The following is a 72,089-nucleotide window of genomic DNA, read 5'->3' as shown; positions in this document are numbered from 1 at the left end:
AAATTCCGTACAGATTTTTTGGCGACAAGTTTTGAAACTTTTTTTCAATCTTTTTTGAACTGTTGAATGGTTTGGGCTGCCGAGACATGTTTCCTAAGATGTGCCTTCGTTAATGCCCAAAATTTCTCGATTGGTCGAAGTTGTGGGCAATTTGGTGGATTCATGTCTTTTGGGACGAAAGTGACATTTTTGTTAGTATAATATTGTACCGTTGATTTCAAGTAGTGGCAAGAAGCAAGAAGACAACAGAATCCTTGTGGCTTCGAATCATAGGTAGAAGACGTATTTGTAAACATTCCTTGATGTATATTTCGCTGTTCATTGAAGCAGTGGTGATGAAGGGTTTCGAAATCTTACCGCAGCCACAGGCCGAAATGTGCAGAGATGTCAGTGGTAACCTTCTCACGAACGAACGTGAGGTGATCGACAGGTGGAAGCAGTACTATGACGAGCATCTGAATGGCGAAGCACAGGATACAGAGAACGACACAGAAATCAATCTGGGTGCACGCTCAGCCGACGACAGATTTCCAGCACCTGATCTGACGGAGATAAGTGAGGAGATCGGCAAGCTAAGGAACAACAAAGCCGCGGGCAATGACCAGGCGAGCTGCTCAAACATGGAGGAGAGGCACTGGCTAGAGCGCTGCACTGGATGATTTCTAGGATTTTGGAGGAGGAGATTCTACCGCAGGAATGGATGATTGGAGTGGTATGTCCCGTCTACAAAAAGGGCGATAAGCTAGATTGTTGCAATTACCGCGCAATCACATTGCTCAACGCCGCTTACAAAGTACTCTCAAAAAATCCTTTGCCGTCGTCTATCCAATAGCTAAGGGATTCGTAGGGCCGTACCAAGCGGAATTTACTGGAGCACGCGCCACTACGGATCACATATTCGCGATAAGACAAGTACTCCAGAAGTGTCGTGAATACAACGTACCCACGCATCACCTATTCATTGACTTCAAAACGGCATACGACACAATCGATCGAAAAGAGCTATGGAAGATACGAATACGAATACGGTTTCCCAGATAAACTGACGCGATTGGTCAAAGCTACAATGGATAGAGTGATGTGCTACGTCCGAGTATCTGGGACGCTCTCGAGTCCCTTCGAATCTCGGAGAGGGTTGCGTCAAGGTGATGGACTTTCTTATATCTTGTTCAATATTGCCCTGGAAGGTGTGATTCGAAGAGCGAGGATCGACACGAGTGGCACGATCTTCCGAAAGTCCGTACAACTTTTCGGCTTCGCTGACGATATTGATATTGTGACACGTAACCTTGAGAAGATTATGGAAACCTACATCGCACTGAAAGCTAAAGCTAGACGTATCGGACTGGCCATAAATGCGTTGAAAATCAAATACATGAGAGAAAGAGGCTCTAGAGAAGAAACACTACGCCTCCCACCACAAATATTGATAGACGGTGACGATATCGAGGAGGTTGACGAGTTCGTGAATTTGGGCTCACTGGTAACCGCCGATAATGACACCAGCAGAGAAATTCATAGACGTATTTTGGCAGGGAATCGTGCGTACTTTGGACTCAGAAAAATCCTCCGATCGAGAAAAGTACGCCACCGCACGAAATTGACCATCTACAAAACGCTAATTAGACCGGTTGTTCTCTATGGCCACGAGACCTGGACTATGTTGGCAGAGAACCAACGCGCCCTCAGTGTTTTCGAAAGAAAGATACTGAGGACCATCTATGGCGGAGTGCAGATGGAATACGGAACGTGGAGTCGGCGTATGAATCACGAATTGCAACAGCTGCTAGGAGAACCACCTATCGTACGGACAGCTAAAATCGGACGTCTACGATGGGCTGAGATGTCGGACGACAGCCCAGTGAAAATGGTTCTTGAACCTAATCCGACTGGTACAAGAAGAAGAGGAGCGCAGCGAGCACGGTGGATCGATCAAGTGGAGGGTGATCTCAGAAGCATCCGTGCCTTGAGTGGCTGGTGACGAGCAGCCATGGACCGAGTTATGTGGAGACACCCCAGGCCTTTAGCTGTTAGGTAAGGTAATTAATCATAGCTTTCTTACCAAATTTTTCGACTTCAATCGATGTCTCGGACTGGTTTAACACTTGCCCTTCTTGCACCGTATAATATTGTGGTCCCGGCAAGGATTTGTAATCAAGTTTCACGTAGGTTTCATCGTCCATGATTATGCAGTTCAAATTTCCAGCAAGAATCGTATTGTACGGCTTTCGAACCCTCGGCCTGATCGATGCTTCTTGTTTCGGACTACCTTTTGGTTGTTTCTGCTTCTTATAGGTTCGAAGATTCAAATGTTCTTTAGCACGAAGAACATTTGACTTCGAAGTGCCCACTTTTTTGGCCACATCCCGAACTGAAACCTCCTTCTTTTGCTCGAACGCCTTCAGTATACGTTTATCCAACTGAGGGTTAGCAGGACCTTTTTTTCGACCCGTTTTCGGTTTATCCTCAAAGGTGTTATCCTCACCGAACTTCCTGATTGCATTTCGCACGGCTTTTTCACTTACTCCTTCCATTTTTGCTATCTTTCTCAATGACAGTCCGCGTTCTGTACACCATTTGTACACAATTTTTCGACGTTGTTCTGCTGAAAGTCCACGCATTTCGAAACAAACTAATGAAAACGAATAAACAACTGCACAAGTGGTTAGAGAAGAGTGTAAACAACAGGACGTAGCCATAAAAATTGACTGATTCTGACCCATTGCGAAATGGCAGCGGTTTTTGGTTGCGTTCATATTTTCTGGGATAGTCTTTAACTGTTTACAAATTTAAAAGGTTATGATGTATAAAGAAAGTTTTGGATTTTATTCAAGTCTTGGCAGAATCCGCTAGTGATGTTTTTTTTTATTCAATAACATATATTAAGGCACACTGCGTTAAGCTATATGATGCCGAGGGCATTTTTAAACTACTTAAAATTAGATTAAATTAGTATCTTCACTCTCATGATCATATTTTCCAACTAGTCATCGGTAGTGGCTGGTCGGTTGGTGACGTTGATGCCTGGTGACGTTGGTAAGCATCGATGGTGGTTACATTCTTCGTGTGGGGAAACACCCCCGGGCAACGAGAACCCGGCGGGTGACCCGCATGTTGATCGTCGACTGAGGCGGCCCTCCGGGGTGGTGAATTTTGCGGAAAAGAACGAGTGAGACAGAGAGAAAAAAATGTTGTTGATAAAAGGGGTTAGAAAGCGAAATTACTTAGGTCAGCGAAAAGATCTAATTAGTTCACGTCGAGATAGTGAAGAGACGAAAGAAGGGGGAGCAAAAATGAATTAGTGTCAGCACAAGATCTTGTTAGTTCCGAGAAAGATGGTGAACAGATGTTGGATGAGGAGTTGCGAGCGGATGTTAGAATCAAGGTTGAATTGAAATCTCATCTGAGGATAGCAGAACACAGATCAGACCTGTAAGTTGATGTTTTTTATGAACTGGTACAAGAGTCTAGTGATGTTTTTGAAAATATAAGTTATATAAGAAACGCATGAATTTACTTTACACCACTAGGAGGATTATAAAAGGTTTTCTGGTATTATTTTACAGATTCAAACCGAAAATTAAAACAAAATGCTGAATTGTTGCAACAGATTAATAAAATAAAATGTAGCAAATGGCAGATCGAAAATGTTGATTCTCAATTGCAATTAAATTCTGATAATTTCTGATGTAAATAATATTTCTTCTTCTCTTTTCTTTCTATTTTGACATTTCAAGGACATAATGCATCATTGTTGTGGGGCATACCCCTGATTTGTTGTTAGGAATTTTATACGCTGCTAAGGCATTATGTCTAAGGCAAATGAAAATAACTGAAAATGTATTTGTTTGGCAAAAAGTGTATTCGTCTATCAATTTTCATCGCTTCTACCCGAATCTTTAAAAAAAAATTCTTAGTCGTATTCTTATGAAATAACCAAATTCTCGAAGAAAGTAAATTCATGAATTAAAAATAACTAAATATTTTCTTTAGCGGACATATGATAATACTTTACCCTACGTTCTCAGTGTTGAATTGTCGTGTGATTCGAATCTTTAAACACCTTGGAATAGTCGAACACCGCGGAGCATGATCAACACACCCATCTCTGAAACATCGCCATCTCTTCATCTAACATAGTTACAAAGCTTATAAATTCGCATGATGGTTTTTCGAAAACATACAAATCTTCAGCTTCGGCAGTCACAGTCATATTTCTTGATTTTCTTTCGATTGTTATAAGAAAAATATCGCTTGGCCGCTGCTGTCTGCCAAAACTGTTGGATTGAATTTTCCGTTAGCGACTTAAACGATGATCAAGAGAGGAAGCAGTTCCAAAAAGATGCGGCGCAAAGATAATATCTCTAAGTGAAACTTTTTCTCCCTACAGTGGCACCGAACCGGAATCGAATGCGATGCTCTGGTGATGGTAGGATTCCAAATCGGTACTATATCTCGATGTGGAGCTTGGCTTTCTGTTCGGGCTTCGGAGTTGCTACTGATTGTCAGTATCTGAAACATTTTGTAATGAGAACCTAATAAGAATTGTCATTAAGATGATTGGCACATAAAATCAATCCGTTACCCAGCTAGTCTTATTAACAGGGCTGGAGTTACATTTAGTCAAACTGTCATCGCTGTATGACTGTCGATTGTCTGGTCATCCCGATCAAAAAGGGGTAAGGGAAATTGTCACCCAATCGAATATTTTCCACATTTTGTTACGGTCAACCAGTCGGGATAGGATGACGGTGTGCTTTGGCTTGTTGTATCTAAACATAATTCTCAATGCCATTCGTTTAATTGTATTTATTCTGTACACAACATTTCACTTTGCAGCGAATAGCGCTCGGAAAAATCAAACGTGACCCTTGGCAGATACATTCTGCTAAACGGGAAACCAAAAGCAGTTTCCCAAAAACTTCCACGCCTGGAATCAACGTGGTTCATTTATTCTTCGCATCATTTACGGAAATAGCCGATAGAGAAGGCGCTGAAGTGAATCCGTGCAAATACTTGGGCTAAGCTCGGAACAATCGTTTGCCGCTACCGGGGTGATGCATGTTGGTCGGATACGGAGCGAAAAATGTCCAGCTAAAAAGTTTGTAAATTATCGTTGTTTTATGCACACAAACGCTTCCGTTGCTGGTGGCCGTCGCCACCGTTGCCGTCGTCGTCACCGTCGTCGTCACCGTCGTCGTCGTCGCCGTCGGTACCGTCGTGATCGCCATCATCGTCGTCGTCGTCGCAGTCGCCGCCGTTGCCGCCAGGAGATTATTGTACAATAATTGAATTTGTCGGCTGTTCCGGGGCTGATAATGCTGCTCCGGGAAATAGCCTTAATTTATGGAACATGCTGGTGTTGGTTGTTCAATTCGCGTGCACGCCGGTGCTATTCTATAATTTGGTTAAACATTTTTGTGATACATTTGAATACAGGAAACCAGTTACAAAACCATTGGAAACACAACAGTTTTATTAGCAAAGTTTAGCCAACCTCAATGCGAACGAAGTTGGAATGAAAATGTGGTAATATTACGAAAAAACAAGCATATTATACAAGCAAATAATAATATCATAGCATGTACCGACAGAATGCCATACAGTCGAATGCCAATGCAGCACATTCTTTCCGCTATAAATCAACCATGGAAAAATGAAGTAATACGATAAAACGGAAGTTTTATTCCCAGCGATGAAAAATTGCCATTACCAGAGATTGAAATCAGTTTAGATGGGAAGGAAAAACTTGACAGACTAAAAGTTGGTATTCCGACCAGCTTCTCGCATACAAACAATGGTCGCCTCTGCATTCCCATCTCACGTCCGGATCCCGTACGGGGAATACACGTCTTGGTCGGTGACTAAAAGAAATCCTATCAAACCCTGTGCATTGTGCATTGTATAGGAATGAAATGTTTATTATCAGTCAGTGGGAAGAATTGTATAAGTGCACTTTGCTATGCTTGATGCATTTTGCTGTCCCTTATTGTCGTGGATCTTCGGAGCTCGCAATGCTATTATCCGACAACGGTGCACGGATTCGGGTCGGAAGATATCCAACTTCTGGAAAATACCTAGTTGAGCATGTACAAGAGGTCAATTTTCTATTCTGGCAATGCGTGTCATGTCGGAGAGCTAGCTTATAATGCTTTTTTGCTTCGGTACCGGAAACCGGAAATCAAGTATAAACGTTTTTTTCCATTTACTATATGGAGCATGATGAATTGAAATCGGATTCGGTTGCATCCACTATTGATGACAAGATTGGATTTATATTTATGGACAACAACACTTGAACTTCACTATAATTGTTCGGCATTTGGAGGTTAAAAACCATCTTATACAAACTAAACTTCGTTCGACAATATTTTCATCTTTTGACGAGTTCAGAACAGCCGAACTACAGAACATTCTTATAATACTGATAAATCAGAGCAAATTACATTTGTAGACAGAAGTGCCTTAAGGAATCGCATTGATGAAATGTTATTTTTACTGAGAAAAGTCAACTATCGAGGTTTGCACAGCTGAAATTGGTAATCCAATTTAAGTGTGTAGTCTTGGATTTTTTGACATATTGGTTTCAGTAGATGGTGTCTTTTAAATGTGTGCCTTATGGGAACTTGATCGGGACCCAAAGGGCAATCCGCAACTAGTTCTGATACGACTAAGTCCAAACTATGTTGCAACAAGAGCACGAATATGTTTTTTATGTTATACTGGTTAAAACCAGATGACAACAATGTTTCTTCATAATTACATTCATTTACTTTCACTTACGATTCAAATCACTACATCTTATTGTCATATAGAATTATTTATAATTTATAAGCTTAATCCAATCATATCCTAAATAACGACTATGCATCTAGCTACTAGTTGAAAATAAGTTTATATGACTTCAATAATAGCAACCCGTAACTAGTTCCGAAAACACTTATCCCAACTATGTTGCAACAAGAGCACGAACATGTTTTCTTATGTTATACTGGTTAAAACAAGGTGACGGCTGTGTTTCTTTATCACGTAAACATTGACCTAATATCGTTACTTTATTCTAACATATCTTTATTCACAGCTATGCTTTTAGCTACTAGTTGAAAAAAGGTTTATTTTCCGTTGCGAAACCATTATAAATACGTAAGCGTATATGTAAATCGTTACTGTGAATTGATATAAATAAGATTATAACATACAGTCGGTGTTGAACAGTCGTTCGCACCGCACGCGTATAGCTCTTGGCTCCTGGAAATTTTTTCTGGCTACCTAGAGTTTCATTGATTCAGAGCTTCAGTCTTTTTCAAGGCTACCTGAATCACTAACAGTCTTTTTAAAGACTAACAATTAGTCAGCCTTTCTCAAGGCTATAAAAAAAGTGATATTCGAGTGACTAAGTGATACAAAGAATAATATTAGAGTGACTAAGTGATACAAAAAGTGATATTAGAGTGACTAAGAAATTAATCAGCCTTTTTTAAGGCTAGCTAGGAGTCTAATCGAAGACTAATTTAGCCTAGTTAATTTAATTTAAAATTTCATTCATTTAAAAAATGCCTGCGTCCAACCGGAAAGGCAACAAGCCTAAGGCTAAAAATAATTCAATACGGAATAAATCACAATCCGTTATTCAACATTTTTCTAATAACATTCACGATCTGATAGAATCTGAATGTAAAAATAAAAAACAACGAACGGAATTCCCTACCGTTGATTCTATGCCGTCTAACAATATTTTCGATATTCTTCCTGAATCCGATTGTAGCGACATAAAGGGTGATTTTTTAAGAGCTTGAGAACTTTTTTAAACAATAAAACGCATAAAATTTGCAAAATCTCATCGGTTCTTTATTTTAAACGTTAGATTGGTACATGACATTTACTTTTTGAAGATAATTTCATTTAAATGTTGACCGCGGCTGCGTCTTAGGTGGTCCATTCGGAAAATCCGCTTTTTTATCGACAAATTTTGTTCAGCGATGAGGCTCATTTCTGGTTGAATGGCTACGTAAATAAGCAAAATTGCCGCATTTGGAGTGAAGAGCAACCAGAAATTCTTCAAAAATTCCCAAAATGGACGCTTGTCGTTCTGGGAAGAAACATCAATCTATGCCACCAGTGACGGTGATGATTTCCGACTTCAAAGCATTCCGTACTGAGCTTTCTACTTTTCTCCCGGAAGTAAAAGTCTCATTTCAAATCGGACGAAGAGGAGAATGTCGAGTCTTGGTGGATGGATTGGAAGATTACGAACGTCCTATTCGTTATTTGTCCGAGAAACTTCATAAATTTTATTCATATGATATAAAATCAGACAGACCCTTCAAGGCTATCTTGAAAGGCTTATCAAATGATAAAAGTATTGATGCAAATTAAAAATGAACTAAAAGAATTGCTTGGTTTTGCCCCTTCCCAAGTAATACTTATGAAAAAAGAGCGAATGGTACTTCTAAACCACGCTCTGGAATTTCCCATGAACTTTACCTAATACACTTCAATCGAAGTGATGTAAACAATTTGAAAACTCTAGAAAAAGTACGTTTCATTTCCCACATTAAAATTCATTGGGAACATTATAAACAGCATAATCGTATTGCAAACTTAACGCAATGTCGTTGTTGCCAAAGCTTCGGCCATGGAACCAAAAATGGTCATATGGATATACGGTGTTTGAATTGTGGTAAATCGCATTTGGAAGACGTTTGTCCAATGAATGAAACCACTGATAAATTTTCATGTTCAAATTGCAATGGAAATCATAAATCCAATTATTTGAAATGTCCTGTCAGGGAAAAAATTTTAAACGCTCGTTCGCTTAGACAACAAGTCAAATCAACGACCTTAAATTTACAGAACATACCTGAAAATCAAAAAACCGTTACAAATGCCACGCCTAATTCTTCTAAGGCACTGATTTCTTCGAATTTGAAACAAAAAACAGGTACGCCTGCCAATTCGTCTTCTAACGAAAACAATTTATTGACAGGTAGATCGACCTCGTCATCATCTTCTTCTAATTTCAGTTATGCTAGTATAACAGGTAGAAATCTACCACTTAATTCTTCTAATGTAAATAATCAAAACACAAAACCGCCTTGCATTTCATCTTCTAACGAAAACAATTTATTAATAGGTAGATCGGCCAAATCATCTTCTTCTAATGGCAGTCTACCTACAAATATTCTTTCAATGCCATTCGCTTCTTTAAATGAAGTTGATTTAGGCGATATAACTGAAAATAAAATGATCTACCTACAAGATCAACTTTTTCAAATGATCATCCGAATGAATTCGACTTCATCACTTTTTGAAGCATTTCAAATCGGATGGAAATTTGCAAATAATATTATAATGAATTTAAAATTTAACAGTGATGTTAAATAATTATTGGAATATTTTAAATTGGAATGCTCGATCTTTGAAATCGAGTGAAGATGAATTTTTTATAATTTTCTAAAAGTTCACAAAATTCATATTGCCATTGTGACAGAAACTTTTCTTAAACCAAATGTCAAATTGAAAAGTAATCCACATTATGTGGTTCATCGATTTGGCAGGTTTACTGGAAAGGGTGGTGGAGTTGCCATTTTTGTCCAACGGCAAATTAAACATCGAATTTCACCTTCTTTCAATACTAAAGTTATTGAAAGCTTGGGAATCGAAGTTGAAACCATTCATGGAATTTATTTCATCGCTGGAGCATATTTGTCATTCCAATGCACCGGCGAACAATTAAATTTCTTTAAAGGCGATTTGCAAAAACTTACAAGATATCGATCGAAATTTTTCGTAATAGGGGACTTAAATGCTAAGCATGTCCAGTGGAATTGTAGGCAAAATAACAGTAATGGTAAAATACTTCATAATCAACTCTCAGCTGGTTACTTCACAGTTCTTCATCCCAGTAATCCGACTTGTTTCTCTTCCGTGAAAAACCCGCCTGCAATTGATCTGGTTCTAACAGATCAAAGTCACATTTGTAGTGAACCGATTACACATGCTGACTTTGACTCAGATCATCTTCCTGTAACATTCAGACTTTCCAACGAAGCTATATTTAATCCAATTAGTTCTATATTCAACTATCATAGAGCTAATTGGTTGGATTACAGATCTCACATTGAAAATCATGTGGATCATGAAACTATTTTAGAAAATTCTGCGGACATCGACACAGCAATTGATAATTTGAATCATTATATTATCGAAGCTAGAAATCTTTCAGTTCCCAAAGCTCAAACTAAATTAAATTCTCCTATCATCGATGACAATCTTCAACTGCTCATTCGGTTGAAGAATGTTCGTCGACGACAATTTCAACGTTCTCGTGATCCTGCTATGAAAAACATAGTTAAGGATTTACAAAAAGAAATTAAACATAGATTTACTCTTTTGCGAAATGAAAATTTCGCTAAAGAAGTTGAACAAATTAAACCATATTCTAAACCTATCTGGAAACTTTCTAAGGTTCTTAAGAAACCTCAGAAACCAATTCCTGCTCTCAAGGAAGGAAATCAAATACTTCTTACAAATGGCGAAAAAGCTCAAAAACTTGCTCAGCAGTTCGAGAGTGTCCACAATTTTAATTTGAACGTTGTGAGTCCTATTGAAAATGAAGTCTCACTGAAATATGATCATATTTCAACCCAAGTGTTATTACCAAATGACATTATTGAGACGAATTTTGATGAAATTAAATCAATTATTAGGAAACTTAAAAACATGAAGGCTCCTGGTATTGATGGAATTTTTAATATTCTTATTAAAAATCTTCCCGATGTAGCCTTGAGGCTCCTGGTTAAAATTTTCAACAAGTGTTTTTCATTAGCTTACTTCCCAAAAAGATGGAAAAACGCTAAAGTAATTCCTATCCTGAAACCTGATAAAAACCCAGCAGAAACATCAAGTTATCGACCAATTAGCTCACTTTCTTCTATCAGTAAACTTTTTGAAAAAATTATTTTGTTGAGAATGATGTCTCATATAAATGAGAATTCAATTTTTTTACCAGAGCAGTTTGGATTTCGTCATGAACATTCAACTACTCATCAACTTGTCAGAGTAACGAACATGATAAAAGCAAAAAAAAATTCTGGGTTCTCCACTGGAGTTGCTCTTCTAGACATAGAAAAACCATTCGACAGTGTTTGGCACAAAGGATTAATAGCAAAAATGTCTGATTTCCAGTTTCCTATTTATTTGATTCAAATGATTCAAAATTATTGAACTGATCGTACTCTTCAGGTCAGCTATCAGATTTGTAAATCTGAATTGCTACCCGTACGAGCCGGTGTTCCGCAGGGTTCGAGCGTAGCTACTATCTTGTATAATATTTTCACTTCTGATCTTCCAAATCTACCCGTTGGTTGTCAGAAATCGCCATTCTGTGACGACACAAGTCTGTTAGCCACAGGTAGAAATCTAAGAGTGATCTGCAGTCGCCTACAAAGAAGTTTAAATATTTTCAGTGAATATCTGTCAAAATGGAAAATTAAACCAAAGCAGTAAAAACGCAATTAATTATTTTTCCTCATAAGCCAAGGGCTTCTTTTCTTAAACCAAACAATAATCACATTCTCAAATTGAATGGCTTGGAATTGACATGGTCTGATCAAGCAAAATACTTAGGTTTAACATATGACAAAAAACTCACTTTCAAGGATCACATTGAAGGAATCCAGGCAAAGTGAAATAAATATATTAAATGCTTATATCCTCTTATAAACAGAAATTCTAAGCTCTGTCTAAAAAACAAATTGGTAATTTATAAACAAATTTTCAGACCAGCCATGCTTTATGCAGTACCAATTTGGTCAAGTTGTTGTTCCACCAGGAAGAAAACGCTTCAAAGGATTCAGAATAAAATTCTGAAAATGAATTTGAAGCGTCCTCCCTGGTTTAGTACAAATGAGTTACACAGACTTACAAATATAGAACCATTAGATGTAATGTTACATAATATTATAAGCAAATTCCGACAAAAATCGATGCAATCTTCAATTGAATCGATTCGCTCTCTGTATTAGTTAGTAAGTTAGTATATAAGTTCCATTACACAATACAAGTAGGTTTAGAATTTTCCCTACACAAAAATCTCAGAATTGCGGAAGCAAATGATGTCTTCATGGTAATAACCAAATCATATATATATATATATATAACAGGGCTGAAAAGTCACCACTTGTGGCTGAACACCCAATTTAAATCTTAATAATTTAATTTTAACTCATATTCCAATAAATGGTTATAAAAAAAAGATTATAACATACAATTTCTGCATTGATTCAGATAGCTATTGGTAGGGTTTACCAATGTAATGATAACGAAAATGAAACCTAAAAAACTTTTGTTGGCTTGAATATGGCGATCAGTCGCAGGAAGGGTATGAAACATAAATAAAACCAAGATATTACTTTTTTCAAAACTATTTTTTGGCGAAAATAATGAAAGGCAGAATAGTCATTTTTGTTCTATGCACTATCATAAACACGAAGAAAACAATTTACGAATTGAACATCGATTGTGATAAGGAGTGTATTGAAAATAAGCTATCCACAAATTTTTCTTTCAAATTATGATAAACAACGATATTTTATTCAAACTAAAAATTGATCATTTTATTTACGAGGTTAAACTTGAGCAAAATGAAAACCGGATGAAATTTAAGTTATTCCTTCACAATTTTCCGAACTTTTGATCGAACGCTCTTCATCAAGTTCCGGACAAGTGTTGCATCGCATTTTTTGGACGCTTGAGCCCAAATTTTTTTTAACTCCTGCATGTTCCCAGCTGCCTTACCAGTCTTCTTGAAGACCCTCTTAACCACTCGAGTCGACCTGTCCGCATCGCTCACATCCTCCCCAACGACGACAGTGAAGTATTGTGGACCTGGAAGGGTTTTTGAGTCCTCCTATACATAAGTCTCATCGTTCATCAAAACGCATGCATCCAGATACTGCAAAAGATGCGAATACAATTTCCGGGTCCTTGTTGCTGCTCGCTTCTTCTGTTCTACACTTTGTTTCGAGAGTTTCTGCTTCTTCTAGGTCTTCAGGTGATTTCGCCTCATGATACGCTGGATCATTCCGACATTCGTTCCTGCTTTTTTGGTCAAATCACGTATTGACATTGATTTGTTCTTCATGATTAGAGATACCACTTTCTGGTCCAGTTTCAGATTAGAAGAACCGGGTTTTCTGCCTCTTCCTGGTAGCTCATCCAAAGAATAGTGTTCCCTGAACTTATTAATGATGGTTTTAACACTGGCATGATGAATACCAAACCGCTTCGCCAATTTTCGCATAGTAATACCCTTCTCACTTAGTCATGTGTCTAAAACATTAATTTTCACTTCCTTTTCAGTACGCGACATTTTGAAAACGAAGAATTTCAACCGCACAAACAAGTAAACAAACGAAAGCTGACAGCCAAACGCACAGCATGCTGTGATCTGAGCATAAAAATCATCACAAATACATGCGTACAACACAAATGTATGTGGATAGCTTATTTTCGATACACTCCTTAATATTATAATTCTCATGAGATATGAATTTAAAATACTAAGTAATCGCTCTTCTTGGAGTAATTTTGCACATTCTGAACACCGAAATTTTGTTGTATATTTGTTATATCTTCATAAACAGATTTTGTTTGAAGGCGCATAAAAAACAGTTAAATAAAATTGAATTCCGCTCGACAGGTTTAAAATCGTTGTAAAATTTGTACTTTGTATGAAATTTGTGATTTCAAGTACTCTACTGCATTTTATAGCTGATAGAAAAGTGTTCTGGATTCATTCAATGTTTATAATGTCGCTGGTGACTTCACAGTTCGAAAAATTCTTGTGATTTTAAATCTTATCAGATGCACATAAATGGAGCGTCATATTTTACACAAATTTATATTCAAGATGATGAAAAATTATGTGATTTGAATTTTATATGGCTTTAAAACAAATGCAATAAAAATCAAAAAATTCGACAGCAACAACGCGACCTGAACCGAAAAACATTAGATCACGAAGCACACCAGTTAGTCGACTGAGCCGCAGAAGCACATATCTGCTTGGCTGGTAAATCGTGCATATAACATCATACAGTCTCACTTGCTAGCCGAGTGCAAATTACACTCGGAACCAGTAAATTTCTGTACGAATTGAATATTGCGTCATTTGATAAATTAAGTAGTTATGAATTGTATCGTTTGTAGAACTATGCTGCCCATACTTGCGTATCAGTCCCATATGGAAAATCAACGTGTCGAGAAAAAGACTTATCAAAATTTTATTTCCGAATATTTTGATTTATTGTGCCGCCTAATGCTAAATCATGGTATTATTACATGAAATGTCGGTAATACACCTTTGCTATTCCGATATTGCAACAATTGAAATTATTGAAATTTGCACTGCATGGTACTGATATGCGGGTACTTTGCATATGGGACAGATATGAGTTGGTATTTTTTTCACATTTTACTGAAAAAACCCTCAACTCTTTTTGCAATTTCTGAGAGTATATTGAGGATAGATTTTATTCCTCAAGCTAACTCAAAATTGGCGAGAATCGATATGGGACTGACAGTATGGGCAGTATGTCACCTGTAAAATTCATAATTTCTTTCTGTATAAGTTTCAACTAGTTTACATGGAAACACGTTATTTTCAAGTTATGGAAAGATAAGTTATTTCAGTATGGCATCACAACGTAACGACAACTTATTTTTAGCCAACTTAGCAACTAATAGAAACTGCACTTTTTGAATCACGCAAGTGGTTAGATGTTAGTAACAATCACTCAAATTTCTGGTTACAAACTAGTTATAAATAAGCTAGCGTAACAAAAATTGTTACTTGTTACAATCACTACACTGCCCATACTCGCATATCAGTCCCAAATCGATTTTCGCCAATATTGAGTTAGCTTCAGGAATGCAATCTATCCTTAATATACTTTGAGAAATTGCAATAAAAGTTTATGGTTTGTTCGTTGAAATGTGAAAAAATATCAACTCATGTCCCATATGCAAAGTACCCGCATATCAGTCCCATTCAGTGCAAATATCAATAATTTCATTTGTTGCAATATTGGAATAGCAAAGGTGTATTACCGATATTTCGTGTAATAATACCATGATTTAGCATTAGGTAGCACAATAAATAAAAAAATTCGAAAATAAAATTTTAATCGTCCTTTTCTCGACATACCGATTTTCCATATGGGACTGATATGCAAGTATGGGCAGTACAGTCTCCTTAGTTTGCTTTTTATATCACGTCCAAGACACTCGACAAAATAGTCCGCTTACGGCCGGATTGATAGAAACAAAAGCATCTTTTAATGTACTATTAATATTACATATTGATTTAAAATACTCGTAATTTTAACAACATTACTAAGAGATTCTTCAAAAAACTTTTCCTTGGATCTTGACTAAGAATGAGCAAAGTTTTGATTGATTTGATCATAAACCAGCAGAATTCTCTCAATTTGTAAATAGTTTACAGCCAAGTTTAGAAGAATTATTCGTTTTTTTTGTTCTAGTGATTTGAAATTTAAAACACACTGCATACTGTTCTTTCGAAATCAAAAGTTTGATGCAAACATAAATCTATAGCAGTTTTTGAGACCGTAAAATTTTTCATTTTAGTTTAATTTGGTGAAAATCGACTCTGCCATCTATGAGAAAGTGAAACTCTGTTTATTTGGACTTTTGGTTGCTATTTCCGGAACATCCGAAACCGGGAACCGGTATTTGCGGAAATTGCTTGGCCAGCAACTAACTGCAACTGAATTAGTTTATAATCAAATAAAAAACAATATTTCCGTGTTTGGCAGCGTCGCTTCACCCAGTATTTCTGGAACCGGAAGCCGGATCCGGACGAAATTCTACATCATCATATGCCACAATATTACGATTCATTCAAATCTAAGTGTGCGAAAATCGGTTCAATGGTTTCTGAGAAAATGAAGTGATTTTCGATTTGGAGAATTTTCGGTACTCCCGGAACCGGGAACGAAGATCCTGTATACGAAAAAATCAACCAGACTAGCCAGATCTGCCCAATTGAAGAATTATACGGCTAGTTTATTGAATTTCGTTAGATTTTTCAGCGTCATATAAAGAAACTTGCTTATGAGGTTGGAAATTTTATATCTATCAGCCTGTAATTCCGTAACCGGAGGTCGCATTCGGATAAAATTCTATAGAGTTTTATGAGATTCTAAGACCTTACATTTGTATCCAATCTTGGGAAAATTAATCGAACTGTCTTTGAGAAAAACGGGTGCACATACATGGGTAAAAATCCATTACCGGTATCATGATTAAAAATCGTGAAATCATGAATCAAGTCTATCATGAATAATAAGTCATGATTTCATGAGCAAAATGATTGGTATCATGCACAATAACACATCTTTCATTAAAATTTTTATGATATCAATCATTTTGCTTATGAAATTTCATGAGAAGGCATTGTTCATGATTTCATGATTAAAAAATCATGGTACCGGTAATAGGTTTTTACACATTTTGCATCATTACTACGAAACCGGAAGTCTGATTCAAATAAAATTCAATAGCATGCCATGTGACTACCAAAACTTCCTTTGGAATCTAAGCTTAACAAAATCGGTGAGGCGGTCTCTAACAAAATTGTGTGCGCTTGTTTTCATTTTTTTTGCAGATTTCACCCTATTATTCCACAACCGGATGTTCGACCCGGATAAAAATCTATAGCAGCAGACCTTTCTTTTGAACCTTAGTTTGTACAAATCGGCCATCTCCGAGAAAATCGAGTGAATATTTTTGGTACATACCAGAGGTGGAAATAAGCCTATTTTGCGCACGAAAATGGTAATCAAGATTTCCGATTGTTAATCAAAAAACCTGATTAATCCACCTAGCAGTGAGATGATACCTTTTTTTTATCAATCCGCATGTGTTTTTTGCATGAATATTCTTCGGTGTTTAAGTTTTCATTACATTATTTTAATGACCGTCGTTTTAAGCGACAATTTGAGATTGTAATCACTCATTACTCTGTAATGTCGAAACTGCAAATACAATCGAATTTAAATCTAGAAGTGTGATAATCGATTAAACATGCCATGATATGTAAGTTCCACTTTAGAGTTTACGGTAATTTAAGGTACTTCCAGAGCCGGTATTAAATTACAGTTTTGAGTACAACTTTGAAGTTTAATTGGATAAAATTCATTAATTTTTGTATGTATGTATAAAACTAATTCATTTTGTATATAAGTTTAATTCAATTTGAATTTTTGTTTCTGAAATTTGATTAGGCTTTTTTGAGAAAACGATTGAGTTTTGAGAAACGATTTTATTCTGGAACCGGAATTCTAAAATCGGTATGGCCGAAGTCAGATAAATTCACCTGAATAGCTGTATAGTTTACATTTGTTTCAAAATATTTGAAAATCAGTGAAGACATCTTTGAGAAATCATAGCACGAATTAAATTTTTAGATGCCTTCTGAATCGACAACTGAATACCACTGAAACTGAAAAAAGTTTATTTTTTTATCGACTATCCAAATCTGCTAACCCGATAAACCTGATTAATTTATGTGGAATAGACATTTTTATACTAATCACCCTGTATCCCCGAAACCGGAAGTTGGATCTGACTGAAGATCAAGATGTTTTATAAAATCTTGAAACTTTTCATTTGAATCTTAGATCGGTTCAGCCATCTACGAGAAGAATGAGTTACACAATTTTGATTTCGTTTCATATATCATCCTGTATTTCCGGAACCAGAGGTCGGAACCAAACATAATTCAGGAACTTTGTTTGGGAGCATGCGAATTTTCGTATGAATCTGAATTTGTTAAAAAGAAATTTTCAGAGAAAATTGAGTGAAATTATCTGTCACACACGCATTTGCTGATCTCGACGAACTGATTCGAATGGTATATGGATGTTATGTTCTTCCAGCATTTATTGCTGTAAGTAGTTTAAAACAATATAATTAAAAAAAAAACTGCCATCATCTGGTTTATATATGTCATATTCGAACGATTATGTTGCCAAAAACGAGCCGTGCTAAAATCGGTCCGAGGCAAATTGTCATGAAAAAGGTTGCTGTACACAGTTTTTTTGGTACTTAGAAACAATTGTATGTAACAGAATAAAAAATTGTGTTTTTCCGTTGCTCCCAAGCATTGCTTTGTTATACAGCGCTCGAAACTCCTACTGCTGGAATAGGGGGAAAAGTCGTTTACACAAAAATTTCGATATCTCCGTTAAAAATGGACGGATTTTAACAATCTTTGGCTTGTTGAATAGGTATCATCGTGCGGAATCTAAGTCTGAAAACATATTCTGTTTCAAGATCAATTGTGACAGATACTGTCAAAAAACTGAAAATTTCAAAACCATTTAGTAGCGTTTTGGGTGACGGGGAGACCTTTCATTTGCGACTAGTTTGATCAAAATCTGTCCAGCCATCTCTGAGATCTCGACCTCTTAGTTGACAACACACATACACACACACACACACACACACACACACACACACACACACACACACACACACACACACACACCCACACACACACACACACACACAGACATTTGCTCAGTTCGTTGAGCTGAATCGATTGGTATATGTCATTCGGCCCTCCGGGCCTCGGAAAAATTTTCGAAAGTTTGAGCGAATTCTATACCTATTTTTTATATATATATAAAAAAAGTTGAAACCGAACACCATGAATTAAAAAATTGTGCAACAAAGCTAAAATTGCAATTATTTTTTAAATTGTAGGAACTCTATATTACACAGAGTTGCAGCAGACCTTACGCATACGCACTCGTTCGAGTGCGAACGAGGTTCGAGTGCTCCAGGTGCATGAGAATAGCCGTCGCAACATGTGCTAATTAACTTTTCGATAAGTTCCCGATCACAAAAAAACATTTATACAATTTTATAAGATTATTAAACCCTACATTTTCGGCAATTGTGTTTTCCGAGATTTGTTTAATTACTTTCCTTGGCGTACGGCACAAGTGTTGATAGTTAGGTTTTCAAATGCGGGGTGAAGTAACTGTAACTATTCCATCATTCTAAAGCTTTTTTATCTACTTCTTGAAAATCTTGGTGCGATCTTGTTCAACACCATCTTAAAGTTTATTTAAAATTGTTTGCGTGGTCGTACATAAAAACCATTCAAATATAATCTAGAATTAAATATAGTAATCATGTTAGTAATTTTAATTATATTGAACTACTTTTTAAACCTGAACATATCGATAGTTGGAGTAATTTTTTAATGATTTTTGATTCCGAAAAATATTTTCTTAGACATATTTTATCGAACTTAATTCGTCAAGATAAAAATTTTTGATTTGTACACAATTAGATTAAAATGAAAGGTTCGTCATCAATATCCAGTATTCAAAAATCTGTTAGATCTCAAACAACTTGTAGGTTAAATAGTGGGTTGCAAGTGCATACGTTAATTTAATACAACGAACAACTTTGAATCTGTTAGATAAAATAGATAACATTCAATACGTGGAATTAATCCCGCAGCCGAGGGAAACACGTACACATTCACTCTGAAAGTACCGGCTAATATTTTACCCGGTTATCACATTAAAAGGTTTATGTTCGGTTCTTGCATTAAAAATATTTTTAAACGTTAGTTTTTCCTACTCAAGAAAGTTTAAGTCCGGTTTTGGCACACAAAATATTAATTCGGTTCGGTTATTAAAAACTACTTAGAGGGGGTTTCAACGATAAGCTGCACATATCAATCGTTCATATAACGCTCAATCACATGTTGAAATCTGCTATGTTTCAAACAGTATCACTCATTGATAATGTTAGTTTATCAGTTTTCACTGCGCAAAAGAAATTCGCAATGCAAAATTAGTAGAAAAATATACCACACCAAATAGTGATTATAGCGACAAAAGGCTTTATTTTATTTCCTTGCGCTTGATGCTGATGATGATGTTCGTGTACTATTTAGATTAAACCCAATAAAACGCTATTTGACATGAATCTGATTTATATAATTAACAAGAGCGCAGCATTTAGCGCAACGTTTGAATTGGAGTAGCGAAGTCCTGCACTCATGTTACTTTTGTGTATGATATTCAAGCTAAATAGGGTAATATTAATTAGCTGCATAATACACTTTGTGATTGGACGTGTTTTTCTTATCATTATAATTATTATTTATCGCAGCATGTATGTTAATATTATTAGCTGTTTATATTGATTATTTTACTCCACCACGACGGCTTTGGTGAAAAAATTTCAAATACTTCACGAAGTATGGAGTGTCGATGTGACGGACGATTATTACTCACCTAACGAGCCTAACATTATTGATATCGGATAATCCATAGCCGAGAACATTGAGCCGTAATCAGTTTTGACGTTTACATCACTTATCCCATCATATCATCGGAACCGTGAGTGACAGTCATTTGAACTTCAAACCTGAATAACATTAAAACAAGCATAAGTTTGTTGAAATGAGGATTCCGAATTAGACAGTGATACTGATAATGAGGAAGACATATTTAAATTATTAGGTAAACCAAAACTCATCATTGAAATATCTACAACAAATACGTGATATGAAAAGGTAACACTGACTATTTTTATTCACTATGAATAAAAAAATGTACATACCATCATACATAGCACACCAACACCAACACCCACACCCACACCCACACACACTCACACACGCACACATTTTGCGTACTCGACGAACTGAGTCAAATGATATATGACAAGACGAACTGAGTCGAATGGTTCAAAAGTCAGTTTTATCAGTAATCGCTGAATACTGAATACTGCATTTTTGATTTTGATTTTGATAAAATATTATATTATAGAATATTATTATATTCTTTTTGTGTAAACAATGTTACAATTCCTAGAGGGACATAAACACTTTTGTGATATAACATCGAAATTGCTGAAAATCACTACTCACTACTCATGTGCAACGATTATGATGTAATATCACAACAATCTTCTACAATATTTGTCAAAACTAGAAAATTATTGTATTTGATGTTCAGTACGTTAAACTTTTTTGTTCACGTCGATTGAGAATTACATCAAGGTTGTTACATTTTTTTTCTGTGTAGCAACGGATTGATGAAGTAGTAAGGATATATTCTCTCATTGTGAAACCGGAAAAAAAAATTTCGTTGACGCTAATTTAATCTTGGTTCTGACAAAATAATTAAAATAGAAGATGAATTTTCTAACACAAATATAATCTTTTTGCTTAAAACATGCTAGTGTAACTGACTTATAAACCATTTTTTATATCGTTTATTTTATCCCGGCTTTCCATTTTTTATTTAAATAGAAGTTCGTTTTTCCTAGAATTTAGATAGATACAATTGCAACCGTAATCATAGCAAACGAACTCCTCTAGTAGCGAAACACAATTTTAGATTGCCAATAGCTAAATGATAAGCTAATTTTAGGTTTATTTGCAAAACAATATTCTCTGCCATTAGAATTCCTCATCTATGCAAACTAATCAACTTTTTAATTTGATCCTTGAAGAATTCGCAGATGTCAAAATCGGATTGAAAAAACCATTAAATTTAATTAATAACAACTAGCGGTACAATTGATATGCTATTAAGAATGAAATTTCCTGATCAACATTTCAGCAACGTTCTCGAGCAAATGATAAAACGAACACGAATGGAAGAGCGAGCTTCCACAACGTCAGATTCATCCGAATGTTTATCCTTATAATTTACACTTACCCATGCAAACCGACACCGGCGGCGAGGAACTGGAATCAGCAAAGCATAGTGGTCGCTCTACGAACAAAAACCGGGAAAAAACATGAAAAGTTTTTGCCTTTCTCATATATAGTACAATGAAAGTAGCTTTATAATAAAAATGCTCAAAATAATCATTTACCCCCAGTTCTATTTTTAAACGGCGGATGCGTTCCGAGCCAAATTAAAACCGAGCAAAATAAATCCGTGTTATTGAAAATAGTCCATGTAAAAAATTGGAGTACAATGGAACCTCAGGTTTGCTCCAGGATCCAAGAATTACTTGGAATGTTATCCTCAAGGTCTACACTACTTTACAACAAGAACAACAACAGCTCATGTCTGTTTGCTGTTCATAGTTTTGGAGCTACATACTACTTACGTGGCTATTTTGATCTGTTCTACGGGTGTGTTTCGTCATCCAATAACTTCATCGAAAATGTGTTCTAAGATCTACACATACAATCAGCAGTTTAAATAATCTTTCGGTCATACGCTTAGTCAAGCTAGTAGACCCAATAATTTAATGTTATGTCACGAGCATGGACCCCAAACAAGTAACTCGCCAATGTCATCTGTTACGTTGACCTACGTTCTAAGAAGTTTCTTGGTGACTAAGAACTTTCACAGAACTCATTATCCATGGCGTAACTTGATTTTAATTCCAGTGATTTATCTTTCTAGATAGGCATTGTAAAGTTACTGTCGTACAGCTCCAGAATCAGCATGTGTCATTTGGCTGAAGCATACACCACAATATGAGTCATCGTATTTTGGTGACAGATTCTCTAGCTGAGCGAACGTGTCTGAAGTGGTTTGCACGGTTTAAAAGTGGTAAATTTGATTCGTCCTAAACGCAAGAGGAACTATCAAAATCACTCGTAAGGCTGGCTGAGCGCCATTTAACAACGTTTAAAAGCAAGGGGAATGATCCGAAAGGTAGGCAATTGGGTGTCGTATGAATAAAAGCCAAACGATGTCGGGCATCGTTTCTTCACGTGCGAATAACTTCCCCAATTTCACAAAAGATAAGGTTTCATTCATCGAATTGTAACTGGCGATGGAAAGTAGGTAGATTACGAAATCTGAAACGTCGAGCAACTCCGACCATGTTTCTTTATCGACGGTCGTTCAGAATATTCATTGCCTGAAGGTTATGGTCTGTATCTAGTGAAACCAGCTGTATGTGATGTATTATGAGCTGTTGAAATCCATTGAAAAGATCACGAGGGAGGTCTACCGATTACAATGGATGCGGTAAAACATATTTTTAAACACACAAATGTGAAATTATACCCCACACGTTGTATAGCCCAGACACAGCACCTTCCGATTACTATTTGTTCCGGTCAATGCAGCATAGCCAGACTGACCAGCACATCTCCAATTATGATGAAGTATCGATAAGAATTGATTTTTCGGATTGCGACCAAATCGGTTGAATCCTTATAAAAGGCTATCCGTAAATCACCAGAAGGATGGAAATAAGTAGTGCCCAGCGATGCACATTACTTTGAATATTGAATTTTCAACCATTCCTCTCAAATTTTGAAAAACTCAACACGAACTTATTTGTACTCTGTTCTGGCGCGAAGTATTTATGCGATAGTGGACTGTATAAATTACTTTCTTCGCCCAAAACAACTTTGAAGGTCATAGACCTCACCTTCGAACGCTAAGTTTAGAGTCTAATACAATATCGGCACTTAACTAGTAAAAAATCGGGTTACTTAACTTTTAAAAAATCTAATAAAAAATCGGGTTACTTAACTTTTATTGTCTGCAAGAATAAACTACTGAACGGTATCGATGTAAATCGGATTAGACTTGGATTTCTACTAACTTTATTCTACTACAAGACAGCTCTTATCTACCTATCGCAACTGTAATTGGCGTACTTGAGAATATTACAGAGAGAGATAAGAGAGTGTGTTGATCGAAAGGGTGATCTAATCTGATTCGGTGTATTCATATTCTGGCGCAACCATAGCCCTAATATGGAACTAAACTCTACCACTTTTTTTTCTGTTTCGATCATAGAGGTTTTACCCTTCGCCCTTTCGATAAAAAAAACTTTCTGACCCTATGTGTGGGTTTGGGAATCGAACCCAGGCGGACTGTGTTCAAGATCACGCTGTACCTGTCTTCCTAAAACTCTACTTCTTTGCATATTTTTCATTCAAATACACTCGATTCTCCGAGGATGACCCAATAGATTTTCTCAAAATTATGTTCAAATGAAAGGTTTTTTTGGGATCTACAGCCTACTATTCAATTCTATCCAGATCTGACTTCCGGTTCCTAAGCTACAGGGTGATACATACAAAAAAATAAATAAAAATACGCACAAAAAAATAAATAAAAATACGCAATTTTTCTCAAACTACTGAATCGATTCTGATAATCATAAATTCCTATCAAAATCTTCTAGTTTCGAAATTACAAGTTAATGGTTCTTAAAAAGTGGTAATGTAAATATATGCCAATTACTTTAAACTGAACACTAAATCCTTCTAATTTTTACAGTTTATTAGCTTATGACCAAAAATACATCATAATTAGTATATTAGTCTTCGATTTCCGATTCCGGAAGTGAGCGCCGGAAGTAATGATTAAATTCACATCGATTTTTTAAAGAGGGCTGGAACCATTTTCATAAAAAATCTGAGTGTTTTCAATTTGATTGTCTAATTATTTTCTTCCGTTACCTCTAGGAGAAAGAATATTGTGAGTAAATTTATTGTCCTTGAACTATAATATTCGATAAAATTCTAGTGATTTCCCCAGTGACTACTGGTTCGGGTATCCCAAAAAATGTTCAAAGATTTAAATTTTATGTTCAGCCACAAGTAGTGGCTTTTCTGACCTATTATATATATGATTTGGTTATTACCATGAAGACATCATTTGCTTCCGCAATTCTGTGATTATTTGTGTAGGGAACATTGTAAACCTACTTGTATTGTGTAATGGGAAAAAGGAACTTATATACTAATTTAGTAACTAATACAGAGAGCGAATCGATTCAATTGAATATTGCATCGATTTTGTCGGAATTCGCTTATAATATTATGTGACATTTCATCTAAAAGTTCTATATTTGTGAGTCTGTGTAACTTATTTGTACTAAACCATGGAGGACGCTTCAAAATCATTTTCAGAATTTTATTCTGAATCCTTTGAAGCGTTTTCTTCCCGGTAAAACAACAACTTGACCAAATTGGTATTGCATAGAGCATGGCTGGTCTGAAAATTTGTGCATAAATTAACAATTTGTTTTTTAGACAGAGCTTCTGTTTATAAGAGGATATAAACATTTAATATATTCATTACACTTTGCCTAGACTCCTTCAATGTGGTCCTTGAAAGTGAGTTTTTGTCATACGTTAAACCTAAGTATTTTGCTTGATCAGACCATGTCAATTCCAAGCAATTTAATTTGAGAATGTGATTATAGTTTGGTTTAAGGAAAGAAACTCTTGGCTTATAAGGAAAGATAATTAATTGCGTTTTTGCTAACAGACTTGTGTCGTCACAGAATAGCGATTTCTGACAACCAACGGGTAGATTTGGAAGATCAGAAGTGAAAATATTATACAAGATTGGAGCTACACTCGAACCCTGCGGAACACCGGCTCGTGCGGGTAGCAATTCAGATTTACAAATCTGATAGCTAACCTGAAGAGTACGATCAGTTAAATAATTTTGAATCATTTGGATCAAATAAATAGGAAACTGGAAATCAGACATTTTTGCTATTAATCCTTTGTGCCAAACACTGTCGAATGCTTTTTCTGTGTCTAGAAGAGCAACTCCAGTGGAGAACCCAGAAAATTTTTTTGCTTTTATCATGTTCGTTACTCTGACAAGTTGATGAGTAGTTGAATGTTCATGACGAAATCCAAACTGCTCTGGTAAAAAAATTGAATTCTCATTTATATGAGACATCATTCTCAACAAAATAATTTTTTCAAAAAGTTTACTGATAGAAGAAAGTAAGCTAATTGGTCGATAACTTGATGTTTCTGCTGGGTTTTTATCAGGTTTGAGGATAGGAATTACTTTAGCGTTTTTCCATCTTTTTGGGAAGTAAGCTAATGAAAAACACTTGTTGAAAATTTTACCCAGGAGTCTCAAGGCAACATCGGGAAGATTTTTAATAAGAATATTAAAAATTCCACCATTACCAGGAGCCTTCATGTTTTTAAGTTTCCTAATGATTGACTTAATTTAATCAAAATTCGTCTCAATAATGTCATCTTGTAATAACACTTGAGTTGAAATATGATCATATTTCAGTGAGATTGCATTTTCAATAGGACTCACAACGTTCAAATTAAAATTGTGGACACTCTTGAACTGCTTAGCAAGTTTTTGAGCTTTTTCGCCATTTGTAAGAAGTATTTGTTTTCCTTCCTTGAGAGCTGGAATTTATTTTCTGAGGTTTCTTACAAACCTTAGAAAGTTTCCAGAAAGGTTTAGAATATGGTTTAATTTGTTCAACTTCTTTAGCGAAATTTTTATTTCGCGAAAGAGTAAATCTATGTTTAATTTCTTATTGTTAATCCTTAACTATGTTTTTCATAGCAGGATCACGAGAACGTTGATATTGTTGTCGACGAACATTCTTCAACCGAAGTTGAAGATTGTCATCGATGATAGGAGAATTTAATTTAGTTTGAGCTTTGGGAACTGAAAGATTTTTAGCTTCGAAAATGTAATGATTCAAATTATCTATTGCTGTGTCGATGTCCGCAGAACTATAATAATTTCATGATCCACATGATTTTCAATGTGAGATCTGTATTTAAACCAATTAGCTCTATGATAGTTATGAATATAGAATAAATTGGATTAATTAATGCTTCGTTGGAAAGTCTGAATGTCTGAATGGAAGATGATCTGAGTCAAAGTCAGCATGTGTAATCGGTTCACTACAAATGTGACTTTGATCTGTTAGAACCAGATCAATTGCAGGCGGGTTTTTCACGGAAGAGAAACAAGTCGCATTACTGGGATGAAGAACTGTGAAGTAACCAGCTGAGAGTTGATTATGGAGTATTTTACCATTGCTGTTATTTTGCCTACAATTCCACTGGACATGCTTAGCATTCAAGTCCCCTATTACGAAGAATTTCGTTCGCCGGTGCATTGGAATGGCAAATATGCTCCAGCGATGAAATAAATTCCATGAATGGCTTCAACTTCGATTCCCAATTAATTTGCCGTTGGACAAAAATGGCAACTCCACCACCCATTCCAGTAATCCTTTCAAATCGATGAACCACACAATGTGGATTACTTTTCAATTTGACATTTGGTTTAAGAAAAGTTCCTGTCACAATGGCAACATGAATTTTATGAACTTTAAGAAAATAATAAAATTCATCTTCACTCGATTTTAAAGATCGAGCATTCCAATTTAAAATATTCAAATCATTATTTAACATCACTGTTAAATTTTATATGCATTATAATATTATTTGCAAATTGCCATCCGATTTGAAATGCTTCAAAAAGTGATGAAGTCGAATTTATTCGGATGATCATTTGAAAAAGTTGATCTTGTAGGTAGATCATTTTGTTTTCAGTTATGTCACCTAAATCGACTTCGTTTAAAGAAGCGAATGGCATTGAAGGAATATTTGTAGATAGACTGCCATTAGAAGAAGATGATTTGGCCGATCTACCTATTAATAAATTGTGTTCGTTAGAAGATGAACTGCAAGGCGTTCCTGTGTTTTGATTATTTATATTAGAAGAATTAAGTGGTAGTTTTCTTCCTGTTACCAAAGCGTAACTGTCATTAGAAGAAGATGATGACGAGGTCGATCTACCTTTCAATAAATTGTTTTCGTTAGAAGACGAATTTGAAGGCGTACCTGTTTTTTGTTTTAAATTGGAAGAAATAAGTGCCTTAGAAGAATTAGACGTGGCATTTGTGACCAATGAATTTTAATGTGGGAAATGAAACGTACTTTTTCTAAAGTTTTCAAATTGTTTACATCACTTCGATTGAAGTGTATTAGATAAAGTTCATGGGAAATTCCAGAGCGTGGTTTAAAAGTACCATTCGCTCTTTTTTCATAAGTATTACTTGGGAAGGAGCAAAACCAAGTAATTCTTTTAGTTCATTTTTAATTTCACCAGTACTTTGATCATTTGATAAGCCTTTCAAGATACCCTTGAAGGGTCTGTCTGATTTTATATCATATGAATAAAATTTATGAAGTTTCTCGGACAAATATCGGATGAGACGTTCATAATTTTCCAATCCATCAACCAAGACTCGACATTCTTCTCTTCGTCCGATTTGAATGAGAGTTTCACTTCCGGGAGAAAAGTAGAAAGCTCAGTACGGAATGCTTTGAAGTCGGAAATCATCACCGTTACACGTTTCTTCCCAGAACGACAAGCGTCCATTTTGGGAATTTTAGAAGAATTTTCTTCTATGTCGCTACAATCGGATTCAGGAGTATTGAATTATTTTTAGCCTTAGGCTTGTTGCCTTCCCGGTTGGATGCAGGCATTTTTGAAAAGAATGAAATTTGAAATTGAATTAACTAGGCTAAATTATTCTTCGATTAGACTCCTAGTTTGGAAAAGTCTTGATAAAGACTAATTTTGTGGTAGTCTTAATAAAGACTGATTATTTCGAAGAATAGTTCTTTGAATAGCTAGCATTAAAAAAGGCAGATTAATTTCTTAGTCTTGAAAAAGACTGATTATAATAGAATATCACTCTTTGTATAGCCTTGAGAAAGGCTGACTAATTGTTAGTCTTTAAAAAGACTATTAGCCTTGAAAAAGTCTGAAGCCTTGAATCAATGAAACTCTAGGTAGCCAGAAAAAAATTCCAGGAGCCAAGAACTATACGCGTGCGGTGCGAACGACTGTTCAACACCGAAATTCTAGTGATCGAACATCACATTATTTGACCTCAAGAATTTATTGATTCACGGTTGTTAACACAAAATTTTGCTTTCAATTGCAGATTTAAAATATATTCGTGGAAATGAGAAAAAGATCCGGTTCGTTATAAAATTTATTCTCATTATTATTTTTTCATTTACTATTCTCATTCTTGAAAAACACCTGAACTATTTTTAAGGTGCTTTTTTAGCATGCCCGGTTAATTTCTTATAACTGCAGAATTCTAGCTAATTTCTGTGTAATTTATAGTTTTCGAGAACGATTTAAATAAAAAATCTGCACAATTCTACAAAAACATGAGTTTATTGAGTTACATGTTAAAACATCACCAAAACGGTAATGTCTAGGAGAAAGGTCACTTTGAGTAAATTTATTGCTTTCAATTCGTTAAATCGTATTCCAGTTTTTGAAAAATAATTTTTTACCAGAAGTTTGAAGCATTTCAAATGCCTCAAAATAGTTTCAGTTGTAAATTCTCCCTTTTTGAAAATGAATTAATTGTTATAAACGTCATATGTTTGTTACAACCAGTGTCGGTGATTGCCGAAAATTTGACAGAAGCTGCTCGACTTTTATCTAAATTGTATACAACATTTTCAATCCGGTAAAAGATGCTACAAGAACTCGAGTCTCTCAATGCATGAATCGCGAGAGAATTTTTCTACATTTCTTCGCTCCACTTCATACTCTGAGTATTTCACGGCCTTGAAAAAAATTACCGTCTGATAATGATTAGTGCTGTGTGGAATTTACCAAGAGAGAATCGCAAGTCGACAATTATCGCAGAACATCGAATCGATGATTCGACTTGATGATTCTCATACTAGGTTGCAATATTTCAAAATCCTTGTGTGGAGCAATCATATGCAAATTTATAGACACAACTTATACAAAGTTTATATGCACATAGTACGAATAAGCGACAATAGTAAAATGATTCTATCGCAATTTTCCACTGCCCATACAGAATCCGATCGCGAAACGAGAATAAGCGACCGTTTTTTGCTTCAGAGAGAATCCCCACAGCAGCGTGGTAACCTTTGATTCTCAGATAGGTCATCGAGAGAAATGCGCTCTCGCACTGCTGTCTATTCTATATTAAGTGAACCATGCCGGTTTTTTGTTGCTGTGATGATATCCGTCTCTCTTTGATGGCACTGATTGAATCGTGTGAAGAGTTGCTAGAGAGCGTTCTTTGATACGATAAAAGCCATCCTTGATTACAACATCTAGTTTAAAATTAAAAATTTTGAAAAAAGAAAAGAGATACGTTTTTTTTAAACCTTAGTGTTGTAAAACGATTAAGGTTGTGATTAAGATTGCTTTATTAATATCAGTTCGTTAACTTATAGCGCCTATTCTCTCCTAGCCTAGCTAATTAATTTTTACAATTGGGATCATTGAGAATCCGGGAGGAGGAGTTAGAACGCGCTATGTAAATCTGGCTTAACCAATGGGACTCGTTGAATCGTGTCGGCCATTGTATATTTCGTGGGTAAGATAGTGAGTAAAGCTTCTTGATGAGCGTGAGCGGGTGTGATACGGAGAGGAGAGGGCGATAGCATGTTGGGTTATTCTCGTGAGTGTTGGTTTGAGTTAGTGTGTGTTCTTGAGTTACTGTTATTCTAGGTCGTGTTGATTTGTATCGATGGTGGGACATGAGGGGCGCGAAGAAGAGGGATGTGACACAGTCTGTCATGTTTTTGTGTTTTGCTTTTTCAGTGACATAACGATTTGAAACTTGATGCTTCCTTGTTTCTGTAGTCGAATTTTATGGTCACGGCGTTTTTCTTCGCTGGGTCACCATGCAAGTGTTGATATTTTAGTTGCCTTCATGTAGGTAATGTTTTCATTTTATGTAGGTTTCTAGGGTTTCGTGGAAGGGTGCTTTTACGAGTTTTTGTTAAATGCGTGTGATCTGGGGTGTGTGAAAGATTTAGTCTTAAATGTTCATATTACATGGTCTGGAATGTATGAGGAGATTTAGTGTTAAAGGCTCATATTACAGTGTATTACTATTTTATGAGAGGATGTCATTTCACCGAAACTCGTTTCAATGAGTGACATTTAACCGAAAGTCATTTGGCCGAATAGGTCATTTCGCCCAAAAGGGTCATTTTTCCGAAAGGGAGCCCGGGCTATCGCACACAAATCTGTAATCGCCTTGTTTACCCGGTCTACTAAAAACTAGGTTTCTTGGCTTTAGAGCGGTAGCGTGGTCAGACAGCACACGCATAAAAACGATGTTGCGAAGAAGCATTAGTTATGTTTTTCATTTACTCTCAGTAAACGGAAAATACCGCAAACATTTGCCTAGTAGATACACTTAAGCAGAAGTCTTTGATTCTTAGTAGCTAATAATGTCACCAAGCTTTCTTGAGAACTCCGTTCTGAGGATCATGAATCAATCTTTATTCAAGAGAGTAGTCTTTCTGGAATAAAGACAGGAAAATTCATTTTTCCGATATTTTAAATATGAGATATTTTAGAAGCGTAATTGTAGATCAACAAAACGGGTGTTAACGCTATCATCTTTTGTTAGTCTTTATTTTAAATCAATTCCCATTACGATATTAAGACAACCATCAAAGCATTTAAGAATTCAGCGATATTACCCTTTAGACGAAATGGCGTTAGGCGAAGTGTCATTCGGCGAAATTGCCCTTTCGACAAAATGACTCTGATCCTTATTTTATAGAGTGACAAGTCGACTTTATATTGGAAACTATTTTTGTACGGCTTGACGAATTACACTTGAAACGATATAAAAAAAAATCTATATGATTACACTTTCGGTGCATGTAAAAATTCACCCTTTTTAAAAATAAGTCTGTATTTTAATCGGTGTCTGTACAAAAATAATAGTTTGCAATACTGATTACGTGTTTAATGGTTCATACGGGTAAACCAATTCTGTTTTTGCCACTGTTAATTTCTGGTTTTGTTCATAACTCGCTGCTTTAGAGACGATTGGTAAGAGAGAGGATTTTGGATGTTGTTAGAGTACTGATCAGGTTGGAAATGTTAATCGTTTAAAAAAAAACTCTAGAGTGGATTTCCGATAGCTCGAAATGTGTTAAAACCTATTTTACTAGCTACTTACCATAACTCGATTTCAGTTCCGTCAATTTTTATGGCAAGGTTGACTCAAAATATCGATAGCAGAGTTGCCGTGCACGCATGAATTTTATTAATCTTATTTATAAACTTTTTTCCCTATAACTATACCCGCCACATATTGAATAAGGACATAATCGATTTTACATTGAACAACTTCTCTTCAACTCTCCAACCCAATTACAATTGTTGTCAAAAGCATTCCGTTTACTCGAAAATAGACGCTACACAATGTACCAGAGAATACTGGCGTCAATATTCTAGAGCAAGCCATAAGCAGATCGGAACATTCTTAGTTTTTTTCCATAAATACGTTTATTTCTTAAGGCAGTTTACATAAGTTTTTCTTCGCCGTAGCATCACTTTTACATAATATTCTTATCCTAATTTAATTCTAACATAGTCACAACGTTTTGAATTTATTAAAACATATTCTCTTATAGCTTAAATATCATCTTAGGTAACTCGTCATTAATTATGAAATCTACTCGGAAATATTATTTGAACCAAACGATTAACTTCTATAAATTATAAAAAAAAGCTGTTATTTTCAGACATTTTGTTGATAATTTCATAAACTGTTTCGAGTTTGTTTGTATCATTACATTATTTTTATTCTAATTTAGCTATTGGTTGAACTCATGGACGCAGCTGGGATCAGAACTAAGTCTTAAAAGGGTCCTTTATTAAATTGAAACTCCAATTTTCTTTATGAAATGATAAATAAGTTTCATGTATGAAAGGTCACGACAAGCAAGAATGTCTCGAACTGGGATATTGGATAGTCTACCTTGGGTACGCAAAGAATTTATTAGTTGAGATCTGACATCACGATACTCCACGCATGTCCAAACGACATGATCAATATCCCGATAACCTTCTCCGCAAGCACAATGATTAGTCTCGGAGAGCCCAATTCGAAAGAGATGTGCATCTAACGTGTAGTGATTGGACATGAGTCTGGACATCACACGAATGAAATCCCTACTCACATCCAGTCCCCTGAACCATGCCTTTGTCGATATTTTCGGAATAATTGTGTGCATCCACCGACCCAGATCATCTCTATCCCAAGATGCTTGCCAGCTGGCAAGTGTTCTTTGGCGAGACGAGCTATAGAATTCGTTGAAAGCAATCGGTCGCTCATAAATTTCACCCTCAATAGCACCACGTTTGGCTAAAATATCGGCTCTTTCATTGCCAGGAATGGAGCAATGAGCCGGGACCCAGACTGTAGTGATTAGATAATTATTGTTCAATATGTCGTTCAGGCACTGTTTTATTTTGCCCAGGAAAAACGGTTCATTTTTGCCAGCAGCGTTTGAGCGAATGGCTTCAATTGCACTCAGACTATCTGTGAAGAGGAAATAATGGTTTGGAGATAATGTGACGATTACACTCAAACTATAATGAACTGCTGCTAGCTCTGCTATATAAACAGATGCAGGTTCATGAAGCCTAAATGAGGCCGAAACATTATTGTTGAACATACCAAACCCTGTCGCTTCTTCAATTCGCGATCCGTCCGTATAAAACATTTTCTCAGAGTCAATATGCCTGAACTTACTTGAAAATATTTTTGGGATTTCCGTCGAGCGTAGATGATCCGGGAGTTTCTTAGTTTTTGTCCGGCTCCAAACCAAATGTGCAGCACTGCAATCGCAATCAGGTGCTCACACCCGTTCGAATATATTAATTAACATTTACTCACAAACATACACCGGAACGAATGGAATCAACAATTTCGGGATATTTTATTTCGTTCGTAATTTCATCTGCTGGCCGGTTTGATTGGGGACGAGCCCGGAACGAAAATAATGGACTCGTAAGAGTTGGTTTTTCATATGCTGCGCTAGACGGAGGAAGGGAGGGCGAAACCGATCGAATGGCCGGCGCTACGAATTATGTACCTTCATGAACGGTGCAATTTTTTTCCGGATGACTGATTGCACGATGCTTCTTGATGACTCCCCAGCTGATATAGCAGGAAGATCAAAGCAGTGTGGGACCGGGACAGAATTCCGGTTGATTTTACCGACCAAGTATTCCGGTTCGGCAATTCTCACGTTTCAATGAATATTTATGATTATTTAGGACCTAATTGAAGGCTGCAAATTTCGGACGAAATGATGATTTGGGAGCGTTTTTGTTTGTTTTGGCAGTGTGATTTCACTTGTGATAACAGCTGTCAAATTTGGATTCATTCTTTTTCACCCAATGCAAAAACAAATAAGTCAATCATAATTATACGGTATCGGGGGATAGCAAGTTGAGTTTGTCGAAATTGGTTTTTATTGCAATTAATAGCAAGGTAACAAGTAAGCCACGAAGCAAACGATACGCAATGTAATTCTCTTTCAACTCGAAATGACGTTGTTTTTTGTTCATTCATTAATAATGTTGAATTATAATAATAAATGACCGGGAAAAGGTAGCTTGTAGACCGATCACACATCCGTGGCAGCACTTCGAGCTATTATTGAGTGAAAAATCGATTAGAGAGCTCACGACCCTGATGAGGATGGAAGATGATCGACAAGCTGTGGATTCACCCAAGTTAGCTGGATTGCGAAAAGCTTAGTAACGAAACTGCCGCTTTTGCCTTTCTCATAAATAACATTTATATAAAATACGCTATGAAACGTTTTATACCATTCTAATAAATTCGCTGAGTACGCAAAATGTCCCTGTATGAGCGTGTATGTGTACATGTGTATGTATGTATGTAACATTTTTGTGCACAAACTTTTTTGGAAGATGGTTGAAGCGTACTTCGCCATCTTAGATTCAAACAAAAGGTCTTAATACACCATAGAAAATTTCTAACTTCAATTCCAATTCCAAAATTAATGGGTGATTAGTGTAAAAAGGGTGTAGCCGGGTTTTCATATAAAAACTGCACCCAAACAGAACAAAAATTAATATACGCTGTTTAAAAGGGTTTATATTGGAGATGATTTTCCCAAAATTTTAACCCTTTCACTGCCATATTGGTGGAGTTTGGGTGGTTCTTCTGATTTTCATTTTATTGATTTTTTCTAAAACCTCTTTAGCAAAAAAATTGAAAAAAAATCAGGAATATTTTTGGAATTATGGGAAACCTTTCTGATTTTTTTTCAGAATTTTTCAAAATGTATTTCATGTGAAAAAAATTTTCAAAATTTTCGAATTTTTTTTAATTGCACTTACAATTTTGGTACCAATCTAGATTTTACATCTAAAATAAATCATTTATGAGTAAATTACGCTGTAATTTTCTCAGATTTTTAAAAAATGTTGACGGATGTAATATCAGACTTAGAAAAAATAAATCATTCGGAAAGCCATGCGTCTCCATCAAATTGCCATCATCCGATGGAGACGCATGGTATTTAGTTCTAAAATCATATATCACATGCCCTTAGAACAAAATATCATGCGTTTCCATCTACAACTTGAGCTCAGGGCTTGAGTATTGACGTAATTAATAATGATAAAAGAATTTTATTCCTTATGTTATTTACACACACGCACGCCTGGGTCGATTTACCAAGCAATGATGTAGGGAATGCATTAGTGAACATGTGTGCCTGTGGACGGTTGTAATTCATTTCTAACAACTTTCATTTCAACATCTTGCGGGATAGTCTGGAGGTTTCGAGGTTAGCTATTAGCAGAAATACTATAAACCAGATAGAAATCAAGCCGAAGCGCCTGCAACAAGTCCCGAAACTCCAAAAAGAACGTATAAACTCGCATCGTCGATTTTCTTTACAAACAAAATGTTCTTTTAAACTTAATATTTTCAGTTTTTTGCTATTTACTAAAGAGGACCCCTTTATTAAACAGTAAAACAACATGACAAACAAAGTAAACAGGAAATCGTATTGTTTTATTGCTTCAATCGAAATATTTATTAACTAAGAATGAATGAGAAACTAAGCTATGTGTAAAAATTTAATTTCAAACACTTTCGCAAATATAGTTCATCGAATTTACTTGCACTTAGTGGTCTTTTTCTGGTGTTTCGTGGAGTAATTTTCTCACGTATTAGCTCAAGCCCGTTTATTATGTACCTAGAAGTCGTCTCCATACATAGCAGACTAAGACCACTTTTTGTCCCAATTCGATCGATCCACCTTGCTCGCTATGCTTCTATTTTTATTGGACCATCCGAATCACATTCAAGAACCATTTTCAAATGTTTGTCGTCTGTTATCCTGATGACATGCCCTGCCGATCGTAGCTGTCTAATTTATGCTAGACGTATGATAGGAATGAATGAATACACGAATTCATGAACCATCACGATATCGTCGCCACGCACTATTATTCGAGTAGGAAGGTGTTAAATTTTAAACCTTTCCCTCTTATACATTTTATTTCGACTGTCAGTCCGATCTCAGTTTGATTAATCCGTCTTTATAAGCTTAAGCCGTTTGACTTCAGCTGTCTTGTTGAGCAGTTTCAGGCAACTTGGCTATTCATACAATGTGATACAGAACGTCGACGAACATTTTACCTTAAAACTGATAGTTTTTTAGTTTTCGCTTGGTTTCTAATTTTTCTTGATTTTGCGCTTAGTACCTAGGAATACTTTTTTTGCAAAAGAACTATAATTTAATTGTCCTTTAGAATTTTTACTAAATAAAGTTATTATTTGATTTGAATACAATAAATGTAAAATAAATGTTGTTGGCAACCTACACTATTTTTCTGTCATTCCCCTGTACTGAAGTAGCGCATTTTTTGGTTTCCCAGCGAAGCTCGAGCTACCAGAACAGGCAGCGCGGCAAAGAAAGGGAGTTTTTTGGCTTCACCACGCAGCATCACAGACAGATCAGAATTGGCTTCCAACGATTAAGCTGCGCCGACTGGTCCGAGAATTACTTGTATTAGTTATAATTGTGTAGCGTTAAATATAAACAGTTGTCGTATGTTCGAGCCCCGACCTGGAAGGGTTCTTGGTGTCAGTAGGATCCATAATACTAGCCATGCAATGATTCTGTACACTAAGAATCGGCTGCGAAGTCTGTTGAAACAGAAATGCCAAATTCCACAAAAGGAATGTAATGTCAAGACTTTACTTCGGAACAGTAGTTTCAAAATTGTGTTCTTTCATTCATTTGCCCTTTCAATCAGTGAATCAGTGAAAATCACATAGTAAAGACTGTCCCAGAAAGTATGGACGCACTTTGATTTCGCAGAGGAATAATTCACAAGTGTTAGATATTCAAATTTAATTCGATATACTGATAATATTAGACTACAACAACAGAATATTATTCTCAACATTTGCTGCTTAGCCATTGTAGACTAGCTGGCGCACCTTCTTGCGAACGTTCCTCATTAAATTCCGTACAGTCTTCTTGGCGACAAGTGTTGACACTTGTTTCCAATCTTTTTCGAACTGTTTAATGGTTTCGGCTGTCGAGACATGTTTCCTAAGATGTGCCTTCGTTAGTGCCCAAAATTCCTCAATTGGTCGAAGTTGTGGGCAATTTGGTGGATTAATGTCTTTTGGGACGAAAGTGACATTTTTGGTAGTATACCATTCTACCGTTGATTTCGAGTAGTGGCAAGAAGCAAGATCTAGCCAGAAGACAACAGGATCCTTGTGGCTTCGAATCATGGGTAGAAGTCGTTTTTGTAAACATTCGTTGATGTATATTTCGCTGTTCATTGAAGCAGTGGTGATGAATTGTTTCGAAATCTTACCGCAGCTACAAATTGCTTGCCAGACAATAGCTTTCTTACCAAATTTTTCGACTTCAATCGATGTCTCGGACTGTTTTAACACTTGCCCTTCTCGCACCGTATAATATTGTGGTCCCGGCAAGGATTTGTAATCGAATTTCACGTAGGTTTCGTCATTCATGATTATGCAGTTAAAATTTCCAACAAGAATCGTATTGTACAGCTTTCAAACCCTCGGCCTGATCGATGCTTCATGTTGCGGTCTACGTTTTGGTTGTTTCTGCTTCTTATAGGTTCGAAGATTCAAACGTTCTTTAGCACGAAGAACATTTGACTTCGAAGTGCCCACTTTTTTGGCCACATCCCGAACTGAAACCTCCTTCTTTTGCTCGAACGCCTTCAGTATACGTTTATCCAACTGAGGGTTAGCAGGACTTTTTTTTCGACCCGTTTTCGGTTTACCCTCAAAGATGTTATCCTCACCGAACTTCCTGATTGCATTTCGCACGGCTTTTTCATTTACTTCTTCCATTTTTGCTATCTTTCTCAGTGAAAGACCGCGTTCTGTGCACCATTTGTACACCACTTTTCGACGTTGTTCTGCTGAGAGTTTACGCATTTCTAAACAAACTAATGAAAACGAATAAACAACTGCACAAGTGGTTAAAGAAGAGTGTAAACAATGTAAAGTGTAAATGTGAGTGCACGGAACCACCCGCGATCTCATTTCAACCAGAATATTAGTTGATTTTCTGAATTCGATTGGTTAAAATTTGGTATAACTAATCGATTGTTGTTTTAACTAAACTGTCATTTTTGTTTTTCGATTAGCAGAAACGATGGTTGAAACAACTAATTTAACTGTTAAAAAAAATGCTGTCAATTAGTGAGGACACATATCTTTCAATTTCATCAAATATTTTAGTTGAAATAACTGGTGTTGTTATTGAAACAAAATTCTGTTAGTTGAAAAATAAATCGGTTTTATTTATTTTAGACATTGAAAATAATTGAATCAACTCGAACAATGTTATTGATTTGCGAAAATAATCAAGATATACTTACTGATACACGTCATGATCTATTTGAAATAAGTTCGGCATGTTGAGAATCATGAAATAAATATCGTTGTTCAAATATAAACAGTATTTTATATTGACATGTAATATCATTAGGGCTGGGAAAACCTCCGATCACTGCTGATTTCAAGTGATCTTAACCAAGGAATAGATTATCATTACGAAATCAGAACTGATCTGATCTCTAAGTAATTCTGATTTTTGTATGATCATGATCGTGTCAAGTCGAGACCAGTAAAGATCTAAATTCTAAAAAAATACTTCTAATTCGATCAGAAATGATTGATGTAGAAAAACGATTTCAATCAGCAACAGTGCCCGGAGGGGCGAGTAAATTAGCGAAACTATTAAATTTACCTAAAATGAGTATTGAAAGATGATGCCTTCAAACGGTTGAACTAAAGTTATGCACTGATAATTTTAGTCAATTTATATAAGCTTTTGTGCTTCAACCACTGGGAATTGGAATTTTGCTACGGCAATTCAAACGCGCCATTCAATGTGCTGTGTTTGAAACCCTTCGCTCCTGTTACTTTTATAAATTAAATTCATGTCAAAAAGCGTTTTATTGCTAATGCATGAACATCATCATCGGTATCAAACAGCTGGAAGTAAAACAGTATGCTGGAAGTAAATCAATGATCGAATTTGAAGCATAAAATTTTTGCGCATACCTGGAAGACTACGAGATGATCATTCATTAACATTTTCTAATTTGTCACCAAATCTTTTTCATCTTAAACAAGGTTAACTTGATCACAACACCGCTGTTAGATAAACACTTGTTATGGAATCATGAATTTCTCAAATCAAATGAACACAATTTCACCAAACGCTTTAACCATCGATGTTGTTTTCATTGACATTTTGAAGCGACGCGAACAGATTTCAACTAAAAAAGTTGTTGATTTTGCATTGCGATTATTGCTTTGCTTTCAACTGTCTCCGGCATTTGACAGCATTCAAAACAACATATTTTTTTTTATTCAATAGTATAATATATATTTTTAGGCACACTGCTTAAGCTCTAAGATGCCAAGGGTATTTCCTAATCTTAATTAATGACTAACTTAAAACTAGAATAGTATAATTAGATAATGTCGTCTAGAATTTTTGGAAAAAGCTTTTAGCTGGCGTTCGGCAGTGGTAGGTGAATTGAATATTGCATGACTTCCAGTTGGTGCTATCTATGGCCGCTTCCTTTCAGTTCGTGTGGGTCCGCGGGAAACACCCCCAGGCTACGAAGGCCCGGCGGGTGGCCCGCATGCTGGTCATCGACTGGAGCGTAGGACCGTAGGCGGTGATGGTGATGTTACGAAGAGATGAAAAAATAAAAAAAGTAAATATTGTGGAAACCGAGGTAAAAAGGGGGTATGGAAACAAAATGTCTGAAAACTACAGAGATCTAATTAGTTGCCATCGAGATGGTGAAGAAACGGGGGAAGGGGGAACGAAAAGTTAGTGACAAAAAAAGATCTTGTTAGTTCCAATGAAGATGGTGGACAGGGACGGTGATTGAGAGAATCGGGCGGATGTTAGTGTCGTCAAAACAACATATGTTTCAACTACTTGAATATATGCAAATCAAAAACCATATTGGTTGGATCAAAAAGAAATTAGTTAAATCAACTATCGCAAAAATCAAAACCTGCGATATCGCAATTTTATGATCGAAGGGTTCTCCGTGTGTAAACATTGCGAAATAGCAGCGGTTTTTGAATGCGACCATACTTTCTAGGACAGTCTTTATGCAGTAGTTCGGTATTCAACCGATGCTGTGAGAATCGAAAATGGCTGAAAAAGGTTTCACAATGACTTTTACCTGTTGGTACTCGAATTTGTAGAAGTTTTAGTTTCCAAAGAGGTTCTGGGATGTAATTACTTCGATTTTTGTCATATTTTAGTCACTCTTTATAGTCAAGCGTCACAGATTTTCAATGCATCGATGAAAGAATGAGAATTGAAATTCTGCTGATGCTTCCTGCAGACGCTAGTTTGGTTTCGTATTGTCATAGAGGAAAGTCATTTGTTCAATGAGAAACGAAAATGCTTCGTCTCTTTTCGTTTATTCTGGTGTCAGTCATTTACGAATGAGACAGTGAAGTATTGAAAATGAGGTGGTTGGAATGCTTTCTTTCTTTGAGAATGCGTGATAATTTTAAGCTCTGCTCAGAAGTACTGATTAAAGGTTCCTGATAGATGAATCAAACTAATACGAACTAATAAAGTTTCTAGCGCGTCATTGGAAGTGCCGATTACAGCTGTCACATCTGTTTAGGAGTTCATTCGTTTTGTCCAGTTTACCCAAAGCTAGTGACAAAATTAAATCCAAACAAACGTCAGCGAGTTCGAATAGTGAGAATATTCTCGGATGACTCACAACCAATTTTTTGATAGAGATTCGTCGAAATTATTTTTTCACCAATGACCTTTTCGATGAAAAAACCCCATTCGACTAATTTGCTTTCGGCACTTACTAGATTCATGATCACTCATCAATCCGTAATTATTAACTCAGTAAAATACAGTAGCTGCGGAATCGGAAATCGGATCAAATTATTATCGAACAGTAGCCGTTAACGCTTATTAACCTTCTATTCAATATATATTTATGTCGAGTAAATCTAAGTTTGAAGAATATTGGAGTTTTCATCTCGGAGAAATCTTCACGTTTCACTTGATATTGATGCATCGTGGCGCGACAATTCAGGCACCATGCGTATTTCACATTAGCGGATTGTTCCATGGAAACGATAAAGTCCCAAGTTCAATTAATCGCACTGGAGAGTTTCCGTATTATTTCTCGCCTATTTGAGCATCTCAGTGCTGCGTTATATTCGCACAGTTCCTAGTTTATCGAAGCGCGAAACACATTGTCATAATGTCTGATGGCTGTTTTCGTGCGCTTCGACGGTGATACGGGGAGGAGCATTGAATTAATAATGCTTGACCTGCTACAACACAACGCTACTGCTGAATTCCATTTCCCTTTTGCCTGGCAGGAGCAGAAGAGGTAAAAACCCAGCAGACTATAAGCAGTTGTTGTCCCTGGTGCTTTTTAATGAATGCTTACGCGACGATGGCAACGATATCGTTTACAATAAATTCAATGTTTTGATTGACACGGTGTATGCATTGTCAGTTATATCCGCTGAGATGATTTCTAATTAGAAAGAATACATTTGGCCCTCCAACCGGAAGTAGTATCTTCTTGGCAATTAGCTATGTTTAATGAATGATGCTCCAAATGAGTGACTCAGAAACTTTTAATTAAACGTCTTTCAATTTACCTAAAGCTAGTTTCGAGAGGGGTAATCTTGTTATGTCTCATTCTTTATCCAGTACTGAAAATTCCTTCAAGCGAATGATTTTTCAACTAAAGCGAACATGCAAATTAGTGCATATGAATGTGAAATTTGTTCATCCAAGAATCCATGCAACATTTCTCAGACAACGTTCTTTTTTTCTCCTTTCCTTAATATCCTCTTCATTTACCCCTGAAAGCAAAATATCATAATCGAATTACTGTCCGGAACTGTCCTGCCTATTTGTCTAGACATTATTTTGGCGAAGAAACTTTATCGTTGGGTTCTCACCGAACCAAAAATCCATAGGCGATGTCGTGTGTAGCAGAAAGTCCACCGACACCACCACCACTACCACCATCACCGATGGGGCAGCTGCCGAACAAACTACAAACCAATAGGAAGTTATTATTCTCTTAGTTTGTGATTCTTCCTTCCGGGATTGCCCCGGAATCGCCACTCTTTCCCTGTTTTACCCTGGACGCCGCCTGAGAGATGTTGATTCCAGTTCAATAAATTTCACGGCCAGACAAGACGCATAAAAATAAACGAAAATGATGCACTTTATTGTGCGAGACACTGCCACTGAGTCAAACAATTTTCGGTAGTGTACTGGACATTTCGGTAAATAGAGTGTCATAAATTATCAGGAAATGTGCAGGGATAGTTTATGGGGAGGATGATTTATTTAAAAATATGTGAAGAAATGAGCTCACGAAGGTTCAATAGAATCATCAACTGGGCATGGGGAAATTTGTGTCTGCCAATATTTCCGGACGTAAAAATTGTTGATTTAGTCTTACTTGTATAGAAGGTTATATAATCACTGTAAAAACCCGATTTTAAAACTGAATGGTATATGGAACTCGGCCTTTCGGGTTTCGGTTGTATGTATGTATGTATGTAAGTAACATTTTTTTGTGCTCAATTTTCTCAGAGATGGCTGAACCGGTGTTCACGAACTTATAGTCAAATGAAAAGCCTTGTAGTACCACACAAAGTTCTTGAATTTTATTCAAACCCGACTTTCGGTTACGGAATTTCAAGATGATTTGCGCAACAATTTTTTTTTCTCATAGATGGCTGAGCCGATTTTCACAAACTTAAATTCAAATGAAAGTTCTATACAGTATAAATTCTAAATTTTATCCTAATCCGACTAAACGGTTTCGTAATTATAGGGTAAAGTGAGTTAAAAATTTTATACCGTCACTTACAGCGGTGAAACAAAAAAAAGGAAAAAAAATCTAAACTAGACTCGAAACTACTCCAATCGGTAGCCATTAAAAATAGACAACAAAACAATCCGATTCAGGCTTTCCTGGTTCCTGGTTTTCGATTAGCGACCAGAGATCGTAGCTATTGACTCAAAAATGGATCCCAGCTACTTCTTTCGATTATTCCGGTTCCCGGATTCCAGGTTCGGAAGTACACTAAAACCTCAATTTACGCGAACATAATTCACGCTAATTTAATTTTCTCGAAATGACGCGATTTTTTATTTAATTTACGCGATGATCGCGTAAAAAAGGTATTTGCAAAATGAAGAAAATCTCAAGTTATATACAGGGTCCGCCATTTTTAAACTTGCAATAAAACACAAACGGTTCATCCGTTTTCAAAATTTATTTTTTCATATCAAAGTACAATCCTTCTGGTTAATTTTGGAATATAATTTCATTCAAATGGCTGCCTCGGCTGGCCTTGCAGTACGCCATACGGTGGGTCCAGTTTTCGATTGTTGCAGCTTTATTTCAGCTATGGCAGCAAGAATGTTGTCCTTCAAAGCTTGAATTGTCTCTGGCTTGTCCACATAACACTTATCTTTGACAACCCCCCAAAGATAATAGTCTAACAGCGTCAAATCACAGCTCCGAGGCGGCCAAACGACATCCGAATTTCGACTGATAATTCGATCTTCGAAGACTGTGCGCAGAAGATCGATCGTAGCTTTGACTGTGTGGCACGGAGCGCCATCTTGTTGGAACCAAATGGTGTCCAAGTCTTCCTCTTCAAGTAACGGGAAGAACCAATCGCTAATCATGGTGCCATGGTGCCGCTAATCATGGTCATCGCCATTGACCGTGGCGGGGCTCCTCCCTTATTTTCGATGAAAAATGGCCCAATGGTGCCGCCAGACCAAAATCCGCACCAAACCGTCTGAGGATGCATCGGCTTCTCCATGATAACGTGCGGGTTTTCCGTCCCCCAGATGCGACAATTTTGCTTATTAACATAACCGCCGAGATGAAAATGTGCCTCATCCGAGAAGATGATTTTTTCCTCAAGCGTATACACAACCATTGTCGTTCAGCGGAAGGATAAAACTAAGTTTCTGTCAAATCAGAAGTGACATTGAGGTTACCAATGTCGAAATAACCACTAGTTCAAAAAAATGTTAGATGGCGGACCCTGTACATAGACAAAACAATCTAACATGCTTCAGGGAATTGAATATTGTGAAATGTACATTAAAGAATTGTTTAGTTTCAAAGAATCTAAATAAGATAGTGGGCATCCAAGAATTATCTGGAAAGCAAGTATTGTATATAATCACCTGAGTGCGGTATGTAGTCGTAGTACTATGTACAGAAAATTGACATACTGTAATGAGATCTGTAGAAGAACCTCCTCGGAAAAGGCCTTAAGGTTTACCAACGTAACCGATGATCCATCCAAAAACTAGCTGAAGTTCAGGTCTCAATATCTACCAGCGTAAAAAAGTGTAATTACAAAGTGTAGACAATTACTCTAGGTCATCCCAAAACTACCTGGAGTTGTAGCTCTACGACTATGGGCAGTATGACTGCTGAATGCTCGAGTAGATTCCTAGACCTGTTTTCACCGTTCTTGGACGACTGGGAAGCTACCCGGAACAGTTATAAATAGACAAGTAAGCAATGTGTAGTTCTGAAAGTATGAACCACAAACAAAAAAGGCGTTAGCCGTTCTTGCTGTGACACAGTCTCTAGTGACAACACGCCAAGTAGTTCTTGGATTATCTACACTTAAACCAAATGAAATTTGAAAAACCTTTCTTTTCGCGAAAGATTTGAAATAACGCGATGTTTTATTTAATTTACCTTACCTCACCTAACAACTATAAGCCTGGGGTGTCCTTTGCTGTATCAAGCATACGTCTCCACAAAACTCGGTCCATGGCTGCTCGTCGCCAGCCACTCAAGGCACGGATGCTTCTAAGATCACCCTCCACTTGATCGATCCACCTTGCTCGCTGCGCTCCACTTCTTCTTGTACCAGTCGGATTAGATTCAAGAACCATTTTCACTAGGCTGTCGTCCGACATCCTTATGACATGCCCAGCCCATCGTAGACGTCTGATTTTAGCTGTCCGTACGATGGGTGATTCTCCTAGCAGCTGTTGCAATTCGTGATTCATACGCCGTCTCCACGTTCCGTCTTCCATCTGCACTCCGCCATAGATGGTCCTCAGTACCTTTCTTTCGAAAACACTGAGGGCGCGTTGGTTCTCTGCCAGCATAGTCAAGGTCTCGTGGCTATAGAGAACGACCGGTCTAATGATCGTTTTGTAGATGGTCAATTTCGTGCGGTGGCGTACTTTTCTCGATCGAAGGGGAGTCCAAAGTACGCACGATTCCCTGTCAAAATATGTCTATGAATTTCTCTGCTGGTGTCATTATCGGCGGTCACCAGTGAGCCCAAATACACGAACTCGTCAACCACCTCGATATCGTCACCGTCTATCAATATTCTTGGTGGGAGGCGTAGTGGTTCTTCTCTAGAGCCCTTTCCTCTCATGTATATTGTTTTCAACGCATTTATGGCCAGTCCGATAAGCCTAGCTTCAGCTTTCAGTCCGATGTAGGTTTCCATCATCTTCTCAAGGTTACGTGTCACAATATCAATATCGTTAGCGAAGCCAAAAAGTTGTACAGACTTTCGGAAGATCGTGCCACTCGTGTCGATTCTCGCTCTTCGAATCACACCTTCCAGGGCAATATTGAACAAGATATAAGAAAGTCCATCACCTTGACGTAACCCTCTCCGAGATTCGAATGGACTCGAGAGCGTCCCAGATACTCGGACGTAGCACATCACTCTATCCATCGTTGCTTTGACGAATCGCGTCAGTTTGTCCGGGAAACCGTATTCGTGCATTATCTGCCATAGCTGTTCTCGATCGATTGTGTCGTATACCGATTTGAAGTCAATGAATAGGTGATGCGTTGGTACGTTGTATTCACGACACTTCTGGAGTACTTGTCTTATCGCGGTAATTGCAACAGTCGAGCTTATCGCCCTTTTTTGTATACGGGACATACAACTCCATCCATCCATTCCTGCGGTAGAATCTCCTCCTCCGAAATCCTAGAAATCATCCAGTGCAGCGCTCTAGCCAGTGCCTCTCCTCCATGTTTGAGCAGCTCGCCTGGCAACTGGTCATTGCCGGCGGTTTATTGTTCCTCAGCTTGCCGATCTCCTCACTTATCTCCGACAGATCAGGGGCTGGGAATCTGTCGTCGATTGAGCGTGCACCCAGATTGAATTCTGTGTCGTTCTCTGTATCTTGTGCTTCGCCATTCAGATGCTCGTCATAGTACTGCTTCCACCTGTCGATCACCTCACGTTCGTTAGTGAGAAGGCTACCACTGGTATCTCTGCACATTTCGGCCTGTGGCGTGTAGCCTCTACGTGAGCGGTGCACCTTCTCATAGAACTTCCGTGTGTCATTTGCGTGGTACAGCAGTTCCATCGCTTCGCGATTTTGGTCTTCCTGGTGGCGCTTTTTCTTCCGGAAAACCGTGCTCTGTCTGTTCCGCACCTGTCTATATCGTTCCTCGTTCGCTCTAGTGCGGTGTTGCAGCATCCTCGCCCTTGCTGCATGCTTCTTTTCGACCAACTGCTGACATTCGCCGTCAAACCAGTCATTTCATCGATGTTGATGATGCTGTAATTGAAGAAACGGCCCTTGACCTTCAATACGCACATTCTATCACTGATTGGCTGCCACCCAATCACGCGCTGGCGCATCTTGCCCAACACTACACTACTATTTCATTTACGCGAAATATAATTTACGCACCCCCGGCTCTGCGCGTAAATTGAGGCAAACCTTTATAATATAATAATTATTATATTATTATTATTATTATTATGAATTATAGGCAAACCTTTTTGTTTTCCAAGAATCAGAGAAAATTATTTTGAAGAATTCCACACATTCATGTGACGGGTTTGTTTCTTCAATAGTAATTACTCCATTGTCTGAAAGTTGTTTTGTTAGTGTAAAGTGACATCTCTACTCAGTACTGTTTGGCAAATAGCTAAACTCCAAAACAACACTTCCAAAACGTGGAAATTTATATTCATAATCAAAGTTCAATAAAAACTGTTATTAGCTTTTTTACCTTCTTCGTTAGTAGTGCAGTCCCTGGCTATACACGGAAAGACCGAAATCAGCATTCTGGTGAAAAAATTAGTTGATTTTCTGATTTTAGTTAGTTATTTTTTGAGACAACTAAAAAAATCTTACTTTTGCGAATTTAGATTTTTTAATTCTAATTCCCTTAATAATAATAAAATATTTGTTGAAATGGCTATTTTTTAGTTGAATTCACCAATTAAACGTGCTGTCATTTCTTAGCTAAGGCACGCTTCATATCCATTCAACTATTTTTTTAGTTGAATTAGAGAAATAAAACGTTGTTTTCAACCAACATAAATAGTTGAATTGGTTTCTGCCATTTGCAGCTATATGGCGCTCTGTCACCGAAAAAACGTTAACACCGTAATGACTACTAGCCACTAGATGGCACACGACTACCGAAAAAAATTTTCAGTCACGATTATCTTTTCTATATTGGCAGGTATAAATACGATGTTGTATTGGAGAAACTTCTTTTTGAAAATTTTTCTTCTCAATTGCTGTTTTCTTCATTCGACTTCGCGAAATTGACTATCTCACTGAAAACTTTGAGCACTCGGAAAACAAAAACCGAATACAAGTAGTACACCGGACAGCGTAGCCCAGAAGGTTGAAAGATACAAAAAACATCATTTGACATATACAATTAGAGTGCAATATTCGAAACTCACTTCGCTGTTTCCCGAAAAAAAAACATTATTACGCACAATCGCTTTAAATGCGCACAAATTCTGAATAAATACACTTTCCACTAACAGTTTACGTCATTTTTACATATCGGTTTAGAAATTTATATATGGATATATCGTAACTCATGCGAAAAACATCTAAACAATTTGCAAGCAGTTTCAACAAGACTGTCCCTTTTAGCTTTTCAATGGATTGTTTTGCTTTGACACTTCTCATGAGTTTTTAGCTAATAAACTTGTTAATAAAACCAAATTATTTTTTGTTTTCTTTGTCCTGTTCTTCAGTAGTGATGATGATAGATAAATATAGGGTGATTTTTTAAGAGCTTGAGAACTTTTTTAAACAATAAAACGCATAAAATTTGCAAAATCTCATCGGTTCTTTATGTTAAACGTTAGATTGGTACATGACATTTACTTTTTGAAGATAATTTCATTTAAATGTTGACCGCGGCTGCGTCTTAGGTGGTCCATTCGGAAAATCCGCTTTTTTATCGACAAATTTTGTTCAGCGATGAGGCTCATTTCTGGTTGAATGGCTACGTAAATAAGCAAAATTGCCGCATTTGGAGTGAAGAGCAACCAGAAGCCGTTCAAGAACTGCCCATGCATCCCGAAAAATGCACTGTTTGGTGTGGTTTGTACGCTGGTGGAATCATTGGACCGTATTTTTTCAAAGATGCTGTTGGACGCAACGTTACAGTGAATGGCGATCGCTATCGTTCGATGCTAACAAACTTTTTGTTGCCAAAAATGGAAGAACTGAACTTGGTTGACATGTGGTTTCAACAAGATGGCGCTACATGCCACACAGCTCGCGATTCTATGGCCATTTTGAGGGAAAACTTCGGAGAACAATTCATCTCAAGAAATGGACCGGTAAGTTGGCCACCAAGATCATGCGATTTGACGCCTTTAGACTATTTTTTGTGGGGCTACGTCAGAAATAAGCCAGTAACTATTCCAGCTTTGGAAGACAACATTTCCGAAGAAATTCGGGCTATTCTGGCCGAAATGCTCGAAAAAGTTGCCCAAAATTGGACTTTCCGAATGGACCACCTAAGACGCAGCCGCGGTCAACATTTAAATGAAATTATCTTCAAAAAGTAAATGTCATGTACCAATCTAACGTTTAAAATAAAGAACCGATGAGATTTTGCAAATTTTATGCGTTTTATTGTTTAAAAAAGTTCTCAAGCTCTTAAAAAAGCACCCTGTAGAAACAAATTTTCTGATTTTAATAACAAAATTTGTTGTCAACTGGATTGAAATATTGCAGGTTTGTGTCCAGAATATTCGCCAACTAAACACATTCTCTAAAAATAAGTGTTTTTTTCAGCAAATTAAATTCTCAATTTTAACTAATTTTATAGTTATTTTGGAAATTTTGTTGTTAAAATCAACTAATTCAAAAACAGTAATACGAATTAGGCGCAGAGCTAATTTCGGTCGTTCTGTGTATTATTGAACCCATGCTGAAAACATAATATTTCTCTGAAATAATGTTGTGACTTCCAGCGATGAAAAATGGTTCAAAAATCGCGGTGCTCAATGCCACCATTTTGAACTCTTAGCAACGTATCTAGAAAAGAAAAAAAATCATCGTTCTCAGCTGACCGGGATATCCTCCAGACATGAATTCTATAATAAATGTTTGAGACTTTATGGAATGCGAAGACTCTAAGCATGCTCTTAGAACCAAACAGGATCCGTTTCATGTACACAGTAAAACCTGAAAAAATAACGAAGAGATAATGAAAAAGTTGGAGAATTCCATCGACAATACCAATCATTGCATGGCTAGGTACTACGATCCTACTGACATTAAGAATCCTTCTAGGTCGAGACTCAAACATACAATAACTTTCTTATTAGACCAGCGCCCTATGCATTGAACTACCAACCCGGGCCGAAATAGTAATAAATAACTCTAAAACGAAACTCACAAAAATTTCCCAGAGTTTCTGAAGTCTATTTTCACAAACAGGCATCAATTCTATCTTGCAGAACTTCAATTAGGTTTGAATTTCATCGAGATCCGACTTCCAATTCCAATATTAAAAAGGTAATGAATGTTAAATGTTTTATATCGTCATTCATAGTGACAATTCAAATAACTTGAAAAACTTTTTAAAACAGTGCTCAAGGCTATTCCAGTGTGTGGGACTCGTTAATTTATGGTCAATCGAATCTACTTTGACTGTACCGTCTCTGAGAATTTTGAAAAAAGTAGTCAATATTGTTTTTATTCAAGATTCAATGAAAAGTTTTCAGCAAAATCTCTTAATAATATTCATGAAAATATGAATTGGCAATCATCGAATAAGACCTCTAAATTGGAACCAATTTCAAAGATTTTTACAAGTTTTGCATATTCACTTCATAAAACGGTTTGAAATTTTGGACACTCATCAGCATGTAACTTCGGCAGGGATAGTCGGATTCAAATAAAAATTTGGAAATCGGTTTAGCCGATGCTGAGAAATTTAAGAGTAGTTTTCTTTTTGGAGTTTTCCTCCAACAGTTCAGGAGCCGAAAACCGTAGACCGGTAATATCGTAATAAGTTTGTGCTTCCACCAGCAAACAAGATATGCAAACTAGAAAAGTTTACTAATCAGTTTTATTGAAACTGTTCCTTTTTACGACGCCATTTGTAAAACAGAACCCATGTTATTCCAAAATCGAAAGTCAGGCTCGGTTAAAATTTAGTTTTTTTTTCAAAGACCTTCCTTTGGGAGCTAGTTCGTAGAATCGGTTCACTCAGGTTTTAATAAATTGAGTGTATATTTTCAATTTGGTACATATCACTCTGTAATTCCGAAACCGGAAGTCGGATCCGGATAAAATTCAATAGCTGCTTATGGGTTCAGAAGACCTTTAATTTGAATATACAGGTTCGTGAAAATCGGTAAAACTATCTCCGAGAATATAGAGTGCACATTTTTCTCACATACACAGACATTTTGAGATCTCGACGGTCTGAATCAAAAAATATATGATACGACTCAATACTACTTTTTAAAAAGGGCTAGAACAATCTTTGCATGCACTTCCATCGAGTCATTGTAACTCTGTAAGCGGATACGTGTACAGATATCAATAATTTATTTTAGTTTTATTAAGACGTAGGGACGTCTTGAGCTAGTTTTAAATAAAAAAGTATCTAAAAAAGAAAACAGATTGTAAAAAATTACATGCGTACTATATAATGTAAACCGCGAAAATTTTACCGCAGTAAATCAAGTGAAAACTACACTTTAAAAAAATCAATAATTTTTCAAATATCGGAAAATGCACCAAAGAGATAAAAATTGAGTGGGTAATGTCAGAGACATAACTGTATGACATGAATACGAATAAAACTGTACACTTCTAAATATATAAAATTGTTCTCATAAGTTGATATACTGTGTGAATTGTACAAGGTTTACTTCCAGGATTGTAACCGTGCACATATACCAAAGTACATCGAATTCACGACACACTTATTTAAAATTTAAAATTAGCCAAAGAATACCCCCTTGGATTTTTGACTTTCTTAAGTAAATTAAAATTTGCGGAGGAATATGAGTCCCAACGGCAACGGCTCCTCCTCTACAAGAAATTTAAAAATTTACGTTCCAAACAGTCTAAAGACCGACCCCCAAAACATTCCATTCAAATTATTGGTCAACAGCTCATCTCAGAACTCCACCGACGAGCAAAACGAGCTACTCAACCATGAGTTGAATCATGCCATTCTTTTGTCGTGAATACGACTTACTTTACTATGCGGCGCCTTTGCAAAATTTACCCTCGGAGAGAGTGATAAGTTTTTGATCGTGAATATCTCCTGTTGTATCTCATGAATCAACATAATTCTTGTGACATGCCATCGGAAATATGATCACAATTTTATGATATAATTTTCAGTTGTGTGACATAATCTCAAATAGTTCAAAATTAAACTTTTCTGAAATGTTTGGTATAAACGAGTATCAAAGAGGATAATTCATAAGGCGCGTTTGCCTTTCTCGTATTTTGAAAGCTCATAGCTCAGTTATCTGTAGAAGGATTTATATAATCTAACTACCAATAGAATCGAAAATTTTCAACTTGAACGTGTATTGCAACAACATTGAAGTACACTATTGAAAAACCTGTTTGATTTAACCCATGGCAGCACCAGCCAATCAGAACGCGAGATGTCTGCATCTATACAAGAGCATCCATATAAAAGTTGAGTGGTTCATTTTTCCAACCATTTGCTGAGCAACTGTTCCCGAAACAAGACACACGAGAGCAACATCGAGGACCTGTCGTCTCACTGTTTTCCGTTCTGCGAACAAGGAAAGGAATTTTGGCAAAGGGGCTGTCCGTACACCGCTGCCAGTAGCAGGTATAAAATGAAATGTGATGTGAGAAATAGCGTCATTTAAGTTAAAGCAGTTGATTATTATTATTAAAATTACTCTTGCATACCGAAGATCGTTGATACATTTCAAACCAGGCCATTGCATTTGTCTCGTAATTTCAAGAAGAATCAGATATCTTGGAACTTCATAGCTTCAATAAAAATAAACTACAAATTTGTCGTACCTAGCCTCCTATATTAGCAAATTAAAAAGGAATTGTTTCGAGTTTGGAATATATAGTTGTAGATTAGTAGCCGTTTAATGTAACTAATCTGTACTTTAATGTAGGTGCATCGCTTCAAACTCTATTAGTGAAAAAGGGGAAAGCTTGCACAATTCATACAATCAATCAAGTAACTGATATTCGGAAAAGTGATGGGAGGGTGCCAGTTTTTTCGTATTCACGACATCCAGTTATGTCGCTGACATTACCCACCCGCCTTTTTTGGATTAAATCTCGAACAAGTTATTATAGACGTAGAAATGGATCCCTATAACTGTAATCTCCCATTTTCACAAATGAATGACGCAAGAACGATTGTAGCTGAAGTCATTAAAAACGTTCCAATAGAAGAACAAAAATTTAAAAGAAAAAGTATTAATATAAGAAATGTTGGAAAAGCCTGTATTTTAAATAAAGGCTGATAAGAGAAATAAAGTGGTTATTATGGACGAAAAAGATTACGATGATCAAATAATCCATAAAATTAATAACGGCCCTTGTAGAAAACCAAGAACCGACCCTCCGACATGCTTAAAGGAGTTGAAAAAACTCTGAAAGATTGCAATCCCAACTTCGATATGAACCTTAACCACCTCAACCCCACATTACCCAAATTAAAAGGGCTATCAAAAGCTCACAAACCTGGTAATGAAATGAGGGAAATTATTTCTTCAGTTGTGGTCCCACTCAAAAAATCTCCAAATGGCTAGCAAAATAATTCAAAACTATGCCGAAAAAAAATTTTCTTCAGTCGATCAGTACACAATACGCAAGAGTTCGCTTACCAACCTCAGAACTCGGGGGAAATTTAGGAAAATTAAATAATGGTCTCCATCGATGTAACCACTTTATTCCCAAGCGTACCGGTAAAAGACTATCAATTTATTAGAAGATTGGTTACTTCAATAACATAGCAACAGTTTATGGAAAAGCAAAGTGAGAGCTTACCTAAACCTAACTCGCCTTTATATGGATGTGAACTACATCAAATTCAGAGGTGAATTTTATAAACAATTGCAAGGTGCCCCAATGGGTAACCCTCTGTCCCCGTTTTTATACGAACTGTTCATGGGAAATCTAGAGGAATGTTTAGAAAAACATGTATTATTACCTAATCGCTGCTGGAGATACGTTGATGGTATTTTCTGCATCATCAAACGTGATTGTTTGATAAGTTTTTTTTGGAAATTATTAACAACCATCATAAAAACATTAAATTCACTCGTGAAACAAAAAAATAGAATAATATACCTTTTTTATATATTCTTATCGTAAGGGAAGCAAATAACCTAACATTTGAAATATATAGGAAGCCGATCAATACGGATAGAATCTTACCAAGTACTTCAAATCACTCCCACCAGCATAAAATGGCGACTTCTCATCAAATGATTCATAGAATGCTCACCTTACCCCTCAGACAGGATGCTGCAATTGAAGAGACAAAAATCATCTTCGATATTGGAAAGCTCAATGGTTATCCAGAGCGATCAATTCAAACAATCTTCGATAAAAAATTAAGATCATTGAAAAAACAATCACTTACGACATTGACCAAACCAACAGAAAATTCGAAGAGAATGTCATTAGATTTCAACCCAGATATTGCACATCCGTTCAAATCCAAACTGAAAAGTTTGGTTTGGATGTAGTTTTCAGTAGTAAGAACTATCAATTGAAATCTGTATTAGGATCGACAAAAGATCATACAGAAAATTTGAGAAAATCCGAAATATATCTAATCTCGTGTTCTCATTGCGAGAAAAAATATATTGGACACAAGATAAGGACTTTGGAAACTCGGTTCAAAGAGCACATCGCAGAAATAGCGAAAGCTTCTGAAAAAATTGAAAAGGGTCTAACAGATCGGCTAAAAAGTTCATATCGTTTCTATGAGAGGGCGCCACTAGAATTAAATCCATACCATTTTCAGTTAGTACCAACCTTCAAAAGATACGTGTATAAATTTGACAGCTGTCTGATTATTAGTTTGTGAGATATTGCATTTTGAGTGAAGCTACTTTTGTTATTGTGAAAAAAATGGAAAAAAAGGAATTTCGTGTGTTGATGAAACACTACTTTTTGATGAAAAAAAGTGCCGCCGATACCAAAAAATGGCTTGATGAGTGTTATCCAGGCGCTGCACCGGGCGAAGCAACAATTCGTAAGTGGTTTGCAAAATTTCGTACTGGTCATATGAACACCGAAGACGATGAACACAGTGGACGTCCAAAAGAGGCTGTTATCGACGAAAACGTGAAAAAATTCCACAAAATGATTTTCAATGACCGTAAAGTGAAGTTGATCGAGATAGCTGACACTCTAAAGATATCAAAGGACCGTGTTGGACATATTATTCACGAATATTTGGATATGAGAAAGCTTTGTGTAAAATGGGTGCCGCGTGAGCTCACAATCGATCAAAAACAACAACGAATTGATGATTCTGAGCAGTGTTTGGAGCTGTTATATCGAAATAAAACCGATTTTTTTCGTCGATATATAACAATGGAAGAAACATGGCTCCATCACTTCACTCCGGAGTCCAATCGACAGTCAGCTGAGTGGACTGCACGCGATGAACCGAACCCAAAGCGTGGAAAGACTCAACAATCGGCCGGTAAGGTTATTGCGTCTGTATTTTGGGATTCGCATGGTATAATTTTCATCGACTACCTTGAAAAGGGAAAAATCATCAACAGTGACTATTATATAGTGTTAAAACCACTGATGACGAACGACGTCGACATACCCAAACGGGACTAACCGTTATTAAACCGAAAAGAAGTAAGATGAAGGTAGAAGATTTGACAGCGAAAAAGCAAGTTGATAGAAACAGGAAGAGGAATGAGATACAGTTATATTGGATAGATAGAAGTGAAAGGTTATAAGTTAGACCGACAGTGAGAGAAAAGTGGAAGATTTTTGGTTAATCTACATACGTTGAATTATACTGAATTTATTGTAAGTTGATTTAAATTTTATATTGTACACTAGATATTTACAAACCTTACTTACATACTGCAAGCGTAGGCAGAAATATCTACTGTCGAGCACGTTTGCTCGAATTGATGAAAGGAACTAAATATGTAAGTAACCGATTGAATTGGTTGAAACGCGATTAATGCAAAATAAATATTATTTTCAGTTTGAGCTGATTCACAAGAACTCCTTCAAAATTTATTTTTCTACTGCCTACCGAAACAATTTCTCAAAAGATTTAACCTCACTTTGAGATGGGAGCCTGTGCTAAGTGTGATCAGGCGGATGACGACCGCATGGTGGCATGTGATGATTGTCAGGCCTGGTTTCATTTCTGCTGTGTCGGAGAATCTCCCGGAGTAGAACACCGTGAGTTCAAATGTGACAAATGCTCTTCGAGGAGGGAGAAAAAGGGGAATAAAACTGGCAAAACACAGAAGACCCCCTTACCTCTTCCATTTGATCCCACAAATAATGCTTCTACAAGGCAGAAATCGAACGATGCAAATTCCAGAAGTAGCACTCCCGCAAGGAAAACGCCGTCTATCGTAGAAGACGACACAAAATCATCAGCTTCCGCTATCAGCAAAAGATCCTCCTCTCGGATGCAGTTGGAACTTCGTCGCATGGAAGAAGAACTGGCTGAAAAGGAACGTGAGTTACAAGAGGATAGAGTTATCCATGAAAAACGAATGGAAATCGAAAGAGTTATTGCTCAGAAGAAGATCCAGCAGGAAAAGGATCTGCAGGAAAAGTTGCTGGCGCAGGAACGAGCCTTGTTGCAAAAACGATTGAACGAAGAAGTTGAATTTCAACGACAACAACGTACGCTGCGAGAAACCTTCCAACGAAACCGGTTCTAAATGTTAGCGTCGGAAATGGAACTTGAACAAGGCGCAGTCGGAGGAAATTATTGCAATGATCCGGATGTTCAACAAAAACGTAAGTCGATTCTGGAATGGCTTAAAGTCAATAAGTGGTCCCGATCGAAACTCGATTTGCAAACCTTGCATGTATCGACGTCACGAGATCAACAAATGGAATGCACGAGTTCAAATAATGACTCACAAGAGCGAAACTCTGATCTACCGCCATCGTGTCCAATGGCCGACAATAAAGTTCGAAGCTTTTCGGTGTTCGATGGAAAAAGCTCGCACCAAAGCGGAGCGCGACACAGTTCCGCCAGCAAGTGTGAAGAATCTGTTTCAACCACCAAGAATATGCACATGGAATATGGGCCGGGGTTGACGAAGTCACATCGCGCTGCCAGACAAATTCTGTCAAAAAAGTTGCCCACCTTCAGCGGAAAAATTGAGGAATGGCCGCTATTCTACAGCAGTTTTATTAATTCTACAGAGGCTTGTGGATTTAGCCACATAGAAAACCTTGTTCGTCTGCAAGAAAGCCTGAAGGGCCCAGCGCTCGAGTCCGTTCGTAGCCGCTTGCTGCTACCAAATTCCGTGCCGCAGGTAATTCAAACGCTGCGGATGCTCTATGGGAGGCCCGAACAGTTGATTTATACATTGTTGATGAAGGTAAGGAAAACAGATTCACCTAAAGCCGAAAGACTGGAGACGTTCATTCCTTTCGGAATGGCAGTCCAAGAATTGTGCGATCATTTAGAAGCCGCAGGCCTTCATGATCATCTCGTAAATCCCGTTCTAATTCAAATCCCATTCGGAGAATGGGTGCAATTTAAGTGTCATTCAGATCACGCGACGCTTCGAACATTTGCCGATTTTACTGCGAAGATCGTTTCGGAAGCCAGTGAAGTCACTCTTATTGTTGATACAAAGTCCCATACACCACATAAGATGGAAAAATCGAAAGTGAAGGAGAAGGGTTTCATACATGCGCATAATGGAAGTGGCGGCAGCAACATTAAGCCGCGACAATCTGTTTCGTGTCAGATTTGCAAAACCGATGGACATCGCGTGAGAAACTGTGACGAATACCGTCACATGAGCAGCGCAGAGCGTATAAGATTAAAGGATAAGTATAATCTGTGCGAGCGATGCCTAAATGGCCACGATGGATGGTGCAAATTCAAGATCACGTGTAATGTTGGAAATTGCCGCGATCATCATCACCCGTTGATTCATCGCTATCAATCGATACCAGAGACATTAAGAAACCAGACGGGTGATAATGCTGAACAGCATCATGCTCATGATACGGGAAAACGTTCAGTGATTTTTCGGATTGTTCCAGTAACTCTTTATTATCGTCAAACAACCGTGTCCACTCTTGCTTATTTAGACGAGGGCTCTTCGATGACGTTAATTGAGAAGGAAATCGTTGACGAACTGGGAGCTATCGACACACCGCAACCGCTAACTTTGCAATGGACGGGAAACATCGTTCGTACGGAGCACACATCGGTATGTTTATCTCTACAAATATCTGGTAACGGTGAGAAAAAACAGCTGGCATTGAACGAAGTTCGAACGGTGAATAAACTGTATTTACCAAAACAAAGGATGGACTTTGAAGAGGTAGTCCGCCACTATTCTCACTTGAAAGGATTGTATGCAGCCGAGCAAGTCGGAGATGAGCCAAGAATCCTCATAGGCCTGAGCAATATGCATTTATTAGCCCCGATAGAGTCTCGTATAGGAAAAATTAATGAGCCGGTCGCAGTACAATCGCATCTTGGATGGACGATTTATGGTCCGAGCGGCAGTTCCCCAAAAAAAGAATTTCTCGGATGTCATCATGGACATACGAACCAGCAACTACATAACTTGATGCGCGAGTACTTCATGGTGGAAGAAGCGGGAATTACTGTGAACCAGTTGCCGGAATCCGATGACGATCGTCGGGCAAACGAACTTCTACAGCGTACGACTGTACGAGTAGGTAGGCACTTCGAGACAGGCCTATTATGGAAACAGGATGACGTTCAATTACCGGATAGTTTTCAAATGGCGCTGAGCCGTATGATTAGCCTTGAACGGTGCCTCCAGAAGAATCCGGCTCTCAACGTAGCTGTACGGCAGCTCATAGAAGACTATCTGACAAAAGGGTATGCCCACAGAGCTACTTCTGAAGAGCTTTCTCTGGCAAATTCGAATCGAGCTTGGTACTTGCCACTCAGTGTTGTTGTACATCCAAAAAAAACCCGACAAAGTGCGTCTCGTGTGGGATGCGGCAGCGAAGGTCAAAGGCACGTCGCTAAATTCTATGCTTTTAGTCGGTCCGGATCTCTTAACATCCTTGCCGGCTGTAATCCAGCAATTCCGTGAACGGTCGGTGGCATTCAGCGCAGATATCCGCGAAATGTGCCACCAAATTCGGATCACGGAGGTAGATAAACACGCTCAACGGTTTTTATTTCGATCACATCCCTCGGACCCCCCGGAGGTGTATATAATGGACGTGGCTACTTTCGGTGCCGTCTGTTCTCCAGCGTCGGCACCATTTATAAAAAACCTTAATGCGTCTCAACATTCAGATCGCTTCCCGAGTGCAGCCAAAGCTATCATCCATCGACATTATGTCGATGATTACCTCGACAGTACTGATACGGTGACGGAGGCGATAGAACGTGCGAAACAAGTTCGGTATGTTCATAGTCAGGCAGGTTTCACTATCCGGAACTGGATCTCCAATTCGGCCATCTTCGATCAAGCCTTGGATGATGTGAAAAAAGAAGAAGGGATCCCATTGTACGACCGTAAAGATAAAGCGACCGAACGAGTACTGGGAATTATATGGCGACCGAAGGAAGACGCTTTTACTTTCTCTCTCAGTTTTCATAGTGATTCACAACCGTACATCGCGGAAGGCAAGCGGCCGACTAAAAGGATCGCTCTCCGTTGCGTGATGAGTTTATTTGATCCGCTTGGGTTGTTGGCGCCGTTCACTGTGCATGGAAAGATGCTGCTACAAAAGCTCTGGCGTACCGGTTGTAATTGGGATCAGGAAATGGACGATGAATGCTTTGCGAACTGGTCGCGATGGATGAAGGTACTCCCGATAGTTGAACGGTTGAGAATTCCACGCTGTTATCTACGGGGAGCATCCCACGAAGCTTATCATACTTTACAGCTTCACGTATTCGTTGACGCAAGCGAAGAAGCATATGGCGCTACAGCATATTTTCGAATAGCAACTTCTGAAGGTCCACGATGTTCACTTGTCATGGTAAAGACTAAAGTCGCCCCATTAAAGCAATTGTCCATCCCACGAATGGAACTACAAGGAGCAGTTCTGGGGGTGCGTCTGCTAAATATCGTCGAGGCTAACCACGAGTTGAAGATCCTAAAACGCGTGCTCTGGACCGATTCAATGAACGTCTTGTCCTGGATCCGGTCGGATCAGAGGAAATACAAACCTTTTGTGGCGTTTAGAATCGGAGAAATTTTGCAGGAGACAAAAATCGATGAGTGGCGCTGGTTGCCTTCCAGAGCGAATATCGCGGATATTCTCACCAAATGGGGAAAAGGCATTTCCCTAGATTCTGATGGAACCTGGTTTAATGGAGCGCAATTGTTACAGACCCCAGAGGACAGATGGCCGATGCAGAATCTACCACTACCTAACACAAGAGAAGAACTACGAGTATGCCATATGTTTCACACGGAAGTAGTTGAAGAGCCATTGATAGATGCTTCTCGTATATCTCGCTGGCTCGTGCTGCTGCGTACGGTGTGCTGCGTTTATCGATTCATTTCCAACTGTCGGCGCAAATCGCGTGGATTGACCATCGAGGTGCTTCCCGATATATCGGAGATAATGCTACGGCTGGTGTTACGTCCACAGCTTTCTGTTACGGTTCCATTGAAACAACATGAGTATCATCTGGCAGAAATTGTACTTTGGAAAATCGCGCAGCTCAAAGGTTTCGCTTGCGAGGTTAAAACACTTTCAAAAAATCGCCAACTACCCAAAGAGGAATGGGCACTTATTGAAAAGGGCAGTATCATTTATCGTTGCGCCCCTTTTTTGGACGAATTCGGAGTATTACGGGTGGAAGGTCGAACGAAAAACGCAGAAGTCATACCATATGATACACGGTATCCTATCGTTTTGCCGAAGGATCATGAAATAACAAACCGTTTACTGGAATATTACCACCGTCGATACGGTCACGCCAACCGAGAGACGGTATTCAATGAAGTTCGACAAAGATTTTTCATTCCGAAACTTCGATCGCGTATAACTAATGTTATGAAAAGCTGTCAGTTTTGCAAGATTACTAAATGTCGGCCTCTGCCCCCGAGGATGGCGCCGCTTCCAGATTATTTTGGTCCTGTGGAAGTCACCGTCGAAAGGCGCGTCGAGAAGAGGTGGATAGTGCTTTTTACATGCCTCGCAGTCCGTGCTGTCCATTTGGAGGTATCGCCATGTATTATGGCCATTCGAAGGTTCGTTGTACGCAGGGGTCCTCCAATTGCAATATTTTCGGATAACGGCACTAATCTGAAAGCTGCAAACAAAGAGCTTCAGAAGCAAATTCGTCAGATTGATACAGCTTGTGCCAACGTGTTTACCAATGCAAGGACACGGTGGAGCTTCAATCCGCCATCTGCTCCCCATATGGGTGGCATATGGGAACGCATGGTGCGGACCGTCAAATCGACCATGTCAACATTGAGTAAAGGCTACAGGATGAGCGACGAGATATTATTAACAGTGATCGCTGAAGCCGAAGAGATAGTGAACTGTCGGCCTCTGGTTTACATACCACAAGATTCATCGGATTCTGAAGCCATCACGCCAAATCATTTCCTTCGGAAAGGCGTGTCTGAACTGACAATGCCTCACATTGGACCGACTAGTCATGCTGAGGCTTTACGGAGCACATACAAACAATCACAGTACGTTGCAGATGAGATGTGGAAACGATGGCTGCGAGAATACGTTCCTTCGCTGAATCGGACCAGTAAATGGTTGGAGGAGAGCAGACCATTGAAAGTAGGCGATCTTGTGTTCATCACTGATGACCTCAATCGTAACGGATGGGTGCGTGGACAAGTCGACCAGATCATCACAGGCAAGGACGGTCGTGTACGACAGGCGATGGTACGTACAGCTGGTGGAATATACCGCCGACCAGTGACCAAGCTGGCACTGATTGAAATTATGTGTACTGGTAAATCTCCACCGGAAGCAGGTTCCGGGAAGATCTACGGGCCGGGGAAGTGTTAAAACCACTGATGACGAACGACGTCGACATACCCAAACGGGACTAACCGTTATTAAACCGAAAGAAGGTAAGATGAAGGTAGAAGATTTGACAGCGAAAAAGCAAGTTGATAGAAACAGGAAGAGGAATGAGATACAGTTATATTGGATAGATAGAAGTGAAAGGTTATAAGTTAGACCGACAGTGAGAGAAAAGTGGAAGATTTTTGGTTAATCTACATACGTTGAATTATACTGAATTTATTGTAAGTTGATTTAAATTTTATATTGTACACTAGATATTTACAAACCTTACTTACATACTGCAAGCGTAGGCAGAAATATCTAGTGTCGAGCAGGTTTGCTCGAATTGATGAAAGGAACTAAATCTGTAAGTAACCGATTGAATTGGTTGAAACGCGATTAATGCAAAATAAATATTATTTTCAGTTTGAGCTGAATCACAAGAACTGCTTCAAAATTTATTTTTCTACTGCCTACCGAAACAATATAGCGTTATTAGAGCGTTTGAAGGACGAAATTTAAAAAAAACGGCCTCATTTGAAGAAGAAAAAAGTTTTGTTTCATCAAGACAATGCACCGTGTCACAAGTCGATGAAAACCATGCTGAAATCGAACGAATTGGGCTTCGAATTGCTCCCTCATCCACCGTGTTCTCCAGATTTGGCCCCCAGTGACTTTTTCCTGTTCTCAGACCTCTAGAGAATGCTCGCTGGTAAAAAATTTAGAAGCAATGAAGAGGTAATCGCTGAAACTGAGGCCTATTTTGAGACGAAGGACAAATCGTACTACAAAAATGGTATCGAAAAGTTGGAAGATCGCTATAATCGCTGTATCGCCTCTGATGGCAATTATGTTGAATAATAAAAACGAATTTTGCCAAAAAAATGTGTGTTTCTATTAAACGATACGAACTTTTCAGCCGAACTGTTACCATACCGTTTCAAATCGAAGGTAGTAGAACATATATTTATCGATGATCATGAAATTTCTACAAATTACATAAAAATTTTATTTCCAACCCATGGAAATAAGACGTTGCGGATGTTTAGAAATATATAAAAACAATTCAAGTTCGTTATTGAATCACGACCAAGGCAACAAATATCTCTGGCTCTTTAAGTTGCTACCCACACACAAAAAACAAACATAGGAAGTATATAAACAGTTACTACTTGAGTTTGATCTACCTACATTACTACAAAAGACAGCAAAGCAAATTTTCTTCAACAGACCTATAAAGACACTGATGAAGAACACAAAAAGTGTTTCGAAATACCGATATCCGGTCGTTCACTATTACGTTAGTATCGTAACGAAATAGTTTTTGATGTGGAACACATCTTTATTTTCTATATAGTGGTGCAAATCAGAAACTCAAGAAAAACTACACGTAGAAATGTGGTCAGGTTTTAAACACTTACAGCTCAGTCTATTTTGTATCAATTATTAATATTATTTCATCATTTGATAGGAAATATTTCTACGTTTCGATTTGAATGTATCAACCCACGTATTTTCATTTATATATGAATGAAATTTTGATTAGTAGCGAGCAGTGTCCTATTTTGTCTGCTAAAAATCTCCGGCATACCGGATTTCCCTGCCATAGACGATGGTTTTGAAGGAGTAAGCGAAGAATCAAAGAGAGAGCATCGCTTTGATTGGTCAATCGATGCAAAAGTAAAGCTGTTGGAAGCACGCGAATCTATAAATAGAAGCGAAATTAAAGCTAACGTTTCAGTCCTACTCGTAGCACGCTAGAGGTAGGTTGCTGCTAGACAGCAAGACAAAAACGTGCCATAAACCGCAGAGGCCAGTTGTTAGCGAAAAACCGTGTGGCTCGCTGTGCGTATTGCATTTCTCTACATGCTCTCTCGTAAATGTGTAAAATGAGTTTTGATTTTTTCGGTTACAAGTTTGACTACATCATATAAAATCCGAAAAAGCTACTGCTTGTTTGGCAGCCTTGCTGAGCCGATTTTATTTCTCTCTCATGTTTCGTTACCAGAATACAAGAGCAGAAAAAAATGGAGCCGCCATAGAAATGGACTTACCATTACAAAAATAACATTCACTTCATTTTTATCGCGACAACATATATGTTTTTATGCACTAATCGCATCTAAACTAAATTATCTAAACATTGTCAGGATAGATTTTGTCGTGAATACGACTTACTTTACTATGGGGCGCCTTTTCAAAATTAACCATATGGAAGAATGGGCAGAACTTAATCGTGAATATCTCGACTTGTACTAATGACAGCAACCCAATTCTTTCACTATTTCATCAAAAATATGATCAGGAAATTGGGTAAATATTTTGAACATTGTGAGATAACCACAAACAACTCAAAAATTAAGTTTTCTGAAAATTTCAAAACAACGCGGAAATCTCTTTACTTTTGCTTGGGTTTTTCGCGCAAGGACGACGATTTTAAGGTAGTCAGGCACATATCTTCAACTGAACGTTATAAAAGGGGAACCGTGGTCGAAAATCAATCATTTCTTCTTGTGCGTTGGATGGAAGCAGACGTCGGGGCGAGAAGACGCATTCAAACAGCGACATCGGAGGGCGCACCTTCTGTGTGGTTAAAATCCTCAAACGCTCAGGTCTTAGTTCTCATTTGCCTTCCGATCGTCAAGGCGAGAATACGCATTAAACCACTTTCGCATCATTTGGCACTGCGTGCGGATGTGTCGGTTTGTACGCAAAGCTTATTTTCAATTCAAGCAATAACGATTGCATCAGCTGCTGGTGCTTTGCATTAGGAAGAAAGAAAACAAGAAACGAAAAGTGGACAACATTATATAAAATCAACCGTTCCAATGGCTGTAAACGTTGTTATCTATTAAGATTACTTCTTTGCAAATCGAAGGTAAAAATCATCAGTTTAGTGAAAATTCAAAATAATTTGGTCCTTCTAAAAGGCAGAAATGAATCCTGTACAGCATCTTGATAGTTTCTTTCAATGCAATATGCTAATCAGAAGTAAGATAATCGACCTCAAAAATTGGTTAAAAATTTTAGTAGTGAAAAGGGGAAAAGTTTCGCAATTCACACAATCGATCAACTATCAATTCGAATTCGAAAGTGTAAAGAAATCGTGTCAGTGTTATTCGTATTCATGACATCCAGTTATGTCTCTGACATTATACACCTGTATTTTTTTGATCCATGCTTTTGAAGGCGAGATATTCAATGAACAAGTTGAATGTTGCCGTTTAAAACGCCCTAAAACACACTGGCCTCAGCCCTTAATTGGTATGCTCTGATCTTGTGTCATGCAAGCTCGGAATTCCATGTTATGTCGTTTCCCCATGAGCAAATTGACAACTACCACTGGATCAATTTTGAATGCTTAAGATTAATTTTTAATTTATATTAGATGATCTCGATTGATAATGAGAAATAGTTTATCGCTTCAACCGAAATCGCAGAATGGTAGAGAAACTTATAGCTAAAAAAACTACTTGCATAAAAAACTTGAACACAAGCTTGAAGAGAAGCTTAATTATCGAAATCGCAAGTATGTACAAAGATATAATTGCATGCATTTGGGATAATGGTGTAATTTCGTCGGTTATAAAACAAATGCAAATCAAGACAAATGATGTTCGGTGTTGGTTCGGATTGATTCAACTTTTTGATTGTAGATCATTAGAAATTTTGGTTGCCTTGTGCCCCATGTGGGTGATCCTTGTAGTTTTTCATAGTGAAATCTAAAGGAACCTATCATTTCCTTTCTTAAGACGGTTTAGTTTCATTCCACTAACCGCTCAAAAATTTGAATTCCTATATTTTAGTCATCGAATGTCAATTTTTGGTCATAAAGGTTTAATGGAAAAACATCAACAAGTTGTAACTTGACACAAACTTATATTTTCTGTTTCTTTGTGACTGATGTGCACTGAATCTAATCGAAATTCAAATTCAGGAACTTTGTATGACATTACAAGAACTATTATTTGAATCTAAGTTCATGATAATTGGTTTAGTCATCTCCTAGAAAAGTAAGGGCACCAAAATGTTACACACATACAGACTTTGATATAATTTATTAAAAGATGGCTTTTTGGTCAAGTGTTGCTTTAGACAATATTTATTTTCCGTTAAAAGCCGACGTTTCGAAGGAATATACATTCATCTTCAGGGCTATCGTTTTGTGCTGAAGATGAAGGGATATTCCTTCGAAACGTCGACCTTTAACGCAAAATAAAGCCATTGTGCGTACTCGACGAACTGAGTCGAATGGTATAAGGCACTCGTTTCTCCGTTTTCAAAGTGATTGCATTTCTATATGATGAAAGCCGAAGTAATTTGAAGTAATTTTTACTTGTTAATTTGGTTCATGAAATGGTTACAGATGAAGAAGTTTAAAGTTATTTTGAAAATATTAAGTTGAACAAATTTGAACATAATGTCATAGCCTACGAACAAAAATTTGTTGCTCTTACGCTGTACAATCATATTATATTGGTGGTGACTATTTTCATCAAAAATTTGAAGTTTTGTAAATGCTTTTAATTGTTTGTTTTCAAAAAGACTGAAATCGGCATGAAATGCTGATAAATATAAATTATATAAAATTCTAAAAAATTAAAGATTCGTTTTGTTCGTAATTTTACTTTTGTAGTTAGTTTCCGGATTATTAAAAAACCATCGATCTTTATTTACAATATATAGCTTTTTGAAATGCCCAACTGATAATTACATTTTATACAATTATTGTCCACTGTGGTTTTTGAATTAAAACGGTTAAAGAAATGCATTCAAAACTGCTTTTGCCCTTAAGTCAGATTGTTCTCTCCAACCGGGGACTTCTTTACCGACGTCTTATTGTTATAGTTCCATTGTTAACCTCAATTGTTTTAATTTTGTTTGAGCAAAAACTCGCGTTTGAAATGAATAATCGATCTTTTTTCTGGAAAATTGCTTATACAAAAACAAAATGCTAATTGAATCGTTCATCAACTTTCTCGAGAAATCAACGATAATAGATTGATATTGTCTGAGATAACCGAGTGAAAGCGATAAAACATCTTTTATGCCAACATAATTCTCATCGCCAAAGTCGTTGAAGCGACCTTCCCAATTAGATGTCAATTAAAAGAGATAATCAGTGCGTCTTACTCCCAGTGGGCTGCACTTGATTAAGGTGAGAGCTGTTGAGATCTAAGTGGCAAATTTATTATGTTGTTCATTTTGGTCTCATCATAATTTATTAACTGTATTCCAGGGCACAATGCAGATGGTGATGAGATTGCTATAGGAAAGGAATGGAAGAGTTAAAATGAAATATATCTCTTTTACACAATCTTTTCTGCCGTACATGAACCACATTAGTTATGTCAGAACCAAACGATTTTGTTACGTGGAGCTTTTTATAAATTCCAGTAACGATAATTTTAACGAAGTAAGCGTTGGCACTACAGCAGTTTCGACTGATCCGGCATCCAACTCTCAAATATACCACTTCAAATTTAATTACGACATCCACTTCTATTGCAGGCAACTAGTGCACCCGGTAGTTACCTAACTGCAATTAACAATCGAAATAAGCCAATTTCGCCGTTCGGATAATTGTAATATCCTCATAATCCAATCCGCAGCGGAAAACCGATAAATCCCAATCAATGTACACAAACCTTGTTCGCATTTCGCTGCCCGCAGCAACCGTCGGTGGCCAACAACCGGACCAGACACCGGTCCTTGGCGCTGCGCCAGCTGATGTATTTGCCCTTACCAGGTGTAAATTGACTGTACAGAAAGATAATTAAAATTTCGAATTCTACGCGCAACAATGATGTTCACCAATTGTTCCGTTGCAGAATGCGGGTAATGCGGGGGCGGAGGCGGTGTATTAAGTTGGTTCTAATTGGTATTGAAACTAGGTGTTTTGCAAAATCAAAATTCGTTGTCCTGTTTCTCGTTGGCGGTTGGTATTTGCACAACGCAAATCAACCTGCCGAATAAAATTAAATGCTTTTGCTGATTTGTGGACTTTTTGGTAAGCCTGGATTTAATGTTCGTAAAATGTGGTTTAGGGTGTTTCAGGGGATAAAAAAGGAGGTCAGGAATATTTTACGGCCCATAATTAGGCACCGGGTTCTAAAGTTGAAACTTTAACTCACTGGCAGTAAAATCGTAATGAATCCAATGGTTGGAAATCAATTGCTTTTTCGGGCGGGTTTTGAAATGCAGTTTCGGAACGAACTAGGGTTACTAGTAGAATTATGTCACTTGTGAAATTCATAACTTTTTTCTGTGCACAAACAATACAATTCATAACTATTTAACTTTTCAAATGACTACACAATTTTACATTCATACACAGTTTTACAGGCTCCGAATGTAATTTGCACTCGGATAACAAGTGCCGCTATATGGATTTATTTGTATCAATTATTCATCAGCAGATATGGGCTTCTGTGGTTCAGTCGATTAACTGGCGTGCTTTGTGATCTAATGTTTCTCGGTTCAAGTCGCGTTGTTTCTATCGATCTTTTGATTTTTTTTCTTTCATTCGAATTCAAGCCATATATTTTTCAAATCACACAATTTACATATTCTTGAATATAGATTTGTGTGAAATTCGACGCTCCATTTATGTGCATCTAATAAGATGTAAAAACACAGGATTTTTTTGAACTGTGAAGTATTCCCAGAGATGTACGTAATTAGAGTGTCCTGATATTGTCGCGAACAAGCCTTATTCAGTGAATTTAACTTGTTCCACTGATATTATGCTGGCTTTTACCGAACGATCAGTTAACCACTAGCTACTTTTCGAAATTTTCAACAGAAAATGAAAGTTGTATAATTAGTAAATTTAAACAATCACCGAGTACGATCAAAAAATCATGTAAATCATATCAATGAAAATAGCAGACAAACTACGGCCACTTTATAATTTTCAATTGTAAAATTTAATAACCCGAATCGCTTTGTTTGCCCGTCTACTAATAATGACTACCGAATGGAGCAGTTTTAATGTCGATTTAGAAGTTTTTTTACGCTTTTTGTTTCACCCCTTCGAAGTGATGGTATAAAATGTTTAACACACTGCACCCTATAATTCCGGAACCGGAAGTCGGATCCGGATATAATTCACGAATTTCGTATCATCGTATCATCGTTGAGAAATGTGAGTTAGATCCATTTGAGAAAATAGGACCACTATTTCCGGTGCCTCCGGAATCGGGGACCAGAAACCATAATAGCTGGAATCCGTTTTTTTTGTCGTCTACTGATAATGACTAACGAATGGAATAGTTTTGAGACCACACACCAAAAAAAAATTGAATTATGCAGGTGACTTAATCCGACTTACGATGTAATTCATAAAGACCTAATTTGTCAAATGACGGAAAATTTTATTTGTAATGACTTAATGTTAGAAGACCTTGAATTTTACTGGTTTCGACTGTAACTTGCGTTCTGCTAGCAGGTGCGACTGTATGAATTTAAATGCACCTTTTACCATCCAAGGAGATGCATGCTTCGGTGGCTCAGTCGATTAACAGACGTACTTGCGATCCAATGATTCTTGGTTCAAGTCGCGGCGATTGCTATCAGTATTCTATATTTTTTATTTCAATGAATTTCATGTCATGGAGTTTTAAACACAATATTAAATGTTCTTAGTCGTAAATTTGCGTGAGCTGCGACGCTCCATTTATGTGCATCTAATAAGATGTAAAATCACATGATTTTTTTTAAGTGTGCAGTTTAGAAATTTTTTTAAGGGATTGTTCCGTGAGGGTATACAATTTTTAACACACTTTACCCTATAATTCCGAAACCGGAAATCGGATCCTGAAGATATTCAGAAGTATATTTATATAATCATAAAACCGTTAATTTAAATCTATGTTTATAAAAATTGATCACGCCATCTTTAAGAAAAATGAGCACAGATATTTTTATTATTTTGCACATTTTACCCCATAAAAACTTCAAATAAATTCTATGTGATCATAAAACCTTTCATTTGGATCTAAGATTAGAGTGATTTCCGGTTTGGAGTACACGATCACTTTTCTTCGATACTTCCGAAATCTGGAACGTAGGTCCGGTATACCCAAAATCAATGTATTTAGTCATCAACTAATCAAATCTGTCCAATTCAAGAATTATACGGCTACTTGAATGTAATTGATTGAATTTTCCGTGTCATGTCAAGTGAAAATTGGATGAGCGGTCTCCGAGAAAATCGATTGCACGTTTTTAGTTCATTTTGCACATTTCACCCCGTAACTACCGAACTGGAAGTCGGATCCAGATTAAACTCAATAGCAATCTATGGCACTACAAGGTCTTTAATATAAATTTTATAGAAACGAAGCGCTCAAAGCGGCCAAGCTTGCTCTGAACAAGGCTATTCGCGTAAGGAAAAAAGCCTGCTTTGATAACCTGTGTCAGTAAACCAAACCAACTGCCTACAGGATGGTTATGGCCAAAACGAGAGGGGCACTAGCACCCCCTGAACGTAGTCCGGCGAAACTGAAGAGATCATAAGAGTCCTCTTCCCTCACCACGACACGTCTCCGTGGCAGCCAGCACCGCTACCAACAAACGATGTTAGCAGAGTGACAAATGAAGAGTTGTTGTCAGCGACGAGATCACTCGACACTAAGAAAGTCCCCGGGCCAGATGGTATCCCGAACGAGGTTCTAGAGGTTGCTATAACTTCCAAACCGGACATGTTCAGAGAGGTCATGCAGAGATGTCTGGACAAACGCACGTTCCCGGACATTCGGAAAAGGCAGAGATTGGTACTGTTACCGAAACCTGGGAAACCTCCTGGGGACCCGTCGGCATATAGACCAATCTGCCTGATCGACACCACAGGAAAGATCCTGGAGAGAATCATCCTGAATAGGCTAGCCCCGTTCATATAGGAGGTGGGTGGACTGTCCAACGAACAGGAAACTGCAACTAGCGCATCATAAAACAGAGATGATGGTGGTAAACAACAGAAAATCAGAGAAAGAGGCGTCGGCACATGCTGGTGATTGCATGATCCTCTCCAAGAGATCACTGAAACAATTGGGTGTGATACTTGACGACAAACTCAGTTTCGGCAAGCACGTGGAATATGCCTGTTAACATACTTCAATGGCGATAGCGGCGCTATCGCAAAAGATGGCCAATAGATCGCTGGTGCGTTCTAACAAATGCAGGTTACTGGCAGAAGTGGCAGTTTCGATCCTCAGGTACGGCAGCCCGGTATAGGCGTTAGCGCTCCGGGTGGAGCGCAACTCAAAATTGCTGGAGAGCACGCACAGACTGATGTGTCTTCGTGTGATCAGTGCGTACCGGCTGGAGACGCAGCCTGCGTGGTGGCGTGTATGATGCCTATTGGAGTGCTCATCAAGGAGGACGCGGAGTGCTACGATATGCGAAGGGACAGGAACGCCCGTAGGACTGGCAACGCAGCCTCCCTACGCTAGTGACAAAGGAGTGACAAAGCTCAACCAAGGGCAGGTGGACACATCGGCTCATTCCAAGAGTCTCCGGATGGATCGACAGACCCCACGGCGAAGTAAACTTTGGCCTGACGCAGTTCCTCACAGGTCACGGTTGTTTTAGGTGGTACCTCCACAGGTTCGGCCACGCGGCATCTCCTGCTTGCCCTGGCTGCCCAAATGAGCTTGAGACGGCAAAACACGCCCTGTTTGCCTGTTCCCGCTTTGCGACACAAAGGAATGGTCTACTAGATGTATGTGGCAGAGAAACTACATCAGAGAACCTAGTCCAGAGGATGTGCCACAGCGAGAACTGGAACGCAGTGTTGACCGCGACTTCCCAGATCGCGAGCATCTTGCAGCGGAATTGGAGCGCAGAACAACAGGCGGTCGCGACCGCTGGCTGCTGAAGAGGGATCAGCGAACAAGCGTCGGTTCAGGAGATTTTCCGTTGTCGGGGAACTCTCCGTCGGTGTAGTCTAAATTTTTCGCCGGGGATTAGACGAGTAGATTGCGACGTAGCTCCGGTATGGAATCATTGGAGCGACCCAGGCATCCTGCCCATCGATCGGGTATCGGAAACAACGGTTGCGGAAGCACTACCATCGCCGGGGAATTCTTCGCCGGTGTAGGCTAGATCCTTCATCAGGGACTAGCCACCGCACCGAAGTCGAGTCGTCGGGGCGTCAGTGAACCGGAAGCCACGCTCCAACTGGAATCACAGGATCGACCTCGGTATTCATTCGAGCGTCCCGTGTACAAAACACAAGATTCGGTGTCGGGAGAAACTCTTTTGTCGGGGAGCTCTCCGTCGGCGTAGTCCAGATCCTTCGACGAAGATTTGATGGGAAGATGGCGACGTA

At 37.7% G+C, this 72,089-nt stretch overlaps 1 protein-coding gene across 1 annotated transcript; it reads left to right on the top strand.

The window, feature by feature from the left end:
* Positions 1-58,975: 58,975 nt before the first annotated feature.
* On the top strand, positions 58,976-61,756 carry LOC131428697 (uncharacterized). The gene has a single exon (XM_058592744.1). The coding sequence runs from the start codon at positions 58,976-58,978 to the stop codon at positions 61,754-61,756; it is 2,781 nt and encodes a 926-aa protein (XP_058448727.1).
* The last annotated feature ends 10,333 nt before the right edge of the window (positions 61,757-72,089 follow it).

The sequence above is a fragment of the Malaya genurostris genome, chromosome 2 (assembly GCF_030247185.1).
Source record: "Malaya genurostris strain Urasoe2022 chromosome 2, Malgen_1.1, whole genome shotgun sequence".
Lineage (NCBI taxonomy): Eukaryota > Metazoa > Arthropoda > Insecta > Diptera > Culicidae > Malaya > Malaya genurostris.
Note: the sequence above shows the minus strand (reverse complement) of the source record. Positions and strands in the feature narration are given on the sequence as shown.

What these genes read in the sequence shown, in the direction of transcription:
- LOC131428697 (XM_058592744.1), top strand. Translation starts at nt 58,976, where the DNA reads ATGGACGTGGCTACTTTCGGTGCCGTCTGTTCTCCAGCGTCGGCACCA.